The sequence below is a fragment of the Thalia democratica genome, chromosome 3 (genome assembly GCF_965202585.1).
Source record: "Thalia democratica chromosome 3, ktThaDemo2.hap1.1, whole genome shotgun sequence".
NCBI lineage: Eukaryota > Metazoa > Chordata > Thaliacea > Salpida > Salpidae > Thalia > Thalia democratica.
Genome location: NC_139167.1, coordinates 30,884,553 through 30,956,641, shown reverse-complemented (window position 1 = coordinate 30,956,641; position 72,089 = coordinate 30,884,553). Strand labels below are relative to the sequence as shown.

At 25.1% G+C, this 72,089-nt stretch overlaps 2 protein-coding genes and 1 pseudogene across 2 annotated transcripts; all 3 read left to right on the top strand.

Annotated features, from left to right (window-relative positions):
• The first annotated feature begins 21,066 nt into the window (after window positions 1-21,066).
• LOC145832180 (broad substrate specificity ATP-binding cassette transporter ABCG2-like) lies at window positions 21,067-38,169 on the top strand. Its single transcript, XM_082939518.1, has 10 exons — window positions 21,067-21,119; window positions 22,627-22,741; window positions 23,134-23,286; window positions 24,259-24,416; window positions 25,701-25,852; window positions 31,441-31,614; window positions 35,664-35,818; window positions 36,208-36,297; window positions 37,634-37,770; window positions 38,001-38,169. Exons 1-10 carry the CDS (start codon window positions 21,067-21,069, stop codon window positions 38,167-38,169), a joined length of 1,356 nt encoding a protein of 451 aa, XP_082795644.1.
• Window positions 38,170-57,865: 19,696 nt separating this feature from the next.
• LOC145832179 (ubiquitin-conjugating enzyme E2 2-like) lies at window positions 57,866-58,522 on the top strand. The gene has a single exon (XM_082939517.1). The coding sequence runs from the start codon at window positions 57,866-57,868 to the stop codon at window positions 58,520-58,522; it is 657 nt and encodes a 218-aa protein (XP_082795643.1).
• Window positions 58,523-64,640: 6,118 nt separating this feature from the next.
• LOC145832178 (ubiquitin-conjugating enzyme E2 E3 pseudogene) lies at window positions 64,641-69,572 on the top strand (annotated as a pseudogene).
• The last annotated feature ends 2,517 nt before the right edge of the window (window positions 69,573-72,089 follow it).

Sequence of the window (72,089 nt, the reverse complement as noted above, 5' to 3'; positions counted from 1 at the left end):
TTTTTTCAGCTTATTTTTCCTTACACAGGTTACTGATATGGAAAAAGCTATATTCATTAAAAACAACAAAAACTTAAGTTCTGAAAATGAGGAAAAATTATTTCTACTGAATGAAAGCAATTCAGTAAAAGAAGAAGATTTATAAAGTACATCTTCGTACAAGACAAGTTCTGATGATTATAAAACTGAATTTGTAGAAAAGACTATTAAAAATTTAGCCAACAGCAAAAATTGTAAGTATATTATATTTTAAAGTTGATTTAGAGCTAACAAAATAACCAACAATTATATGTATGTGATGTGTGAATAAGGCGAGAGAAAAGCTTACAATTTTTTTTTGTTTTAGCAGCAGTCACTGCGGGTTTTATTTCGATGACATTGAAAGAGTTCATAACAATGAACAAGAACTTTTCTATTTCTTACAACATCGTTTATGAAGTTAGAAATTTTAAAACAAAAAATACTTTTTCAGTTATATAGGTATGCAAAATGAAAATAAACAAATTAAACTATAATACTAAATGTGTTTAATTTTATCAAAGAATAGTTTAAAAACTATGTATTAATATAAAAAAATCTACAAGTTTATTGCATACTTTAGTTCAAATCGATTTCGGACAACAGTTCTTTTTCAGTGAGCTTTAAACTAACAGAAATAAAACACACTCATGCAACTAATTAAATAAAAGTGAAAAATTATATACAGTGACGTAGTAATTTAGAACTGTATACAAAACCAAAGTTTTATAAGCTAGCAGATATTTTACATTATAATGATACTTTTGTACGTAAAAGTAAATCCTAATGAAATGAATACAAAAACAAGCACTTTACCAATATAATCTTTAAATTAAAAGCTATCTTAGTAATTGTTAATAAGTAATTACTGCTATCGGTGGAATAAAAATAAAAAAAATTCCCAAACAATACTTAAAGTAATTAAAAAACTTATATTAATAAGAAACTGTATCTTAAAAATTTCTTATCTTAAAGAAATAGTATTACCGATGTTTAAAATAACTATTTTAAAAAAAAACCTAGGTAAAACAATATTAAAAAAAGCTAGATAAAGATTTAATTAAATTGTTTTAACAGCAAAAACCGATTTTTGAAAAGATAATTTTACTGAGAATATTTTTTTAGAATAGTTTTTAATCGTTCGTTAATTTGATAAAATGTTTACTTTAAATTAATTATATTAAGAAAAATAATTTGCTGTTAAAACGATATAATTAAGTTCCTTATTTAATTTTTGAACTATTGTTTAAAATAAATATATTTAAATATCGATAATATTATTTCTTTAAGATAAGAAGTTTGTAAGATACTGTTTCTTATTAATTTAGATTTTTGTAATTACTTAAGCATTGTTTAGGAAAATTTATTATTTTTATTTCACCGATAGAAGTAATTATTTATTAACAACAACTTATATCAAACAGTTCCTCACTAAGATAGTTTTTAATTTAAAGATTATATCAGTTAAAGATTTCTTAAACCAACGTTTGATTTTTTGTAATTATTGTTGCAGGGAAAAAACTCAGAAGTAAAAACAACTGACTGTGTCCTTGACCGATTTGATATTTATATATTAATCTTCTATTAAAATAACTAAACTTTTTATCTAAAAACTAATATTAAATATATGCTGCATAAAAACCTTGAATATTTTATTTTTACAGATAGTCAAAAAAGTAAAAAGATACCATAGTAAGTCTTTAACTTTGGGTAAAAAGCTGAATGTGAACAACATCAACTTGAAAATAAGAAAACAGTCATCAGGACAACCAAACCTTATCCTACTCAGCTTTAAAAAAATAAGAAGTTACTATATTTTATTTTTAAACTTAAGTTGACATATTTTTTAACAAAATGTTCTTTCAGATAAAAAAGTTTACTGCAACAAAATGGATACAATATATGAAAATGAAATGAAAACGACAAATAAAAACAGCAAACAAAAATATTTATCATTTAAAGTTGTTACTTAATATAAAATATATCGAAATCAAAGTATTATAAACAAAGCATAATAAATCTAAACAATTGGTGATATTAAAAACTTTTTTTTAATGTACGTTTGTTACTATCGATATGTTTTTTAACAAATGGATTAGATAAAAATCAATATTGCTTAACTTTGTTAAAGATTGGAAATTCTACCAAATCAGAAGATATTTTTAACCTTAGCTTGTTACTGTTAGAAGTTTTGTTTCGATATGTTCAATTGAAGATGGAAATTCCTGAGTCTAGGTATAACAATGAAATTGAAAAATTCTTAAAAGCAGCTAGTCTGCTAAGAAGCGAAATTCCTGTCAAACTGTTACAATTAGTGAAAGGAATAGAAATTTGGTTGACGGTTAGTTTTTATTCGCTCTGTAGATATTTTTATGAATATTTATCATGTTTTAATTTGCATAGACTTAAAAGTAAATAAAACAAATTAACATAGAAACTTGGAGATAGAAAAATGACTTTTTCAATTATACACAGATGGTCATTAAACATTTGTGTTTAAAACAAAAAATTTACCAAGTTAATAATATTATAATAGATTTGTCTAGTTTTGGATGGACTTAGTGATAAAGCTAGCGATAGTCCAAATATTACGGAGTTTGAGACCAAGTTTGAAAATTTGAAGTGGGAACTTAATACTCTTATTGAAGAAGATGAAAAAAAATTTAACAGTTATTATAAATAGTGATAGTTGTCAATAAACATAACTTGTAAATGGAAGTTTGATATGAGCACCTTTTGTGTAATTGTGGTTTTATTTTACTTAAGATACATTTTTATAACACTTTTAAATAAAACATACAAACGTTTCTTTTTTTTATAAAAATAAGATGTCTTGTTGTTTACTGTTCTGTTTTTCTGTTGAAATTATTTATAAAAACTCATGCAAACTTAATATAACATAATTCTAGTGCTATAAATTCATTTAAAAATGAAAACATAATATTGCTGTAACCGTAGGTTGCAGATAAGTGTTTTTTAATATTAAGTGTTTTCTTTTACCATTAAAATATATAAACTTATCAAAAAAAAAATTTTTCTTCAATTTAAACAGATTTATTTTAATAGAAGTTGCACGTTTAATATATGAATTTGTTTTTTTTTTCTGCCTTTTAAATAAAATTTAAAAAATAAATGAAATTTGTTTTTAAATTAAGTTAACATTTTTAAAACTCGTATAACATTTGTAATAATAATAATAGGATAAAAAGTAAAACGTTACAGCTTATTTTTATTTATTCTTCATTATTGTTTATGTCATCTTTAAGTTTTTCCATTAGGTTTAATGACAAGATTGTGTTCTAGTTTCAGTGCTCAAATTACTACTGATTAAGCTTATTGTTTAAATGCCATCAACAGCTAACCACAGAAAAACTCTCTCTTTTAAAACTGTAATGTGTAGCAAATTTTGAGAACGTTTAGTAAGTGGTAAAAGAAAAAGGTTATACTTATGAGAGAGAAAAAAAGTAAAGTGATGATAAGTTATACGTACATTTAACCTGTTAGAATTTGTAAATAAGTAATATTATTTTGAAAACTTTCAAACAACATTTTAAAAATAAGTTATTAAAAATATTATTTTTTTATAGCTTTTTTAAAATTAAATAACTACGTTATTAATTTATAGAATAATGATTAAAGTAAAACTTTAAACTCACCAGCTTACAAATAAAAATTAACACAGTTGATAAAAAAAACTTATTAAAGTAAAAGTTTTGCATAAGGTAATGAACCTAAAGTTTCTAATGCTACAAATAAAAATGTTTACCTACTTATAATATAATAATAAAAACAACACTAAGAAAGCAAGTAAATTTAAAAAAATATGTTGTAACAACAGCTAAACTTAAAGAAAAAAAGACTTTTTAGAGCTTAATTGTACTTATACACCTATATCTTATATGCATTAACTTGCATTCACTTAGTAAGTGACATAGAAAATTTAAGAATTTACATCAAAAAGTATAGTTTTATAAGTTTTGTTGAAATACTGTTACAAAAATATAAGTAAATTACAAACAATGCAAAATAAATATTAAAACTATCAATATAATTACTAACATTTATTTTAAACTAAACATTTACTTAAAACAAACTATTTTTTTTACCTTTAAAAAAGACTTAAAATAAGTTTTTCAATTAAACATTTTACTAATCTCATCAAACTTTACTAAGCATTGAGTCTATTAAAAAGTTTCCTTAAATACTTTGTAGTGATTAGAACTTTTAATGTAAAATTAGTTCAGTCATTATAATAATAAAAAGAGATTAAAATAGAAAAATAAATTATTAGAAAAAAATCAAAATTGCTTTGTGATCTTATGATACAAGTATTCAAACAAAAACAGTAGATTACTTAACTTTGCCATTTATTGTGCTCACTGTGTAATAGGATTAAAATAACATCACTGTTTAGTAGACAATATTAGTTTAAATCTAGTACAGTGTTTAAAATAAATGTACTTAATCTTTGTTTATAAATGATACTTACTTAAAAATTTTTGTTGATATGTATTTAAACATTAAAATAGAGGTTAAATAAGTACATTTTAGAACAAGCATTCTTTAAATTTGAAGAGCAGTTTTCCTTTGATATAATTTATATATCTTAGAGTAAACTTTTATAACTTATATTTACGAAACTAAAAACAAATCTAATTATTCCATAACGAAAAATATATTTTTTTATAATTAAACAAATAAAACAAACAAATAAAATGAAAACAAACTACAAGATATTAAAAAGTTAATTTTAATATGCAATAAACTACCGCTAAATAAAAAGAGAAACATATTAAACCTTCGATTAAAATACATACCTTTAATTACGTTTAAAACAAACAATTGAATCATAAATTTCACAACAATTTACACTTCACGTAGCAGACATACCGACATTTAACCTACTTATTTACTGCATTATGCAAAGTGTATGTTTGATTGAATTATGTCAACGCTTATCTATAAGTACGTGAAACTTTTTGAACAATACATTTATTATCTCATTTAAATTGTTGTAATTTTATTAGGTGTCTGAAAAGTGTATGAAATAAGTTTTAGCTGCAAAATATAAAAGTTCAATAAGTTTAGAGAAATTAAAAAATTTTATAAACTTGTTTTGTTTTTTTTTAAATTGACTTATTGTTTAGCAAAAATCTCAAATTTAAAATTTTTCATTGCAACAAAAACAGTTTTATATATTTATTTATACAAAACACTATAATTAATAAATTTTTAAATAGAAGTCTTAATGATAAATAAAAAAAAAATAAGCATTAAGTTATTCGATAGATAGTTCGAAAGGTTTTCAAATTGTAAGTAAAAAAAGCTTTAAACTATATTAATACTATGTTAAAAGCGCATACTTAAATACAGAAAAACTTTAAAAGCTGATGAAAATAATTAAATAAATTAAATAAATTTTAAATATTATGTTTAAAAGTAAAAATTTTGAAGACTAATATGTAGGATTTTTTTTACTTTCATAGTTTAAAAAACGTTTGTTGTAGGTTATATAAAGACTAGTTATGACGCAAGAGAAGCATAAAATAACAAACGTCATTAAAAAAACAGACAAATCAAAGTCAAAATCTCATAAATTAGATTATAATGGCCAATACAACGGCTAATTCAATTATTTCAATTTACAAACCAATAAACTTAGTTAAATAAAATAAAAAATAAAACAGTTTAAAAACTAGGTCAAAAGTAATTTTTCTATCTGTGTGAAAGTTTTTGTGTGTCAATATTATTTATTTTAAAACAGTTTTAGTTTTATATACACTTATTTTTCATAAAAAAATTATATAATAAACTATTATTAAAGATACAAATTTGGATATCTTAGTTTTGATTGTTTATTCTGTTTGAAAACTCCAAATCAATTCATTTTAATTTTACTTTTTATACGGTATTTATTTTTCAAGAAAATTGTGTTAATGTTTAGTGACAGTAAATAACATTAACAGAAAATAGTATAAATTTAATTTTGTCTCATTTTAAGCATTTAGAAACTTTATTTTAAAAGTGCTTAGAAAATTCAATGTTTTATAAAGTTTATTATCATTTTAGCTAAAACTAAAAACTATTACTAAACATTTAATAATAACTCTTAAATGTTTACTTATAGTTTTAGTTTTCTTTAAAAAAAATTTTGTTATGAAAGGAGACCTTTATTATTTGATATTAAGTTAAAAGTCCTTTAAACAATTTATAAACTGTACTTTTATTCTATACTGAAGACTATTAAAAAAACATATGCTCTTAGAAACTATAGTTTATAAATTTGTTATAATTTATTTTTCTTGTTTTTCAATAATTCTAAGGCTAAAAGTACAATAACTGGTACTGTTTGGTTTTGAATATTAATACGATTGAATAACTCTTTATTTTTGGAATTATATAGTTAATTTGTTTAAGGTGATATAAGTAAAATAGTACTTTTTATTTATACTAAAATTAATAAAAATAAACAAACTTTAAAGTCTGCTGTTGTGTAATTAAAGGTTAATTAAAATAGCCAAATTAAAATACAAAGTTTTTAAAATAAAAATATACTTATTTATTATACTCTTTAGCAATAAAATACAAACTTGATATAACTGTGTGGTCTATTTAAAAACCAATAAATTGTTTTTAAATGTGTTATAATCAAATTAGTATATAATACAAACTGTAATATAATTTATTAGTGGTTAACCAATCTAAACTAAAATCGAAAAACTTAAATATGAAAAATTTAGAATATTATGGAAACTTCAATTTAACATAGTTTAAGCTTTATACATAATTATCTTAATGTTTTCGTATTAAGAATAAACTTGCTTAAACAGATTCTTTAAAGTAATATTATATAAATGCTTAAAATGTTAGGTAACTACTTTTACCTTTAAATATTTTTTTTTTGTGGCAAAAAATTAAAAAACTTCAAGTGATTTTTTTATAGGTTTTATAAAAAAAGAAAGGTATTTTACACAATTTATCTTATAAATTACACTAATTATTCTTTAAATTTCGGTATATTTAGGTTTAAAACATGAAAGCGATCAATTTTAATTAATGTTCTTTTAACTTTTTGAAACGTTAAGTATAACTTGTTAATTTTTATATTATAGCTAAGTACAACTATTTGATATGTGAAGCGGATTTATGTGACGTTTATTTACTTTATAATTAAACTTCACAATAAAAAAATTTTAAATTATTTATAGTCTTAAAGTAATATTTTGTTTCAAAAGTATTACATTTTTAAAATTTTCAGATTACTAAAACAAAAATAATGAAATTAATAACAAAAGATAAACGTTAATATTTCATAAAAAACAATAATATAGAAAAGTTTTATATTTATAGTATGAGTTATTAAAATAGCATATATAAGTATACTAGGCGTTTGTTTATGTGGTTTTTTGAACATTTGATTCTAATCGACAGTATCTTAGTATTGAAAACTTTTAAATACACAATAAGAAAATTATATACCTCAAATAAGTTTTTAAACCTACAATAATCATCAAACTATATATATATAAAAAGAATAAATAGTTTACAACCATAAAACTAGGTGAAAGGTGATTTCTACACCTGTTTTTTGTGTATATTGTCTAAGCACCAGACTTAATTTTAGTAAAACTTTCGTCGTTTCAGTAAACTTATTTGAATTAGAACGCTATTCTTTTTGCTTTCGATTTAAATTTAATTATAAAAATAACTAAACTAAACAAACTATACAATTTACTACAACTTGTAGATTTAATGCTAAATAAAAATAATCAATTGATACACCATGTAAATAGAGTATCGTACTGTTTAAGAAATTTTATTATACTTACTTATACAAAAATTGTATAATTTTGTATACACTTTTGTTTCTTTATGTGTTTCTATAGTTATAGAATAACTTTAAAATTAAAAATTTGCAAGAGTATAAAAAATGCTTTATACGTAACAAGATAAACTTTAATTCCTTGTAAAAATTTATATTAGATATAAAATAAAGTGTTAATGATGAACTATTTGATTTGTTTGCTATAAAACAGAAAATGGGATTATAAGAAAGTATAACAGAATTAGAAATGATTTCAGTTGTAGAGCACAATTTGAAATATGTTTTCAAATACATAATTAAAATATCAATTTTGCAGCAATTTACACTTCACGTAGCAGACACACCGACATTTAACCTACTTATTTACTGCATTATGAAAAGTGTAAGCTTGATCGAATTATGTCAACACTTATCTGTAATTATATGAAATTGTTTGAACAATACGTTTACTATTTTGTTTAAGCTGTTGTAACTTTATCAGGGTTCTGGAAAGTGTAAAATAAATTTCGAAACAAAAGCTGAAAAATGTTAAAGCTTAATAAAATTTTGATAATTTTAAATGTTAAATAGTTGTTTTTTAAGTTTAACACAAACTGTATTTAGTAATATTTATTAACTTAAAAATTCTCATAGCATTGAAAATTATTTTTGTATATTTATTTGTACCAAACGCTTAAAAGTAAAGCTGTAATTAATAAAATTTTAGGTAGAAGTTTAACTAATAAAATTAAAATAAGCATTAAGTTATTCGGTATATAGTACAAAACAAAATTCAAATTGTAAGTATAAAAGTAAAACTTTATTGTTGTTGCTTAGATTGTTGAAACTATATCAGGTTTCCGAAAAGTGTAAAAAGAAATCACAACAATATTGGAGATAAAAAGCTAGTAATTACTTAAGTTTAATAATTTTTAAAGAAATTAAAAATATTATACACTTAAAAAACAATTAAAGTAAATAACAATTCTTAAAAACTAACTGCTCATAACAAAAGAACTTGTATAAAATTCTAAGAACATACAGTTGTAATTATAAAATTATAAAACATAGATCTTAATAATGAGTAAACAAACCCAAGCGTAGAGTTAATCGGTATGTAATAAGAAATTTTTATAGTTTTTGTTTTTTGATATTTATAAACTAAAAACATTATTAATTTATATTTGGAATGAAAGTTCTTTTGTAATAAAGCTCTATTAGTATCTTAAACGCGCTTAAATACTATACTTTGTATAAAGAAAAAAACATTTATTTCGTACTTTTATGACATTTTGTGTCAAATTATTCTAAGGAAAAATATTATAATACATAGTACTTCACAATTTAAAGTATATAATAAATATAAACATATCTATCTTTGAAATATAATAAAATTCTAGTTAAAAAGTAAACTTATACTAGTAAAAAGTTTGATAAGTTATTCTAAAATAAAAAAAAAAATGCTGAAAAAATGGTTAATTATTTTAGCTCTAATGATTTTTTAAACTAATTAAATATTTCTCAGCTCATTGTTTCTTTACATGTTTAGGTTAAAACATAATAACTTTTTATTCTTTTTTCGATAAATACAAACTGTTTCTAACTGTGAGGTCTATCAAACAACGATAAATCATTTACACAAATGTTATAATCAAACCCTTTAAATTTTTTTCGTTACAAATTGTAACATAATTTATTAGCGGTTAACCAGTCTTATCTAAAATCGGAAAACTTTATTATGATAAGTATAAAAAATATACGTATTTTTTTTCTTAACATTTATGTATTATTGATTTTAAGTAATAATTGTTTTGCCTAAATAATTTATTTGAAATAATATTGCAAATCAATAAACTACCGTTAGTAGTGTTTTATGCTGCGAAATAAAATTTTAAAACTTTAAGTAAAACTTACCTTTAAATGTTTTATAGAAAGTATGTATGTAATTAAAAAACATATTGTTGTATATATTTCGGTACTGCTAGTCATTTTAATTTGGCAAATTTTGAAAAATAATAAATGTACTGTAGGAAAATTGTATTTTTAAAAAGACTTCGGAAAAAATTCATGTACTTACTTTTTTTTTTATATATCGTCTTAACCTTAAAGTATTTGTTAACACCTACAAAATGTGATTCTGTTAAAACTCCATATATATAGTGTAAATATTTAAAAAACTTTTAAACTAATACGACTTTAGCTTTAACTTCGTTCTATAACTATCTTTATCTTTTAACATTAATAAGTATAGATTTATTCTTTATGTCTAACAAGTACTGAAACCCACAAGCTTTTAATTAAGTCTCAAATTAAGCACTAATACATAATCTTAACAAAGTATTTTAACTTGATCTGACTTAAAAATCAATTGATCTTAAAACTCACAAACTCTGGTCATTACGAAGCGTTTAAAACATACTAAAAATTTACTAAAGCTAATAAAAAACTAAACAAAATAAACCTTTATTAACAAGTTTGTAAATTTATAATAGTCAACAACTTTAAACTGGGTGAAAGATAATTTATACATCTGTTTTTTGTGTAATTTGTCTGAACACTAGACTTAATTTTTTATTTAAATTCTTTTCGTTTTTAGTGACTTTTTTCGTTGTTTTAAGTAAACTTAAAAGTTTTTAAGTGTAATATTCTTATTCAGATTAAATTTTTTAGAAAGAATAGCAACTATTCTTTACACTAAAGATGCTAGATTTTAATATAAACTAAACTTTTAAAAGATTTTTAAGGTATATTTTTTGTTATTTCGTTTTTCAGTATAATTATAACTTAGAGTAGAGATTTTTATTAATAGAAGAAAAAAAATTTATTGATGGTTTATTCGTTTTCCAATAAGTAATAAAGTGATTAAGAACCTTGTAAGTTTGCTTCAATTTAATCAAAAAAAGTCAAACTTTATAATCATTTATATTATATAAAAAATTGCGAAACACTTTAATAAAAAATTCATGTTAAAAAATTTAAAATATACTTAGATATAGAATAAGTTTTAAAACTAGGTTTTAAGTTATAGGTTTCCTTTCTCATTATTTTTTATTTAATAATTATTTGTCAAAACATTAATTTATACAATATTTTTTGAGTATTTAACCTATAATACAGAAAACTTTTTTTTTAACTAGAAACTTATTCATTGCAACTTACTCTTTTTACCAAAGACAGCTTAAAATTTACTTGTTTTATGTGATAAATTTTTTGATCTTTTTTAAAGATACTATAAGAAGCTGCGTAAAATAAAAAGAAAGAATTTACATCTATTTTAAGAAAAAGTTATTAACCGCATTAGTATCAGAAATGTAATTTAAAAAGTAATCCAAACTGTACTTAATAAAGGTTTAACTAGACTCTAATGTATTTTTATTTCTATTAAACAATAGTATATTACTGTAAAAACTTTATCTTAAATGTTAACCTTCCAGGCAATAAAAAAAAAGTATTTGATTGAAAAATTTTTACAAACAGCTCGGTCAGAATTTAATTTGTTTTCCTACAACTGCCAAACGTAAATGTTCTATTAAAGGTTTGTTAATGTTTCTTTTTACTACAATTCGGTAATGTTATTAAACTAAAAAAATATGTTGAATAATGTATTAGTCAGTATAAAAAATTTTAAGTTCACTAAGATGTTTAATTTATGTAAAATATTATTGACTCTGACTTAGTTGTAGGTTATAACATATTGTGTTGTATTACAAAATAAAACTTTCATGAAGATTATAAAACGTGCTTAAAATTTTATTTATCGGTTAACCGCGGAAGTTGAAGCTTAACTATGACTAAAGTAGAACATAGACAACTATCATAAAAAGGTAAATTCCCTAGAGAAAAGCTATTCTCGTACAGAAGGTAGATTCTCTGAAGTAAAACTCTCGCTCTCTAGTAAGGAGAATTCCACGAGCATATTATTTCTTTATAGAAAGGAGATTCCCTTAAGTAAAACTATTGCTTTGAACGGTATTTGCTGAACGCGTTTAAATAAGTTTAAAATAGTTAAAAAATAATCAAGTAATTCTATCATATATTTTATCTGACTTATGTTTTTTAAGTTTTTGATAAAATAATTCAAATATTAAAATTTATACTACTAATTCTTTCATTTCATTTGTAATTTGTTATAGCCTACAAATGCTTCCCAATCAATACTTAGATTGAATATTTAAATATTGCTACTTTATTACTTTAATGGTCTCTTCTTAAGGTTAAAATAAAGTATACTGAGAAAAGCAAGAACAAAAGTTCTTTACCAAAGACTATACACAATGATAGCGCGTAGTTAGTTAAATTGTGAAAGTTTATTTCTGAAAACAATTAGTGGTTTAGACATAAATTAAGTTTATCGAATGTAGAAATTTAAGTTTCTTCAACGTAAAATATTTTTTTTAAATATATATGTGTTAGTAACACTTATTTTAAATATAGTGAAGTTTGAACCACACAAAAATAAAAACGAACCAATTAGCAGAAAAACTATTACTAAAGCAAATAAGAAGTACTCATCAGTTTCATGATAAAACATTTAAACTGATATTTTCAGTTAAACTGATAAGTCCTCGTTTGTAAAACAGAATAAAAAGTCATCATAGCTAATATTAGGAGAAAAAAGTTCCAAAAACACCTTGATTAGAATTTAGTAAGCATATTTTTATTCAAGTGACAATATTTTAAGCATCTTTTTATATTCTTCTTTGTAGTGTTTGAGGTCTTCAATTTCACTTTTTAGTTTCATAATTTCTTTGTTTTTTCCCTTCTCTTTCTTTGTTGTACTCAAAATAAGCACAATACCAGCAAAAGCTACCATAATAGCTCCACAAGCAAACAACAAATTTAAGCTTTCTTTCTGAACGATATCTTTTTCTACGAGAGACTCTGCTGCCTGACTAGATGTGTTTGGTTGTAAACAAATAAAACCTCTCTTGACAGCTTTTTTTACCTGATCGACAACGAACAGCTTTCTAAAGTAGGGAGAAAATGAAGCAACGTTAATATCTTTCTTTTTACTACCCACCCATTTATACAAATCACCATGCATACTCTCGTTCCAAATAACATCGTTTGTAAAAAAACGGTATATCTTGTTACCACACTTGGTTACATCGAGGCCTACGTGATACTTTTTATAATCAAAGTGAAGTTTACACGAAGGGTCATCGATTCTAGCAATGCTTCTTAGTGCATCGAGGTCGGCCCAATTGGTAATTGGTGCCAATATTCGGCCCTTCTTCAGACATTCCAGCTTAGCCTGGCACGCATTCACCTTCTTCTGGTGGTACGTGAAGGTTCCTGTTGGTGTGGTCACACTTGTACCGCATGTAGCATTCTTGTTCCTCATTGCGAATTTCGTCAGGTTTAATATAAACTAAGGCTAAAAATAAGTTATTAAAAATTATTTCTATACCATGTTAGATCTAATTAACGAGAACAATCAAGTAATGTTAGGTTACTAGTAATTATTATATAATACATAACTATATTTTCAGGGTTTAGGATCTCAAAACTGTGAATATGGAATTGAATACTCCAAGTCTGGTGATTTTAGTAGTCATTTGTACTAGTTTTATTGAAAAAAACGGTTAGTTCTTCTTCTCTATATTTTAAAAATATGAACATCAGTATACACTATAAAAACAGGAAAATCTGAAACGTTTTATAACCATTAAGCTGGTATTGGGTTAACAATTTTATTTATAGTTATTCAAATAAAATTTAACTGATATTTAAACAAATAAATTAATAACTAGTCTTAACTTTTTTTTTTTAATTGGAACTATCCTGTTTCGTTGCTTTGTTAGATTTTATTATACAACTTATAAAAGTATAAATCTTCACTAACTTTTGCTACTGCTAATTTCAGTTTAATATCTATTCTCGGTAGCTTTGTGCTAATGTATATTGGAACTATATTAGCATAAGTTTTAAACCTATGTTTATAATATATTAAGAAGTCTTTTAAAATTATTATTAGTTTAATATGCTTATATCATGTTTTAAAACTTATTTAAGTGTGTATATATAGGGGGTATGTTAATAGTTTTAGTTTTGGTACTCCCTAAAAAGGTTCAAATTGTGCCCAAAGATCATAAAATTTTTTGATTGGACAGTCTTGCCTCTAAACCTTGCCAGCCAGACCGATATTAAAACTTAAGTCCAAGGTAAACTGTATAAAAGATAAAAAATGCGAATTTTTAGATTTTAGCTTTAAATTGTTTTACAGGTTGCAACTATTAAAAAAGTACCCCGTGTAAAGTTTATGAATGTTTGAAGAAAGTTTATTGGAGGCATTTTTAAATTTACAGTAATTAATTGCTTATGTTTAATTAATGATTTTATAAAAAAACTTAGAAGTCCGTCCATCGAACTTTTGTTAAACCGTCTTAGTTTTTACATAGGGTGTTTTTACAACAATTTCTACATGTTAAACAATTTTAAGTTAAAACTCTAAAACTGCATTTTTTACTTCTTATACAGCTTTCATTGGGCCTGTTCTTCTTAATAAGTCTGAGCTGTAATCTTTATAGGTAAGCAAATCTAACCAATGTTTTGTTTTTGATCTTTAAACACAATTAGGAATATTTTTAAGAGGGATGTAGTGAAAAGAATTAAAACTTACATAACTCACCTATAACGTATACAACATAATATTATTGTAAAGTCTAGAATACTTCATAAAATATTACAGAAATTTTTTCCAAAACACTTCAGCACTTTTGTCTAAACTATTTAGAAATTAAATCTTAGTTGAATAGGTAACTTAAAGAAATGCCTACTAACTAGTAATAAATGTTTAAAACTATTTAATATATTTAAAAATAACATTTTGTAATTACTGCTTTAAGGTTTTAAAACTGTTATTATTTAAGTCAGGGTTTCCCAGAATTTTTAGAAATTAATGAACTATGGACCCTTCCGACAACAGTTTTCAAAAACAACTTTCCTTAAATATTACTCTTTTTTACTAAAAGTAGGTTGTTGTTATTTTAAAGTTGATTAAAAACAGCCGGTATTTTCAATGCATTTTAAATTGTACAATTTTAATAATATATTTTTTTTCAATTTCTGTTTTATCACTTTACTTGATCATTATGGAATTATAATTGAAAACTGCAACAAACTATTAAACATAACCTAAAACAATTTTTTTTTAATCAGCAATTGTATTGGCTTAAAAGCATTAAGTTTAACTTTAAAAGATTAACTTAAAAAATATTTATTTATATCAAAAAATTTGAGATTATTTTACTTTAAAAAAATTTAATATAACAATAATGCCGTTACATAAAGCTATTTATTTTGATACCATACAATACTGTAAAAATAATTGATAATAATAAGTAATGAAAATCTATTGATGTAACGTTTAAATTGTACAAAACAAATTCAAAACTATATTATTTTTGTTTTATAAAGTTAATCATTTAAATAATCTAGTTTTTTTTTATTTTAAATAAATTAATTTTAAAACAATTAAAATTATTAGACATGTTTGACTGATTAGCCTAGTTCAAATGAATTATATAAATAAATTATATAAAATAAATAATAAATAAAATTATTCTAACCGTATTGCAAACTCATAAAAACGTCAGTTGTAGTTTTAAATTAAAGTTAAAATACAAAAACTAGACATCATCGTAAAACCGACATATCAACATTTAACCTACTTTTTTACTGCATTATGTAATGTGTAAGTTTGATCGAATGATGTCAAGCTTATATGTAAATATATGAAATATTCAAACAATAAGTTTATTATCCTGTAAAATTGTTTGTGATTATATTAGGCATCTGGAGGAGGAAAGCGTAAAAATAATCTTCAGCTTAAAAGTTTTAAAAATATTGTAAAACTACATACACTAATAAGTCAAACAGACATCGAAACTTGAAGAAAAAATATTCAGTTAAAGAGTTAATTCAATATATTAATATATAAAGTTTTGTTACCTATAGATTAGTGCTTAAGTCAATAAAAATGAAATTTCATGTAAACAAATAATACAAATAGCTAAAAATTTATACTTGTAGTCATTATTAAACAAAAATAGGTGTTAGTTAAAAAAAAAAATTATAATAAGCATTATTTTAATCAATTTGGCTACTATAGTACTTTAAATTTCAGGTTTTTCGTAAACTTGCGTTTTAGGCAAAAAACTGAAGTATTATTAAGGTTATAAAAACTTTTTATAGTATTTTTATTTCGTTTTGTAATAAAATTAAACAAACTTCTCTACTTAAACTTTGTTGAACGTCTTTTACAGATTATAATATCATTATACCCTTGAAAAATTTTAGATTTTTTATAATCATTTTATTTTTGTAGTTCTACAGTATAAATATTTATTATTGCAAAAATAATAAAGGACAAAGCAAAAACACTATTAAAATAATAAAAAAATCTAAATCAAATTTCCATAAATGTGAATTTTATAGGCAATACAACTGTTAATTTATTTTTTCAGTTTACAAATCAATAATAAAGTAGTTAAATAAGAAGTACAAAAATAAAAAAAAAGGTCAAAAGTAGATTGTTTATCTGTGTGAAAATTTTCGTGTGTAATTACTGTTTATTTTCAAACAATTTTTCTTTATTTGAATTTTTTTAATAAAGTTTTTATAAAAGTTTTTATTATCACAGACACAAATATTTTGTTTTTAAGTTTAGACTTTATTGTTCATTTTACAAAATTAGTTTAGTTTATTTTATGGTTTTACTCTTTATTAGGTATTTAACTTTTAGAAAGATGTGTTTTGTTTTTTAAATTAATATCAAGTGACGTATTTTTTTTTTGTTTTGAATATTTAGAGTTTGTTTAGAAAACAAGAAAATACAAGGTTTTAAAGTTGCTGTTTTTGTTTTTTTTAATCCTAAAATCCTTAGTTTTTTAACATTAAGCTAATTCGTCGTATGTACTTTATTGTAAACTTAACTTGAAGTAGCTTAATTGATATTTGAAATGCAAATTATTTTAGAATCTATTTTAAAAATATTTCAAACTTACATCAATACTATGCTTCATATTAAAAGAAAATATTAATTTCTTGTGTTTATAACACTTTATATTTTTGTACTAGTTAGAACAGGTAAAATTATAGTTTAAATAAAACCCTTTAGAAAAAATACTCTTTGAATTTGCACAGCAAATTTCATTTTATATACTTTTTAAACTTTCCAGTAACTTTTTATAATTTATATTTTAAAAATAAAAAAATAACAAATCTGTTTGTTCCAAAATGAAAAAGATACATAAGTTCTTTTATTTAGAACAAAAAAAAATTTGTTAATAAACTACAAAACATTGTTTAGTTAATTTTGAAATGCAAAAATGTTTTGGTTAAAATTAAAGTAAACTGCTAAAATTTCATTTGAATTGCAAACCATTAACTACATTTGAAACCAACAGTTATGTAATAAGTTTCACAACAATTTATTTTTCACGAAGCAGATATACAGACAATTTACCTACTTATTTACTGCATTATGTAAAGTGTAAGTTTGATCCGATTAAGTCAGCACTTGTCTTTAAATATTTGAAATATTCGAAAAACACAAATATTATGTCATTTGAATTGTTGTAATTTTATTAGGTTTCTGGAAAGTGTAAAACAAATTCCGAAACAAAAGCTTCAAAAACTTAAATTTTAATATAATTTAGAGAAATTTAAATGTTAAAATTTTGTAAAATATTATTTTAAATTTTTTGTATTTTAATACTTAATAAAGCTTATCAAATTAAAAATGACTGCTTACTTATACCTAGAAAATTATGTTTTGTTTATTTAATTGTACAAAATACTTAAAAATAAGGCTGTTGTTAATAAATATTAAGACAGAAGTCGAACTTATAAAAAACAAAAATAAGCATTAAGTAGAATATAAAGTAGAAAAATAATTAAATTGTTAGTATAAAAAAGTATAATTTTATTACCAATAATAGCTTAAATTTAACTTGATTTATGTGATACTTATTTGGACCTTTTACAAAGATACTATAAGAAGCTGCGTAAAAAAAATAATTTACTTCTAAGTTAAAAGCACATACTTAAATACATAAAAACTTAAATATCTAATAAAAAGATTAAATAATTTTTATTAAATTTGCTGAATTTCTAAAATTATGCTTAAATGTAAAAGTTTCAAAGACTCTACATGTTAGTAAATATTGTTGCTTTCATAGTTTAAAAAACGGTATTTGTAAATTATATAAAGACTATTTAAGCAACTGAACCATAAAATTTAAAAATGTCATTCAAAAAACAGACATATTAAAGTCAAAATTTTATAAATTGGATTATAATGGCCAATACAACTGCTTATTTAATTATATCAGTTTACAAACTAATAACAAAGTATTTAACAAAATAAGAAAAACAAAAGTTTAAAAACTGTTTGTAGTGGTATTGTAACTTAGAATAAAGATTTTCTTGTTTAGATTAAGTTATTTTTTTGTTAGATGATATTAGTATTTTTCTTAAAATATGAAGTTTTTGAAAACTATTCAGCATTTCTAACGTTATTATTTAAAAGGAAGAAGTTCCTATAAACAGTTACATTTTAACAAAAATGTTTATTTTTTTTGTTTTACGAAACTATGCTAAAAAAAGTTCAAAACATTATTAGTTTTAAACATATTTTAGAACTTAGTTTTATGTTTATGGTTTCCTTTTTTATTAATTTTTATTTATTATTTGTTGTAACACAAGAATAATTAATTTATATGAGCTTTTAACCTATTATACAAAGATACTCGTTGTATTTCACTCGGTACATATTCATTGTAACTTACTCTTTTACCAATAACAGCTTAAATTTAACTTGATTTATGTGATACTTATTTGGACCTTTTACTAAGATACTATAAGAAGCTGCGTAAAAAAAATATTTAATTTACATCTAGTTTAAACAAAAGTTAATAATCACAGTAATATTTGAAAATCGAAAAAGACAGTATCTTATTTATTGTAATTTGATATATGTGAGCTATACTCGAAAAAAAAAACTTATTAAAACTGAAACATAATTTTATTTCCTCATAAACAATAATAAATTACAAATAAAAACTTTATCTCAAATAATAACGACTCAAGCAATAAAATAACCAAATAAATAAAACCAAAATAATAATAGATTGAAGAATCTTTACAAGTACCTTTGTCATAATTTGATTTTTCTACTACAACTGCCATATACTTGTGCCGATACTCATTTGCATAATGTTATGAAAGTAGAAAGTTCTGAAACATTACACGTCACTGTTAATGCTACTATTTAAAAGTGTACACCATGAAGACCACTACTGTATATGTGTCTATAAACCATAATTTCGCAAATATGACTAACTAACCCTGACCTAGGTAAAAAATAGATAAAACATATGATTATGTGTATACTTGTAATAACTTCTTAAAAAGCATAAAGCATCACTTAACACATAAAAACTATCAGTAAATTAGTAAATTAGATGTAGTATATTTTATAAATATTATAAATTATTTATAAATAATTATAAATTGCGGTTATTAATTCGTTTGTATTTAAAACAATCAGCTATCGTGAAATTAAACTATTTAAAAAATTTCTAAAATGAAATACAAAACAAAACCTCAAACAACAGTTTAACTACAAACAATGGGTACAAAAGTTTATGACTAATTTTTTATTTCCGTTGGTTCCTAGCACTAAATAAAAAACTGCACTAGCATTAAACGCTTAACTTATAATCTTTAGTGTTGTTAAAAGAAATTTATTTGACTTATCTAACTATATTTAGTTGTAGATAGTGAGTAAAATAAAAAAGAGTTTCTTAGCAGTAGTCAGATGAAAGCTTAGTATTTTAAGAAATTGGAACAGAATGATACTTGTTGGAAAAAAATTAAATTATGTTTTCTCGAATATTAGAAATTCAGGTTAAAAAATTCAAACATTTACAGAGAACTTATAGTTGTCATTCTAAATTTGTTTAATTATTGATTTTTTAGATTGTAATACGTGTTTTGTAGAAATTTTTTTATTATTCATGCTTAAACTTTTATTTTTGTTAATTTTTGATACAAACCTTTTTTAAATTTTTAAAAATTGAAATTTGATTTAAAAAATTGATTTAAACGTTTAAATTCTTCATTTTATCAAAATAAAATCAAATACTTCAGAAAAATAAGTAAGTTTAAGATATAAAAATTTTGTGTTTTACTCTTTTAAACTAATTTTTTACATTCCTTGAAAAGTTTATAAAAACTCAAAAACAATGTTTAGTTATTATAAAATTTAAAAACGTTTTCATTTGCTAGTAAAGGAATGAAGCATCCTATTTGCAAGTTAGTTGTAGCTGTGATAACTATTTAATTTTTTTTTTGATTTCAATAATTATTCTAAAATTTTAAATAAGTTAGAAGTAAATAAACTATCATTTTGTTGTGGTAAACTTTTGAATTTTTAGTATGTTATAAAAATACTGAGAATTAAAAAAAAATTATTAGAATTGATATAAGCTTCTCTTAAAGTTGCTCAAGCAAAACATATCAAAATTTACTTAAGTCTTATGTAAAATTTAAATTTAGGTTTTTTATTGCAAAGTATGATGAAAATTAAATAAAAAGTAGTAATTTCTTAATTGTGCATTTTCAAAATTTTTTAAGCTGTAAAATATTTTCAGCTTAAGTGTACAACAAAGCTTAATTTTGAGCTTCAAAAATATCAACTACTATGTAAAAGGTAAGCGTTGTCAAATAAAATTACATAGGTTGTTTTATTATTTTGAGTTATTATAATAACTTTATATATTTCTTAGCATATGTCAAAAATTAAAGTCTAAGATTTTATTTCTTACTTTTAACTTTTAAATTTAATATATACATTATATTTAACAAACTTCTTGGATTTTTATTATAAAAAGTGTTGCCAATTAAAAGAATAATAAAAAAACTTCAATATGCATGTGCTTGGTAATCGGAATTATAAAATTTAACGCAAAACGTTTTTAAATTAATTTTACCAAAATACATACTGCATTGAACTAATTTTACGTTTTGTTTTTAAGCTTTACAAAAACTTTAGACAAACAATCGCGTGACAAGAAAGGAAAGCACGTGCTTAAAGATTTGAGGTGAAAACTTTAATTTATTGTGTTCAAATATTTACTGCTCTACAACTCTACAAACTAAACTTTAAGATTTCACACAAGATCTTTAGTAGTAAATTTTCAGCTTTTCACAAGAAATTGTTTTGATACAGGGGAATAATGAAGTCAGGATTGAACGCCATCGTAGGGCCGACCGGATCGGGAAAAACCTCGTTAGTTTGTGTTTCGCAACCATTTAGTTCATGAAAAATAATTTTGGGAGCAAAACGAATGCTACTTAAACTGCTAAATTTAAGAATTATTACGTTTACTCTTCACTTTGAAACTTTTCGTCATCAACTGCGAAAGCTTTTATGTTTGAATGGTTGTTTTTCAAGGAATCCTGATTACAAATTGAAGTTGGTAAATTTGTTAGTGATTGTAGGTTCTACGTTCAAGCTCTTTTTTATGAAACAATTAGTACAAAGATTAAAATTGTTCAAACCACAGTGATTTTTATTTTAAACATAACTACAAACTTAAGATTTCAATGATGTTAGAAGTTTAATAAGGAATAATTCATTCTAATAAGAAATTGTTTTGTTAAACGATTCAAGACTGACGTGTTTGTACTTTTAAGCAACTTATATTTTCAAATCTGTTTTTTTTTTTTTGATTTAAGTAAAAATAAAGTTTTGTTTGTACAAAGAAGTTTAGTTTTCAGTTATAAAAAATAATATAAGTTATATAATATTGTTATTTCGAACAAGCATTAGTTTTAGCTGATATTAGCTTCTAAATTAAGTAAAATAACGTAGGTGTAATTTTTATAAGTAGCTGTCAAATTTGTACAAGGATACAAAATTGTGAGAGGGGACAAAATTGCACGAGTGCACAATTTTGCACCGGTTGAACATTTTTTAAGAAATTTTTGTTAATTTTAACTTTTTTTTTCCTCTCACTGTTAACCCTAACCCTTACTCTCGGTCGGTACTTATTATTTATTTTTTATTTGTTTATCTATTTCTGTTTTCTACTACCACTGTTACCCATAATCCTTACCCTCGGTCGGTAGCTTATTTTTTTTTTATTTTAAATCACTTTTATCCCTAACCCTTACCCTCTGTCGGAATTTTTTTTTGTTAATTAGTTGTTTTATTTTTATTTTAAAATAGTTTTTATTAGTTACTTTTTATTTTTATTTTTACTATCACTGTTATCCCTAACCCTTACCCTCGATCAGTAACCTTTTTTTGTTTTCTATTTTTACTAATTTATATTTAAGTTTTTATTTTCTGTTTTGTTTTCCTGTTAAATTTAGTCTCGTGCAAAAATGTAAATTGTGCACAATTGACCCTTGGTGCAAATTTGTCTTCGTGTAATTTTGTACCCTCGTGCAACTTTGACCCGTTTCTTTTTTTTTCATAACTTTTTTTATAAAATTTTCTATTCTGAATTTAAATCATAACTACGATTTACAGTTTATTAGTTTTCCTAGCCTAGAAAATCTTAATGGTAAAATAACACTAAATTTAAAGTCAAAAATTAAAATTTATAGTTAACTTAAGTTTGGTACCAACAGTGTGTTTTAGCTGTGATAAAAAAATAATTCTAATATAATTATCATCGTCTTTGTGACAATATTATGTGACAAAAACTTCACAAAACTCAATACTCAAACGGTGTAAATACTTAACTAAGACAATTTGACTTAAATTTACTAACAATTATTATTTACAGTCTTTTAGATGTCTTAGCTGGCCGTAAAAACCTGGAAAACGTCAGCGGCGAGGTGAAAATGAATGGAAACTTTTTACCTGAAAATTTTAAGAGAATTAGCGGGTATGTGGTTCAGGTTTGCTGAGTTGTTGGTTTATTAAAAGAGACTGAGGAGTTTTTGTTTTATTAAAATGCTACAAAATTTTATTTTGCAAAAAGCAGATTGTATTTAAATTAAAATGTTACTTTAATCATAAAGGATTCATGGTAACAAATAAAAATTAGTGAATTTGTATGTGATTGATACTCTACGTTCTGGCTGGTTTATTCTAATATTTTAAAGCTAAAAACGCTTTAAAAATTATTTAAACATGTTTTTATTCATATATGTATTACGTCTGATAATATTTCATTTTATATGAATTAGAAATGTAACTAATTCAACTTATGTATATACTTTTGTACAATAAAAGCTTTGCTAATCACAATCAAAACTAATCACCATCAAGACAAAATTCCTCCAAACAGAATGACAACTTGATGGGAACGCTGACGGTGAGGGAAAACCTGATGTTCTACGCCAGCTTGCGGTTATCCGAAAAAATTCCGGTTGATCAGAAGAAGAAGCTGGTCGATCAAGTCCTCGAAGATCTGGCAATATGCCATTGCGCCGACACAAGAGTTTGTTTGTAAATTAATACTTCTAAAAAAAATTGAATATATTTTATTGAAAGGCTAAAAACTTTTTTGAATTACAACGTTTGATGCTATAGAACTTTATCTAAAAATAAAAAAACGTATTATTTCAAAATTTACGTGTTGATGGTTCTACTTATAAAGTTTTAAGTATCGATTGAAAATGTTGAGATTATCCCAAGATCACCTTTTCTCAAATACAAACTAGAAAATCCACAGTTACAAGGTAGAAATGTATATCTTCATTTATTTATCAAGTTAAAAAATTGGCGGCTACAAGCTACGAGAGACCATTTTTAGTATGGAAATATAATTTAATATAATTTTTACAGTTTTTTGATACTATTTTATTAAATTTAATCCTCAAAGATATCGCACTTTCTATTGCGCAGACACAATAGTTTGTTTTAAAACTTCTACATCATTTAAGAAAATAAACTGTAATAAAAAGCTAAACGTGTAAAAGAAGAGTGCGTTAAAAACTTAGTTAAATCTAATTTTTATTTATATTTTATAATTATTAAGTTAAATGTAGGTTGAAAATTTAAAACTAAATTTAGCTCAGTTTGTTTTACTCCAAACTTTAATGAAAACAACATTAAGTTTGAAATAGAAAATTTAAAGAAAACGAGCCATTGTAGAAATATCATAAATGTTAGTTAACTTAAAAAACTTCAATTTTTGAATAAAAATCTTACTTACTTACTTACTTCAAAATAAAACAAACGAAGTTTTATAGAACTAACACAAAAATATATTAACTTTTTAATTTTGAGCTTTGATAAAAAGCGTCTAAACCTGTCGTTTAATACAACCCAGAAACCCTACAACTATGAAATAAACATCCTTTTTTACAAATGTAAAAAAATTATTTATGTATTATACTCATAAAAATCAAATGAAAACAAATAGATATTCATGTATACAAATTTGATTTATATTCATAAAATCTCCAAGGTGGGAGACAACAACCTGCGGGGGATCAGCAGCGGGGAGATGAAGAGAGCGTGCATCGCGGTTGAGCTGATCACGAGACCTTCAATCATCTTCCTCGACGAACCGACCACCGGGCTGGACAGCGCCACCGCCTCTGACGTCATCACGCTGCTGCACGAGTCAGTTGTTACGTCATAACTGGTTACTTAGAACTAAAACACGTAATGTGAAGAGTTTATATACACTAAAATCTTTTATAACTATTTAGGATATAAAATATTCTTTGATTAAAAGTATTACTTTTAGTCTAAAACCGCACAAGTCAGTTATGACGTCATAATTAGTTTGTGAGCAATTTGTTAGAGATAGTGCTTATACTTTACACAAAAAGTTTTAAGGTTTGTTTTTATTAAATTTTGTAACATAAGTTTTACGGCAATATAAAAATAATGACTTTTAAAAAATAGATTTAACGATGACAAAGAAGGTTCTTGATTTTTTTTATTTCATTAAGTACTTATCTTATTTACATATTAATAGAAATAAAAAAATTTTTTACAAGTATATGATAACTTTCTGACTTCAATCGTAAGGAAACTAGGATTTAGTATCATGATTTATATAATGATAACTTTCATTACGCAAACGTGTTTTTCTTCTAAAAATGTTAGTTTTTATTTTTGAAGATTATTGCCATCTAAAATTTTAGTTTTAAAGAACCTTTAGTGTTTGTATCATCTTCATTGTAACTAATAACAAAATATTTTGTATGACTGTAAATGTTTGCCGTGAAAAGTAGTTTATTACTTAAAGTTACTAATTTGAAGTACAAATGTTCGAATTTCATTCATATCATGATGTAACCGTCATCAATAATAGATTGGTTGGGTTTTGATAAGGTTAATGATGAATCTGCTCTAAAATAATACTACTAATAATGGTTATTTAAAGTATTTTAAACGTTCAAATGGAACGCCGGCTTAATTTAATATACTAGTATTTACCTAAAATAATATTATCAAACTGGTTGTTAGTGCACGTGATTTTTATATACATACAAGATTAATAAGCACATTGTGAAATAAGTGAAATAAATGTAACTACGAAAAAATTTTACCAATGACTTCTAAAAAAAGAGTCCAGTTAGCACATTTACTAAATACTAAACATTTTGTTGACATGGACAGGAAATAGACTCGACGATAAAGTTTTCTATCCACATCAAAAAACAACAAAGCCCTTTTCGATTGTTCATCATACACTTCGCAGTCGTCAACACGTTGTTGTTTGCGTTCTTTCCGCGTCTCGCGTCTGCGAACCAAGATTTAAACTCATTCTCTCAAATATACTTAACGCTTCTTTTTCTCATTTTCTATAACTCTTTTGAAAGGATTTATCAAAACGAAACAGTAAATGTAACGATTGGTTTTGTTACAATAACTTTAACCTATTAATTTTTCCAGTTTATCGAAGCAAGGAAGAACGATAATATTATCAATACATCAGCCGAGATATTATATATTCAGTTTGTTCGACACGATGACGTTGCTGGCTAAAGGTAGAATGGTTTACCATGGGCCAAAGACGCAAGCCTTGACCTATTTCACTTCGCTAGGTAAGACAAAATAGTTGTTCATAAATATTAGTGCAATACATTTTATTAGGATATTGTAAATTATATCTAAAGATTTACCGGATCCACTATTTAAGATCAGGCCGGTTCCGTTTTTTTTTAATTTAGGATCCGGCCGGTTCTGTATCCGAATCCTAAATGTTTAAAGTTTTATGCAGTTTTAACAGAGAGCAACCTATATGATTGATTTATTATAATATCCTTAAATAGTAATGTTGTTTATTACATTTTTTTTCTTAAAACCAATACAATGTTATTGTCTAAATCAGGGGTCGGCAAACTGCGGCCCGCGGGCCAATTGCGGCCCGCGAAGGGTAAATCTGCGGCCCGCGAGCACGTTATTTTTTTGAATGGAATGCGGCCCGCGAAAGAAAATTTTGTGGCCCGCGAGCATGTAAAAGTGGCCCGCTGAGCAAAAATATATTTCAAGTAAAATTTTTTTCGGTATTTCGATTTAATTTGTTTAGTTTGGTTTTTAAGTCTCTGTATAACATTTAAAATTAATTAGAAGAAGTTACTACTTTAATTTTGAAATAAGAAAAAGACAGATTAGCATTCTAACAGGATATTTTTCTGAGTTTCATAATAACTTCAATTTTACAACAGCAAGTAATTATCTGAAAAAAGAGTGCTTGAATTTGATAAGTTAGTTATATTATACCTATTAATCAAATAAACTAAATGCAAATGTTTTCCGTTTTGTACAAAAGTAATGCACAGTAATTAACTAAAGTGTCATTTCTTTACAGCTTAGATATTCTTTCAAATATTTTCTATACCTAAGTTTCTTTTATATATTTTTTATTTGTAAATGTTATGTTGTAAAAACATTTAAAATAACATAGTAATAAGAAAAAAAGGTTTATTTAAGTTTTGTTTTGACACATTTTAATTTATTAGAAGTTTTTTTTGCACTTGAACTAATTCATATGCACACCAACTTAAAAAAATGCTGATATTTTAAGCCACTTTTTATAAAATACTTTAGTTAGTTTAAGTTTAGTTTATGCATAATTTTCTAAGTTTGTTTTTTCTACATGTAGTATCTAAATTTGTACAGACACAATTAAAACAATATATATGACATAAACTAATATAATTTTTGTTAGGTATACATTTTCATTTTTCAAACATTGATTTTGTCAAACTAAGTTAACTTTTATGCTTTGCATATCAATACACACATTTGCTGTTTTTTGGAGCTACCTATTTAATATAAACTAGACTTATGGATAGTTTAAAAACATTGACACACACTTAGACTATCACTATTTGAAGACTTTAAATCTCAGGCCAACTAAGTCATTTTATAAGTTTTTGGCTAGAATTGTTTTTTGTTTACTAAAATATCAGGAATGTTTTTGTTAATTCAGGCTGGCTTTTTTGCTTAAAAGAGTGGCAAATTAAACTTATGATGTAAGTTTTGCTCAACCCAAAGTGTTAGTTTCAGTTATAATATATGTTATAATATATCGAGTTCAAGCTTTGAACTTGAAAATTTATGCTTAAAAATTTTGGAAAAAAAAAACTTGAATTTGAGAATTTTTGAAAAAGCCTGGAGTTTCAACAATTTTTACATGTAAAGTAGTGAAGTTTCGATTTGACACAAAAAATTTAGCAAATAAACATTTCTTTATTAAAAAATATACTAAAGTAGCTTAACAGTGTTTTTTAATTTTGATATACTTTATAAGACACTTTTTAAAATTTAATTAAACTTTATACTAAAAATAAAAGAAGGAATTGTACTTCTAAAAACTTTTGGTGCATTGCACCTTTACTTGTAAAATTTCACCGATTGTTGTGCTAAAAAATTGTTGATTGTTGTGTAAGATTGTTGTGTAAGTGTAAAAGTTAAAAAAAACATCTCTAATAAAAATTCTCAGATGAGCAATAGTTTTTCTATCAGTGCTCTCATCTTAACATATTGATTAAAGTCATAATTTGGTTTATGTGACTTTATAACCTTAATGCATTTCCTAAATAGGACTTTTTGTTGTCATTGAAGAAATAAGCAAAAGTTTTTCATTACTGGCAACAAAAATTCTTTAAAAAAGTTTTCAATTATAAACGGTATCTCATTATTAATAATAAATTTTGCTTCTTTATAACTTGCCTTAACAACTTTTTTCTGATAATTCTGTAGTTACTGAAGATAATCATGTGCTTTGTTGGAACTGACTTTGGTGATTTGTTTTTTATCGTTTCTCGCAATAACTCCTAACTAACGTTTTTTTTTGTTGCTCGCTATTTATTTTACAACTAATATTTTTTAATTCTTATTGCAGATAAAGAACTGCTTTAATGCTTAATAAAAAAGAGATTTTTCTCTTTTCTAATGACTCAATTAAGTCTTATATTTTTGTTAAAAATGTTTAAGAAAGTTAATTGTCCATTTTAGCTGACTTATATTTTTTTGGCATGTAATTTGTTTACTGTTAATAAGTTTCGTTATTTCTTTATGTTGTAAACTTTGTTTTAACTGGGTTTCTACACAAACAGGCTATTTTAAAAGCTTGAAAACTCAGATGTGAGTGAAACTTTTATTTCAAACACTTGAAACAAATCTTAGAATTCCCAGAATAGTTTTTATGACTGTAGTATAGTTTACTTATTGTAGTTTTTTCTTGTTTTTTCAACACTTTGTGTACTTTTTAATGATGATGATATTTTTATTATACTAGGTACTTAAGCTTGATTTACAACGATTTACTAGCTTTTTAAACTTTTAATGAACTTAGGCTGGTTTGATACAACTCGGACATTTTTGCTTTTTAAAAGACAACCATGTAAAAGACTAGTTACTAATAAGATATTTTATTTAAGTATTCGAGAATTAATTATCTTAAAGAATTTGTTCTAGCTTTCTATAATACAAACAGGCATTAATTTTATTAAATTAACTAGTTACTAAATTTTTAATGAATGTAAACTATTTAACACGCAAAACCTTTTTTTTTTGAAGTTAATATTTTTAGAAATATGAAAAAAGGGGTTGATAATATAACAAATATATAAAAGTAACAAATAAATTGTCTTTCAAGTTTGGTTTTTATAGAGAGTTAAATTGTATTTAAAATTTTAAAAGTATTAAATTTAATTAAGTAAGTGCTTATGAAAGTACATAGTCTATTAAAACTTAAGTATATTAGACAATGTAAATTTTATTCTAATTTTATTTAATTTAAATAGTCATTCTATGTATAGCTAAAAGTTATTTAAAATGATAACGTGAATAAAAGTAAAACTTTTCTCTAGTGTGACTAAAACTAAAACCAAAAGATTATTCAAATGTCACTAAAACTAAAACTGCGGCCCGCGAAGACTTTGTAAACTTGAAATTTGGCCCGCGACCACAAACTGCCTGCCGACCCCTGGTCTAAATGTTTTATTCGAACACTAGGAAAAAGATTGTTGCTTCAAAAACAAAAAATCTATTTATACGAAATCTCAGTTTAAATGTTAAATACCAAGCTACTTATACGACTAACTTTGAATTTTGTACTTGTATGACGTAAAAGAAAATTAATTTAAATGTTAAAATGCTTTAAAAAATAACAAAAAATTTTTATGAAAGGCTTTACATTAGACTACTACTTACAATAACTTCTTTAGCAACTGTTTACGTATACAAAAGTATTTAGTTTAGTAAATAACATCTACTCGTATTAACGCCATCAAACTACAAATAAACCTATTCTTGTTTTTCAAGTTGCGATGAAGAAAAAAAAAAGGTTTTTTGCTGGTTTTCGAAGCAATTGATTCCGCTCTTGTTCGTACAAGTTACCAGCTTCTGAAAATAACGTTTCAGAATAAACAGAAGATGGTGGTGCCGAAAGATACCTTCTTACAACCCTAGCAAAATGTCTGTATCATTTCTTATTTGATTTCCAAGAAAACAAGACTTCAGCTTCTTTAATTTCTTCAGCAGATAAATTTTTGTCAGCTAAAAATTCCTTAATTTCTGTCTCAATTTCCTAACCAACTGAATCTTGTTGCTTGTTTTCGTGAGTATTTGCATTTCGTTCTGATTTAAATGTAAAATAGAAAAAAAAAACTTTTGGCAATATCATTTGTAGGTATTTTAGGTTTATTAGGCAATACTGGAGGAACTTGACTACTTTGACTAGTCTCACGACAACTATGACTTTTTACCTGTGATTTCAGTAGCCTTATAACCTTCTGTTTGAGATAAGTAGGGAAAAATTTAAGTCGACACCGTGGATCAACAGTTGTTGAGAGTGAAAACAAGTCTTTATCATGAAGTCGTTTATTCGTGTGTTGTTATTATTAGTATAAAACCTTCTTTCGAAATCCTCTTCTATATTTTGTGCCAAGGTTGTACAACTACTTTGATCTAGACCTGGTGGACTATTAGCTTTATGATTTAATTTTTTTTTAGTTTGCTGCATGCGGCATTACACTTGACAGCAACGCGTTGTTCTGCGTAACTATATAAAAGGTTCGAGCAGCTCATTTATAAGGCTAACAATTTTCCATTCATCGGCTTTAAGAATATTTTCGGCTTTTAATTTGTTGTTAGCAATGTAGTTCTGGACACCTGTTTTTAATTTTTCTAATTTTTTCAGCATTAGGTAAGTTGAGTTCCATCTTGTTTAAACATTTTTAAAAGTAACAAGACTATTTGCATTGACACTGTCGAACCTAAAGTGACCTGGATTTTTAAATTTCTAGCATGCTGTAGAAGAAAGGTTGAAGTGGCCAATAGTTTGACGAGCTTTAAGTATACATTTATGTTACTTTCTGAAAACAGCGAATCTTTAATTGTTAGTTTAAGCATGTGAATGAAAAAAGGTGCTGAAGAGGATTCTAATAATAACATACCGGACTTCATGTTAAATGCATTGTTGCGCGGAAAAACGTGAATGCGATTCATATTAATACCACAATTTTCAAACATCTCCTTTATGCTTTCACAAATGTAAAAGCCAGTGTGATAACATTCTATTCCCTTACAGTGCAAAGCTCGGTATATGTACTCATAGATTTCATTTAACCAATGCGCTGTTAAAGTAAGATATGATTTATTTGTCTTCAAATTTGCCAGTGTGTCACTGTTTGTATTTTTATCTTCAAACTTTCATAATTCTGAGTAAACATTGTATAAGTTAAGTACTTAGTGATCGAAATTTAGTAACCTAAAATTAATTATTTTAAGTAATTATTTTAGTCGTGCAAAATTTACCCTGCGTGCAAAAGTTACACCGTGCAAAAGTGACTCTGAGCAAAAATGTCTCATCGTGCTAAAGTGTCGCTCGTGCAAAAGAATTGCCGTGCAAAAGTTTCCCCTCGTGCAAAAGTGACGTTCGTGCAAAAGTGTCGCTCGTGATAAAGAGTCGCCGTGCAAAAGTGTCCCCTCGTGCAAAAGTGACCCTTCGTGCAAAAGAAATGTTCGTGCAAAAGTGTCCCCTCGTGCAAAATTGTCTTCGTGCAAAAGTGATGTTCGTGCAAAAGTGACCCTTTCCAAAAAAAAAAAAATAGACAATTGAAACTATTTACAACAACAGCTTGTACAATAACAGTATATATATATTATTATTATGTGATAGGGTACCGATGCGAGGAACACAACAATCCAGCCGACTTCTTTCTTGACATCGTCAACGGTGACGCTTCCAAATATGACGTCACAATCGACAAAATTGAACAGAAGAGTAAAACCGATGAGGAGCTTTGTGAAATAGCCAGCACGTTGAACGAAAAGTATTTGAGTTCGGATGCAGGCAAAAAAATTGAAAAAGAATTTGAAGCTGTTTTTAAAAGTTAGTTTGTAACAAACTTTAAAAGTTTTTTTAAAAAGTGTATAGAACAAATGCCGTTTTTTGGCTAAGCTATTTATGATAAACTACACAAACCTACTACAAAATTCTACAATAATACTATTTAATCTAACTTTTTAAAGTTTAAAACTTACAAAACATGACCTAGTTTTTTCTTTATGTAAGAACTTTAAAAGTAAATTACAATTTAAGTTATAGATTGACAATTAAAGAAACAGTTCCATAGCACTAGTTATTTTTTTGTTGACCCAAATTTTTTGATTTAGACATTTTGACAACAAATTATAGAGTTAAAGTTGTTCAAGAACTCTCGCCAATAATTTTTTAAAGAGAACTAGCATTATTTCTTATAGTTTTAATTGGTCGAACTTTTATTTTACTATAAACTACTTTTCGTAAATTTCTTTTATGCTTTCAAAATTAACGAAATTTTTTAAGCCCAATTGGTCGAACTTTTATTTTACTATAAACTACTTTTCGTAAATTTCTTTTATGCTTTCAAAATTAACGAAATTTTTTAAGCCCAATTACCTTATTAATAATTTAAATGTTTTTTAACTTAAGTTGAAAGTAAAATTTTCTTCTAAAATTAGTTTAAACAGTAGCAATGCATTTTAAAAAAGAAAAAAATTAAAAATATTTTGTAATATTGTCAATAAACATAAAACAAAAAAGAATTAGAAACTATAAGAAGACTGAATTAGGCAACTTTTTTGTTATTTAGATATAAAGTCAAATTATTCTTTATATCAATAGGCTTTATATATTGTTGTTGAAACCTTAAAAAAAAACTAAATTTTTCCAAAAACTAACATTTTACAACAAAACTTCTTTTTAACTAACTTGTTTAATATTTAAATTTTAAATATTTGTTACAGTTTTGTACTTAACTTGTTTTGTTTCAGTTTTACATTTAACTTGTTTTGTTTCAGTTTTACATTTAACTTGTTTTGTTTCAGTTTTATATTTAACTTGTTTTGTATGCTCATGTCATGCAAAATTAATGTTTATAAAGTCGAACACTGAATAGTTGCAGGGCAGATAGATGAGAACTTATTGCACTCAGATGATGACGTCAATCCGTTTCGTCATCAACTGAAGGTTCTTTTTAAAAGGGATTTTCTCAGTCTGGTCAGGAATCGAACTCGTCTGTTTATTAACGTACGTTTATCTAAAAATGAAAAGTATTTCAGCTAATAATGTCATCTAAAACTTATATTTAAAGTTCTGTTGATTGTTTTATTAGTTTATAACTGAAGAAATAGTATTTTTTGTATCTTGTCTAGATAGATGATCGTTGAATATCATTTAAAAACTCTTAAACAACTAATTTTTTTTGTGTTTTAAACTTTTTTTTTTCTGTTTATGCATGAAGTTTTTTAACAAGTGGATTCTAACTAATTATGAATATTTAAAATATTCATTTTTATAGTTTTAAAGATCTTAAATTTTATCATGTTAGTGATGGTAGTTATTTATTATGAATACGCTAAATAAAACTAAAGAAATAAATTATACAAAAAAGAATTTTTTACTATTTTTAGTTTTGAAACTTTTGATGGTCATTATGGTTATTCGTTTATACTTTATAATAGAAAACCATTAAAAACAACCTAACAACATTTTACTTTACAAGTATGATAGTATAATATTATAAAAAATACATAATACTTTTGTATGAGAGATATCTTGAAAATATATCTTAAATAGCTACTTTATGTTGTTAATTTTGTTCAAAATACTAACCATAATCAAAACTGTAAATAAACTTTATTTGCATTATGTCAATTTTGGTAAAATCATTAAAGTTAATAAAGTTTGTTTAAAAAAACAGGTTTTTAAAAACCAATTTTTAATATTTTAGTTACGCTTTTAATAAAACAAATTTTTCAAATTTGTGTGTATCTTTACCAATGTAAAACAACTAAAAGCAATTTTTACATCTAAAACACCATTTATTTATTGTCATGACAAGTTATTCTGAGTAAAAATGATACTGTATTTTGTTTTTTTAACTTTTTTATTCTACTTATATATTTTGTTTTAGTAAAATTACAAATTCATTAGAGTAAAAATGTAAAGTCTTGAACAAACTATAACCATAATACAAACTTCAGATAGGATTGAATATTTTAAGTGGGTTCTTTTACGGTATTTTATTCTTCCAACTAGGACACAAAATAGTCCCAGATTTGCAAAATAGGTGAGTCAATTTTCTATTTATATCTGTGTTTATACTTAAGAATGATAGAAATTTCATTATTTTATATTTTTAAGGGATATTGTTCGTCTAGCTTTTTATTAAAATTTTAGAATTTTTTAATGTTTTTAAGTTTTCAAATAAATTATGAATTTTAGAAACAAATGTATATGCTTTTTTAAGTGGTAAAAATTACTACAATTATTTTAATTTGAACAGGATCGGAGTTTTGTTTAATTTTGTTCTCTATTTATTTTTTGGCTCGCCTAGCGTCATGGAAGTCTTTCATAAAGAAAAAAGACTTTTTGTGTGAGTTTTCAGCTACTACAATAAAAAGTCAAATATTTTATTAAGTCAATTTTCTAAAACTGATTGTTTAAGGTTTTATCTTTACAAAGTAAAGCATAAGACAAATATAAAAAAAAAAGAACTAGTTCGAGCTTTAAAATAAATTTCTATGAAAATTTCTATAAGATAAGATTTAAAAATTGAAAAACTAAAAAAATAGCTTAACATTATGTTAAGCTTTTTCACTATAAAGTACATTTAAAATTTTGTTTTTAATGTAATTTGTATTTAAATTACTAGTTTTTCACATTACCACAATGTTTAAGACATTTTTATTATTAGAATGAATGCAAAAAAATAATAAACTAATTTCGAGCTAACACTTTTATGGTTAACATTTCAAGTTTTAAATGAAACCGATAAAACATTTTAGGCAGTTTTTAAAAAAAAAACTAATACTTTTTCATTCTATGTAGTATTTTAATGACTTCAATTTACTTAAGACACGAACATGCTTTGGGCTACTACAGGGTAAGTGCCTATTTTATATCTAAACTTCTGGTCAATTTAATTCCCTTCCATTCTCTCGGACCGCTATTATGCTCAGGTGTGACGTACTGGATGGTAGGTAGGTTGTTACGTCATAACTAAGTTAATTTTTAGTAGTTGAATAAAGTTCTTGTCAATGATTAAAAAAAGCTGATTAAAAAAAAAATTCTTGTTTAATACATAATTTGTCTTTATCAGTAGACCTGTATCACACTACTTTTTTTTTCTAAACTATTTTCGTTATTAGCATATACATTTATATAGTGTTTTTTTATTTAAAACTTTAAAGCAGTTTTTTATTTTCTTCTTTACGTATTTTGTTTTTGCATTAATTACGAAGATAATAGTCTTTTTTTTTACAAACATTGACTCTGATGGGTTTTTCCACTAGAGGCGGTATCGCCTTCTTTTGGCGATTTTGGTAAGTTGGGAGACAATCACCAGTTAAGCGAATATTATAAAGTTTTCTTATAATTTTACTATTAAGCTTGCTACTTTATAAATTTCAGCTTGTTTGTCAATACTTTACCTGAGGTAAAGTTTGAAACAAAAAAGTTAATTTTTTTCTAGTAAAAAACGGTTAAGCGTTAAAAACAGAGTTTCCTAAAGTATGTGGTACTGCGGTATCTGATAAATTTTCTCTATCAGGGGGTAATAACTAGTAAGGCAAAAGTATAAACGTGTAATCAACTAGTTAAGAGGCGGTATCGAATAACGAGTGCGACTATTTTTAAAAATTTTTCAAACAAAATCGTTTTTTAGAATAAGTTTGAAAAACTTGCTTTAACAAGTACAGGGTAAGTATAAACTTTGTAAATTGTAATATTCTAACATTTTTTACCACTACATTCAAGAATTACACACTAGAATTAAAAGCAAAGACTAATGTGCGTGTGTTAATATAGCTTACAATTGTTATTTACTCCTTCAAAATTCTACGTCTTGCACGTTTCAGGGTTCAAAATTGGAATCTCGGAATTCGTGAAGTTCCTGTCCATCCTGATGTCGGTGGCGTGTTGCGCGCTCGGCGTGACAGTTTTCATCACCACCTACTTGTCGTCGTTCCTGGCTGTGAGCAACGTCGTCAGGCTGTGGTACGCGTTCAATGTGGTCAGTTTACCATTACACTATGAGACACGTTCATAGTCCATCCGATTAAAATCCACCCAGTCAAATTCAAGATCCGCTTACCGATCGAGGGTAAGGGCTAGGGGTAATAGTAATAATAAAAATGAAAAATAAATAATCTAAAAGAATTGAAAAAATATATAAAATAAATTATTTAATAAAAAAATATAAAAAAATCGGGTGGATTTTGAACGCGGTTATATTTTGATCGGGTGCATTTTGATAGTATATCTACACTGTATGTACGCTCAGTTAAAGTATAGTAAAACGACTACGTTTTCAGATGCAATGTTTCAGAAATATTTATCTTATATATAAAGTTTCTCTTAAATTACAAACAAAGTTATAAAACATAACACATTTTTAAACAGATGTTCGCGGGGTTTCTTGTGAATCTGGACAGCGTGCCAGCTTGGTTGTCATGGTTACAACACATCAGTATCGCCAAATACGCCTTCAAAGTAAGTCACAGGGTTTTTTAAAGTCAGTAGTGTTTTTAACATTCTCCAATTTTACTTTTTAGCAGAATATTTTTAATCGTTTAAAGACATTAATACTGTTAAGTTGTTCCAAATTTTAAAACTTTTCTAAAAGTTTAGCTTTAACTTTCAAAGTTTTTTTTTTAATTAGAAGTGCAGTACTATTTGAAACAGGGTTTGCAGAACTCATTTTTATAGTCGTGTCCTTCGCCCAAATTAAAAAAGTAATCACCCCATTTATCCAGGAAACAGAAGACACTATTTATTTACTAAAATAAATAGATTAAACTTTAATGTACACGACTTTAATTGTAAAAATTAAACTGCTCTAACGCAGAAAATAGCATATTATAACCAGCTTTCTGTTTTACAAACGTTGCAATGAAATTGCACCTTTTTTTGGTTGAATTAAGAAAAGCTAAAAAACAAAATAAAAGTTTTAAAGATAGATTAGTACTTTAGAGCAATAGTCTTCAATCTTTTTAACTTCTGTGCACTTTAGACTATAAAAAAATCAATTTTTTTGTGGACATTTAAATAATTTCTTTGCACACTACTGTGCACAAGTGCACTCTGTAAAGACTGGGTAACCTTAAAGTTTACAGTTTCACAATTTACATTTAAATTTATAGGTAGCTATCAAATTTGCACTATCGATCGAAATTGCACGAGGGCACAAATATGCACAAAGACACTTTTGCACGAAGGGACAACATTGCATGAAGACAGTTTTGCATGAAGACATTTTTTGCACGAGCAGGCAATTTTGCACGGAGACATTTTTGCACGGTCTGATTTATTCATTTTACTTGTAATATTTTTATTAATTTTTATTTTTTTTTGATTGATTTTTTTTTATACTATCACTGTTACCCCTGACCCTTACCCTCGGTCGGTAACTTTTTTTTTATAGAAAATTTTTTTCATTCTTTTAATAATTTTATATTGCTAGAATGGTTACCCTTAACTCTTACCCTCGGTTGGTAACTTAATTTTTTTTAAAAATGAATTTTTATTAACTTTTTTTTTTTTATTAGTTGTTTCTTTATTTTATTTTTACTATCACTGTTACCCCTAACCCTTACCCTCGGTCAGTAGTTCTTTTTTTTTAATTGTCTTTTAGTATTTTTTACTCTCGTGCAAAAATGACCCTTAGTGAAATTTTGTCTTCGTTAAATTTTATTTCTTCCTGCAGTTTAGTCCCCTCGTGCAAATATGTCTTCATGCAAAAGTATCTTCGGCAATTTAGTAACCTCGTGAAATTTTGACCCGTTTTCAAATTTACAGTATACTTAATTCCATATTCTGAAATTTTCAGGCGCTCGCAATCAACGAATTCACCAAAAGTTCTTTCAGCGAGTGCGTGGATCCCAACCAGTTACCATCGAAAAGAAGTCCAGTTGTCACGCACAATCTACACTGTACTGAAATATTCCAGCAAAACGGAATGACCTGGTGTGTTTTGATAAAAAAGACAAAGTTAACTAATATAGTAAAGTTGTAACATTTTTTTTACCTATTAATATTTTTTATAATTTATTATTCGATCTTTACGGTAATTTTATTTTATATTAGTAAAATTGTAAGAAATATATTTTTTTTTATAACTTTTTTGAAATATTAATTAACAGATCACTGCTAATCATTATTTTTTATTTTCTTTCCATCATCCAATCAAATTTCAGCGTTCGCACGACGGGCGAGTGTTTCCTCCAATCGCAGCTCGACATCGGCGACGGGATCTCGGTGGACGGAAATTTGGTGTATTATTACGTCACAATAGTGTTTTCCGTCAGCGTTGTGTTTGTGTTTATGACGTACATGAGACTTGCTCGCACCAAAGTTTACAGATGATGGAAAATTTAGAAAAACTAATGAAACTATTTATTGTAAATTAGTGTATTAATAAAATTAAAGATAGCTATCTATTTGGTTTTTTTTTTACTTTATCTAAAAGATTAAAAAATTAGATAAAAAACAAAAACAATTATAAAAGAAATTAAAATGACTGGTATCACTCAAAATAACAATCCTTTATTATATTTTAAGTGCCTGCTTTATAGTCACAGAACGTATAAACTGTTAAAACTAGAAACTACTCTAATTACTCAAGCAAAAAAATAGTTAGTGCTACATACAGTGTTGTTTTATAATTGTATTTATAATGTTTATCGTTGCAAACAGTAAAGTTTAAGACTGTCATTTGTTTTTTAATATCAAAAACAAATTAATAAAAATTTTCCTAAAACGAAAGGTAAAAAATTACCGTAATATTTATTTCTATTTGAGTAATTTAAATAACTTTATATATGTTTTTAATTTATGAATGATTTTTTTACATGTTTTGTATCTCCAAAATCTAAACTTTAATATATTTAAATACTTGAATTAGTTTTTAATTCAATATTCACTAATTACTATAATTAAGCATGAAAAAACTTTCAGATTGCTTTCATATTACGGTTATAGAAAAAAGTTTTTTTTAAGTTTTTTAAAGGTTAAATAAAATAATACTAACTTCATTTAAAAAAAAATATTTTGGAATCCTGGAATGACTAGGAATTGGATAATTTTGGCAAAAACATCCTGTAAAAAAATCATTATAATTTTTTAGATAAAAAAGTGAAATGATGAAAGCGTTGTATATTAATTTTGTTAGTTGTTTTATTGGAGAGCTTTGTTTTTAGCTGTAGTATCAATTTCGATTATTATTTAATTTTAACTTATAAAATAAAACATAAACATTATAAAACAGAACAATTTATAATTCAATAAAAATTTAAACCAAACCTTGTTTAAGCTAATAAAAATTCATTGAATACCACATAAAACGTTTGATAACTAAATTTCAACTCAAAATCAAAATAAAGCATTATTAGTGTTGTTTAAGCATATTATAAATAACTCAAACTATAATAATTGAAAGAAATTTAAAACATAGCTAAAATTAAACTTGCAAACCATCAGCTTTATTTATTAAATGATAAATATACACCTAAAACTTATAAAAAATGATAATACTACATTAAACTAAAACGAAACTACGAACCACATTATATTCTTAGACAAATTATTAAAGAGAATTTTGATACTTAATGCTAAAATTTAATATTAAATTATTAATCTATAAAAAACCTCCAAAGCTTTTATTAGCCAAATTTAGGAAAATTTATTTGTTCTATGAAACTTACAAAGTGATTCAAGTTAAAAATAAACAACTTAATTCAACAATTAAACAACCTGTCAATCAAGCTTAATTTGAACAACTAGTCTATAAGTATCTTTCATCGATAGTTCCACAATTATTTAATATTTCTTTAACTTTAATTAACATATAAATAAAGCTATATTTAACTATAAATATTTAACAAATAATAAAATCAAAAATGATTTTAAATTTTTAAAAGTTTATCAAAAAAATTATAACGACAAAAAACGAATAGTTATGTTTTATAAAAACTAATACAATTATAAATGTAAAAGCGGTCAGCAGCTTAAACTATGAAAAACATGTCAGATATAAAAAACAAACACCCAAGTTATAAATAAAATTCTGTAAGTTTTAACTGTCGTCTAGATTCGAAGATCGTTATCAGAAATCCCACTCAATTAGGTAGCGCAAGTGGTTGCTTAACAACATGCACTTAAATACCAACTTGTTGTGGACTAGCATTTTTTTTCTTGCTTAGGAACTTGCATCTGACTAGTAGTTTGTTGCAGATCGATCTCTAGCTCCTAAACTGTGGTTGCCTAGAAGTTTGTGGCTGTCCAGTAGCTTGTTGTTGCCTAGGAACTTGTGGTTGTGAAGCAGCTTGTTGTTGACAAGAAATTTGTGGTTGTTCAGATTTTTTCATTAGCACAGTAGTATTTTGGAGTTTTCGTCTTTTTTTAGATTTCTCTCGTCTGGCTTTTGCTCTTCGGTTCCAAAATCAATTCTAAATTTTAATAGTTAAAAATTGAAGCTATTTCTTTTAAATAAGCGATTTGAGAAAATCTAGACCGATTCTAACATTTACTAACATCTATTCGATAATTTAAGTGCTAAATTTCTTTTAGAAAAGCTGTATACAGCCGTGGCGGCTTTAAAAGTCATTAAGTCACAACTAAACAGTTTTCAATATCTAACCGCTACACGTCTCAAAGGCACACGAATTTCGTTTGCAATACGCTTTCTATTTTATAAATTCGGTTTCTTATTAATCAAGAACACACCATTCAAAAAACCCTTCTAAAATTCATCCAAACACTGATCCGGGGTTAATGTTTTTGTGCCGGGCTGGTACCTTAAGGAGGCTCTGATATCATTTGGCGACCCTGTAGTAAACAATACTAGTTTATTACTCCTCCTAACTATATTTGTTTTAGCATGGTAAAAGCACACCTTTCTCAGTAAATAAATAGATTTGAAATTATTTGTAGTTAATAAGTGTAACAAAAAAATAAAAACACAAGGCAGCTATAAAGCTTAAGTATTAGTAATGCCAAAATAAGAGTTTTTTGTAAGTTTATTACTACTTAATAAAAATAAACTGCTATAAAAAGTTTTAATTTCAAGTATTTAAAATTCTTCCTTCTTATGAAAATAGTTATTCCAACACCTTACTTTTTGTTATGGTTTTTGATACAGCTAATTAAACAAACCAGTAAATGGATAATTAGAATACTGGGAACTGAAATGGTTTGGATTTAGACTGGGACGTTGTTGTCCAACATAGTCAGCTGAAGTTATATCAGCTAATGGGTAACCATATAGTTGATTTCTGTTACTAGGAGAAATTTGTTGTTGCCAGCGTGCTGCAACTGAAGGATTCTGGTCAAAGTTAGGAGAGGTTGTTTATTATAAAATTTGGGTCTTAAAAGTACAAATAAATTGTGCATTAATAATTTGATATTTATTTCAACGTAATGTTGTGTTAGAATTGCTTATTAAGAATACTATTATATTTTAAAAATAGAAAATTTGCTAAAATAATAAAAAAATTAATTAATAAAACGTTAAGATATAATATAAACTTTCACAGGTCCAACCTTAGCAGTAGGAAAGTTTCCTCTGTGTCGGGGATCACCCTGAAAACCAGGACTTCTAATTTTGTGGTCTGGGATGAGGAAAAGAGAGTGGGGAGCTTCCCTGAAATAAAATTCTTTGATTTTGGGGATTTCTCTGTTGTGAAAACTTTGGATTTGAGGAGGTGTAGTGTTTGTCCATTTTTTAGTTTTTCACTATTTTTTAGACGTAATTTACAACACCTGTAAACGTAACTATTTTAAAGTACAAATTAATACTTTTAACACAAATTTAAGGTAAAAGATAACAATTAAAGGTACCACCTTTTTGATAAGGAGATGAACTAACATTTGCATAACTTTTAATATTTATGACTTTAATATTTTTTAAACAATTTTTTGCTCTAAATAGAAAAAAAACCATAAGTTAATAAAACTTTATTTTAAAAGAACTATATTGAGATTTTAACTTTACTATTAATAAATGCATAAGTAAAACTCAGTTTAAACATCTAACAAACAGTTTGTAAATTTTTAACTATAGCTATTACTGTGGTTACCTAAATCATGAAAAAAAAATCTAATTACTTAATTTACAAACCGATTAGTATTTGCTTAACTGCTGTTTGTTTACAACTTCTACAAAGCTTTAAAACATAAATTTTACTATATTCATTTCAGATTTTTAATTAATAAACTTTTAATCATTTGTGTAATAATTTGAATGTTGTAGATTAACGCCTCGGTCAGAATCCGGCAAACAGCTGGCTTTGATGTGTATATATTATTTAATTAAAACACACTTAATATAAAATAAATTAATAAAATACTTATGTTTAGAATTAATTTTAAGAGTAGAATAGTTTTTAAACTTTATCTACTAGATTTTTACTAGAACATTTAATTAATAATTTGCGGTGATATTCTAGTCATAAATAAATAAAAAAAGATTTTTAGATAAAATAAGTTTTTGTTTTTATATAAACTTTGAAAGCATGGACGTTTTAGATTCAATGTTGAACTGCTCGAGTTTTGAAACTGTAAAGTAATTATATATTAAAATGCTTAAACCAAATATAAATAGATAAAGGTGATATAAAATGTTTACTAGTTTTACAGAACTTAAATTTTTGATTCTATTTTATTTAAAAACAAAAATTTTATAAACAGTATAAAAAGGAATTCTAAACAAGTTTTAAAGCACATTATTACTATATTAATGAAAAGATAGATTTAAAAAATATTTCCAATTTTTTTTTTTTTAATTCAAGTAGTTATGTTTTTATTAGTTTTACTAAGTTTCAACTTTTTAGAAAAATCTTTAGGGTTTAAAAATTTAAAACCTATTTCATTTAAGTTTAAATGTACTAATCATATACCATGTCGATTTTTTGAAGATTAATTTTGAACTAAAATATCAATTCAATAAAAAACAAAATGTATTTTAGGTCTAATCAGGAAACTTTTAATTTTTTTAAAGTTTATTAACAAAGACTCAATTTTGTTTGATTTAATTAGGCTAATTCTTGAATTCATTTTAATTTAAACTTTTCTAAATAAATAAATATATTATTTAAATTATTTAAGTTTTGTTCAATTTTATAACTTTTTTTTCTCTTAATAATTTAACCCTAAAATCACAAAAAAAAACATTAGCCCGTAAGAGATTTTAAAAGCATACGACTCGTTAACCAAAAGGTTTTTTTCTGTACACAAGGTTCTTAGACCAAAGTTTTTTAAGCGTTTTTTTGACGTTTAATAAGTTATACTATATCGAAATCAAATTAATTTATTAAAAATAAAAGGACTTTGAAACATAGCTGTAACTAATTTGCAAATAGGTAAAAAGGTTAGTATGTGTTTAGTAAGGTTAGTAAAACTTAATATTTCAAAATTAAATACAAATTAATAGTACTCCACTATTTTTTTTAAGAAAACTATTAAACATGTTAATTTTTGTAAAAAAAATTTATGTTTTTATTTATTTTGTTATTCTATTTCTAAGAAAGTTTTATTTTTGTAGTCACAGTTACTAAGTTATTATACATAACTTTACTAGTGTTGATTAAAGTTTAATTTAAATATTTACTTCTAACAAATGCAACTTATTATTGACACAAATATCACAATTAGTTTCTTTTTTTACTCGGATTTTTGTATACAACAAATATTTTAAACCGAATCCAAATTCGAAAGGCATAATTCTTACTGTTTATTATTATTAGTATTATTGCAAGCTTATTGTCCGTATAACTGACCTAGACATCTAAGTTCTAAACATAAGCCGCTTTAATAAGTTTATCAGTTAAAATGAATTTGGGAAAAAATTATAACTATTCAAGCCTTAGCAATATCTACACTTTTTTTTGTTTATCTAAGTGTCTAGACACTAAGTTTTTTAAAGAATGACGTATAAAATACCTGAAAACATGTTTAATAATTTCAGCAACTTTGTTTTCATGTTTTTTAACTTTCATTAACAAAAAAACGTATAAATATATTTTATATATACCAATACAACAGTAAATGAAAAAGAGACCAGCAGCTTATACTTTCAACAAAATTTAGATAAATAAAACAAACATAAATATTTTAAATTAGTATCTATACGTAAGCTCTCAGTTACTGTCCAAGTTCAGAGATTTTATTTACAAGAAATCCTCCTCACTTAGAACAAGAGCGGGTAAAGAAGTTGGTTGCATAGCAACTTGTTGTTGCATATCAACTTGTTGTAGTATACGAGCTTGTTCTCTCTTAGGAATTTGTGTCTTTCTCAACTTTAGTTGCCTAGAAATTGATTGTTGTCCAGTAGCTTGTTGTTGCCTAGAAACTTGTGATTGTCCAGTATTTTGTGATTTTCCTGTAGCTTGTAGTTGCCTTAAAATTCCTTGTTGACGAGAAAATTGAGGTTTGCAAATGATTGTATTTGCAAAGTAGTATTTTGAAGCTGTCGCTGTTTTTAAGTTTTTTCTTTCTTTAGTTTTATTCTTCGGTGTATAAACCATTGCTAAAGGTTTTATAAAAAAAATAAATGCAAATACTGTTGAATAAAATAATATCTAATTATATAAAAATTATAGAAATATTGACATAAAGTAGCTTTTTAAAAATACATAATTATTTTTTTCGTTGTTGTATATTTTAAAAACTAAAAATTGAAGCAGTATAGCAGTTAAATTAATCTAGTATAAAAATCTAGATCTAAAGTAACTTTTTATAACATCTTTTTGATAGATATGGTGCTTAATATCTTTTATATAAGCTGTGCACTAGTATACAGTTTTAGAAATTTTACCGTCACACGTTTCCTATACACACCAATTCATCCTGCAATATCCAATCTATCATCTGAATTCGGATTCTGATTTTTCAAGAACTCACTTTCCAAAATGAACTTCTGGTAATCCCTCAAAAACCGATAAGTTCGCATTTGCCTAGTAGTATTTTGAAGCTGTCGTTGTTTTGTAATTTTTTCTTGCCTGGCTTTTGCTCTTCGGTAATAAAACCAATCCTAAAGTTTAAACAGTCAAAGATTACTTTTAATTCAAACTAATACAAAAATCTAGACCTATAGTAATTTTTTACCATACATTTAATTGATAATTATTATGCTTAATTTCTTTTATAGTTGTGTGCACAGTCGTCGAGGTTTTAAAAGTTTTAAAGTCACTACTATACAGTTTTTTTTTTTTAATTTTGAAGTATTTAACCGTCACACGTTCCTCAAGAACACGAATTTGTTTTGAAATGTACTTTCTGTCATCTTCAATCGGATTCTGATTCATCAAAAACTCTTGTTCCAGATTTTCCGTCTGCAACTCATCAAAACGCTGATACGGCGCGAACCTTTCGGTGACAGACTGGTACCTTAAGGACGCTCTGATAGTATTCAGCTACCTTTTAGTCAAAAATACTAGTTTATTACTCACTAACATAACTTAACTGTTTAAAGGTTGTTAAATTCAAGTCTTGTTTAGAAAAATTAATTAAACTTGTATTAGTAAAAATAATTATGATAAAAATAAGTGCATTGTGGCAGTTATAAATCTAAACTATAAGTAATGTCAAAAATAAGGGTGTTTTGTAAGTTCTACGTAAGGTACATAAAAATGTAAAACATGTTATTTACAATTTTGTCAATTTTGAGAGTAGTTATCTTAACTCTTAATATTTTTCTTAGTACTATTAATTCTACAAACCGCTTGCACACGTGTTGAGTGGAATATAAGGCTTGGGAAGAAAGGAATGATTTGGAATTATGTTTACATGTTGATGTCCAACATAGTCTGGTGAAGGTAAATTCCCCGTTTAATGACCATGTAAGTGACTGCTGTTGCTAGGAAACTGTTGCAAGGGAGCTTGAACTAAAGGGTGCTGGAAAGTTAGGAGATGTTGTTTGGGGCATTCGATTGAACCCTCTGTTTTTATTCTGTCAAAAGTTTTTGTTTAAAGGTACAAATTAGTGCTACTCAAGTAATTTAATAATCATTTCAACTTATTGATGCATTTGAATTGCTTGCATATAGGAAATATTAATGAATTTTAAAAATTATTAATTTCCTCAATAAGAAAAGTAAATAAATCAAAAGTTTACCTGTGGCGTAACAAATACTCTCACATGTCCAACTCTTGCAGTAGGAAAATTACTTTGGTGTTGTCGATTACCCTGAATTATATTGAGATCACCCTGAAAATCAAAATTTCTTCGACTTTGTTGCCTAGGGAGAGGAAAAGGTGCTGGGGGGTTTTCCTTAAATAACATTTGATTTTGGGGATATCCATGAAGTATCATTTTTCGACAGGAATTTTCCTGAAGTGGAACTCTTGTATTAAAGGGTATTTCCTTTTGTGAAAACATTGGGTTTGTAGAGATGTAGTGACAAGTGCATCCGTATTGAGGGCAGGAATTACAATCCGTGTGGTCCATTCTTTTAATTTTTCCTACTTTTTTGGAAGTTATTTACAACACCTGTATAAAAGTTACTGTTTAGAAGTACAAGTTAATTTTTCTGATACCAACATAAAATGATTATTTTTACTTTAAAAAAAAAATAAAGATCTTAAACTTTTGATGATGAAATTGATAAAACTTTCATTAGTTGAAATTAATTAATTTAAAAAACAGTGTTTCACTCTAAATATAAAGAAGATCGTCAGTTAAAATAAAACCTTATTAAGATAAAAATCTATATAGATATTAACTCTATCATTAAAAATGCATATAAATAACTAAGTTTGAACATATTAAACAGTCAAAAAATTTAACTACTGCTATTACTGTGTTTACCTAAAATAAACAAAAAATTACTTTTATTATTAAACTAAACATTCTATTTAAATTACTTCTAAACAGCCTAGTACATGCTAAAAACTACTGATTGCTTACGACTTCTCCCTAGCTTAAAAATTAAATTTTATTATAATCAAGGTTTATTTGAATAAAATTTTCTTTTAAATTAGTATCAAAAATTAAAACATTTCTCTGTTTACAAATTTTTATTTAAAAACGTTTATACTAAATATTTTACCTAATAGTTTTATTACCGTTGAAACTTTGGATACAAAAATGTTTACAAACTATACTAGTTCGTTTACGAAATAATAAATATAATTTAGTACAAAAAAAAATATATTTTTTACAATGAAACTAACGGTTATTTGAGTTATACTAATATAATTAAATTTAACCTGTATTAAAATTTGTTTTAAAATATAAAGTAGTTATTTCCATTTAGCTTTGTTTGACTTGTATATGAGTCAAATGTTATTTCATATAAGTTTGAATAGCTTCATTACAATCCTAGGACCCTTTGAAATTTACAACAATTTGATCAGACAGTTTTTTAAAACTAATATTTTTGCTTAAAGACTGTTATCCACTGTAATGTTATACAAACATTGTTCTTAAATTTTCAATTTACCAGTTTTAAATCGTTCGTGTAAAAATTTAAAGATCTTACTTAGCTATTTATTAACTGCTGGTTCAGAATCCGACAAAACAGCTGGTTTTGATATGTATATACTATTTAATAAAAAATATATCTTAAAAAAAGGTGAAGTTAAATAAAAACTAAGTATTTTACATAAAAGTATGCAACTACTAACATCTCTATTACAGCTTATGTTGCTAAACTTGCGGTAAAAAAAAGAATTTTTTATTTACTACTACATATATTTCAAACAAATTTGGATAGCAAAAACATTTTTACATGTAGTACAGTCAGCGATCAGCTTATCTAAAAAAACATTTTCGTGAAATTTAACACACGAAGAAGCCCAAAGCTAGATAATTTGTAAAACTTGTTCAAACATTATTAAACTAATAAAACACTTATTTCTAGAAGGGATTTTAACAGTAAAACGATAAATTATATCTACTAAATTTTTATTAGTATTTTTAATACATAGTTTGCACCGATGCATTAGTTTTAAGTAAAAATGCGTTTAATAAAAAAGTTTAATGATTATTCTTCATCTTTTATTATGTTTATTTATTAATCTCGAAAGCATTCATGTTGAAACTTTTAATAAAAAAATATATTAGAGTTTACGTAGTATATTAGTTCGTTCACGTAATAATAATTATACTTTAGTACAAAAACATTTTTTTACAATGGTATGGTACTAACCAGGGGCGTCGCGTGGGGTGTTGCACTTTCGCAATTGCACCAAATCAAAGTTTTGTAAGAAAAAATTAAGTATCTATAAGGCTTTATTATTTTTTTAGAAGAAAATATCTTACAAAACTCTAATTTAGAAAACGACCATTTTGCTCACTACACTGCCACAAACTCTTAGCTGATAGAAATTTTGCTGATAGAAATGTTTATTGCAAATACTTAAAACATATACAGATAGTTCAAGTGGTGTAACGAAAGTTAGATGATTGAAATCATCAAAAAAACTGTTGTTTTAACCTGTATAAAAATAAGATTGTTTAGTTTCAAGTGTTTGATTATGTATTTTAAAATAAATGTAACTTAAGATTTTAGATTTAGAAAAGTCAGGAAATTTTAGTAAAAAGTCAGGAAAAGTCAGGAAATTTTTCTTAGCTTGATCTGTGGCAACCATGCACATTAGGACTACTACATCCACTATACTTACTCTGGACACTCTGATTATCTAAAAGAAAACTTAAGATATTCTTTTAAAGACTTTTTTTCTTTCAATAAATATCATTTAAATATGATTTTTTAAGCTTCCAAACTTGATTTATAGTAATTTTTTCAAATTTTTAACTTTCAGTAATTTGAAATTATTTCTTGTTGTCATAACTTGGAAATTGATACAAGATAATTGCAAAAAAAGCTGGTTGTTAAGAAGTTAAAATTTTATTTAATTCGCTAACATTTAAAAAAAATTAAAATTGAGTTAACTAATAAAGTCTAGTTACTGCCTACAAAAACTAAAAAAAACAAAAGTCAGAAAAAAATGGGGGTTTTCGAAAAAAAGTCAAGAAATTTGACAAAATTAAAAACAAAGTCAGATTTTGCCTGATTTATTTTACAAAATCATAATTGTTTTTGGTAAAAAAGAAAATTTTCTTTTCATAGCATGGCAACCTTAATGAACAAAAAGTTAAGTTTATAATTCATTATTAAGTGCAACTTTCTCAATAATAATTTTTGAGTACTAGTAATGGGGTTGCCACAAAAATAAATCCTAAAATAGCCTTGAATTTGGGAAATTTTGAAAAAAAAAACAAGAAATAACTAGAACTTTGAACAAAAATCACTAAAAAAACTAGAAGTTTGAAGAATTTTGCATGTTAAATAGTTTCATCATATACATAAATTGTTTTTTATCATCAAATTTTTTTTAATTAAAAAACGCGTTTAAAGAAGCTTTAGCATATCTTTTTGATGTTGTTATTTTTTTTAATGACAGATTTTAAATCTTAATAAATTTTAAATAAATATAAACCAAAAAGGAGTTCTTTAAAAAACCTTAAGAAATTAAGAAAACCTGAAAGAAATTTCTCAAAATCCAGTGGCAACCCTGTAATAAGTGTTTTAAAATACTATAAAGCTAGAACTAATTATGTACTTTAATGTTATACATAAAATTTAATTAGATTTGAGCGGAGGGCATTGAAAAATAATACGTGCAGCTATTTCAGCTAGGATTAAAAGCTTTGGGTGTAAAACTGACACAAGTCAAAACAGATTTTCACAAACCAAGTATAATTTCTAAAAAAAACTATAATAAACCTAAATTTTATTTATTTGTACTTATTTTTTCAGATGAGTTTAATGGCACGTACTTTTATGTTTTTTTGCTATATACAGTTATTATTAATTTGTACTAAAACATTTACTTGCTATCTAATAAGTCTTTCTAAAATATTTTTTTTAAATACCAAATCTAAAGTTTAAAATATGGAAAGCATATGAGTTGAACATTTACTAGCTTGATTTTATAAATTACAAAAAAAATGCAGATTCCATGAAAGATTTAGGTTTATAAAGTATTTCAATTGTGGAGATGAGTATTTTTTTGGATAATTTCAGGGTTGCCACACACTAAGGAAATTCAGGGAAATTTAAAGTTATAGAAAATTTCAGGGAAACTCAAAAAGACTCAGGGAAACTCAGAAAGACTCAGGAAATTTCGATTCTTATTTTTTAACTCAGGGAAGTTTTGGTTTTTTCTAAAGATTTCAGGGAAATTTTAAATTTTTGTCTAAATCTCTGGAATTTTTTTTTCTAGATCTAGAATGAGATTTATTTAATCCAGTTTCAACACTTTGTTCAAAAAAGTTAATTTTTTGTATTTTCAAGTGCTTATTTAGACATTTTGCCTTGTGGCTAGTTATTCAATATTCTTAGAATAAGCATTATAATTTTTTAATAAATAATAAAATTCTTAAGGATTTGAAAAAACTCAGGAAAACTCAAGGAAGTTTAAGGTTATTCAGGGTAGTTTCTGATCACTCAGGAAAGATTTTATGACTGAAAAAGTGGCAACCCTGTATTCACAAACTTTAAATTTTTCACAAAAAAGTAGGTTATTTTGCAGTATTTTATTAAATCTAAGGTAGTGTAAAAGTTTTTTCTGAAATTTTGGCTAGTTTATGCAACGTTGTGTTTCATTATTTCTTATTTAATTGTTGTGTTTAGTTGTCAAGCTTTTTGTTGCTATTACTAAAAAAAAACAAAAAAATTAAAATAAGTACTCTTAACAGGGGTAGCTATTTAATTTGCACGAGCATACACAATTGCACAATAATGCTTTTGCATGAAAACTAATTTGCACAAGGCACAAAATTTCACGAAGATAAAAATGCACAAATGGTCACTTTTTTACAAAGACACTTAATCACGAGCAGACAATTTTTCAGGGGTTTAATTTTTTTTTTTGTTTTGGTATTTCTGTATTAATTTTAATTTTTTTTTACTTTCACTGTTACCCCTAACCCTTACCCTCGGTCGGTAAAATATTATTATTATTATTATTATTAAGATTTTTTTTTTTTGCTATCACTATAACCCTTACCCTCGGTCCGTAGGTTTTTTTTTATAAATAGTTTTATTTTATTTTTTTAAACAATAACTTTATTAGTTGTTTTTTTTATTTTTACTTTCACTGTTACCCCAACCCTTACCCTCGGTCAGTGACTTTTATTTTTGAGTTATTTATATTTATTTTTCACTCTCGTACAAAAATGTATCTCATGCAAAATTGACTCTTGGTGCAATTTGTTCCTTCGTGCAATTTAGTCCCCTCATGCAATTTAGTAGCCTCGTGCAACTTAGACTTGTTCCGCTTCACAAAAATGCCACTTTACCTGGAAACCTAATAAAACCTGGAATTCGACTATTTAGGCAAACAAAACCTGTAAAAATTGGAATTTGAGAATTTCGTAAAAACGTGGAAAACCCTAGAATTTGAACAAAAATCTGGAAAATTTCATTTAAGTTTTTGTCAATTTTTTTTTTATAGATAAAATTAAAACATTTATAGTTTTTATCATCTGTAAATTTGTAGTTTTAGTTTTTAATGAATGGAAGTTATTAGCAAAGAAATAAAAACATTATTTTGTACTTGTAACATAAAGGTTACAATTTTTTTACAGAAAAGTATGAAGTAAGGGGTAGAGAGTACAGCACATTTTAGGTCATATTGTATTATTCATTTAAGTCCATATGATTTGGATGTTTTTTTTGCTTCATTAAGAAGAATCTGTAAAAAAAAGTTTGCCGCCCAAAAAACTAATTTCACCCCGCAAAAATCACATATTTTTTGATTTTTCGACTTAAATAGTAAAAAAATCACTTAACATGTCCTACACTTATAGTTTATGTCTTAAATCAGGGGTCGGCAGGCAAATGGTGCTCGCGGGCCAAATTTCAAAATTCCCAAATCTTCGCGGGCCGCAGTTTTAGTTTTAGTGGTACTTGAATAATCTTTTGATTTTAGTTTTAGTCACATTAAAGAAAGTTTTACTTTTGTTCACTTTATTAATTTGATGATATTTAGCTACACATAGAATGCCTTTTTTAATTTAAGTAATTTCTTGGAGTAAAATTTACATTGACAAATATACTTTAGTCTTAATTAACTGTGTACTTTTTTTTAATATAATTAATTCTCGAATACTCTAATATAGTACCTTATTAGTAATTAATAAGCTTTTAACAGGGTTTCCACTTTAGAAAAGTGAAAAAACTTGCAATTAATCAAGCTCAGACACCTAACTAAAATATCTTCAGTATAAAAAGTACACAATGTATAAGTAGACCAGAAAAAATTACAATTAGTTAACTACACTGCAGTAATAAAAACTGTTCTGAGAATTCGATGATTTATTTAAAGTGTTTGAAATAAAAGTTTACCTGAGTTTTTTTTTAAATGTCTCAAACAAGTTTAACCTAGTTTAAATTTTTAAATTTTAAAACTAAACTGTATGTTTGGCAACCCTTTTTAAAATAAAGTCAAAAATAAATAAATAACAAAGTTTGTTAACAGTAAATTAAATATATAGCAAAATTAGTATCATAAGTCAGCTTATATCGACAATTACGTTTCTTAAACATTTTTAACAATGTTTAAAAATTTATTAAGCCATTAAAAAGTAGAAAAATTTAACTTTTATTGAACATTATAACAATTCTTTATCTGCAATAAAGATGTTTTATATAAAGAGTAAATGTCAAATATAAGACGAGGTATAAAAACTAAAAAACGTTAGTTAGGAGTTATTGCGAGAAACAAAAAATAGCTCTAGTCAGTTTCAATAAAGCAAATGGTTATATTCAGTTTTTACAGACTGATCAGAAAAAAACTGTTAAGGCAAGTTATAAAGTATCAAAAATAATTACTAAAAAGAAGATACCGTTTAGAATTAAAACCTTTTTAAAGAATTTATGTTGGCGGTAGTAATTTTGTTTTGTTTGTTTCTACAATGACAACAAGAAGTCGTGTTTAGTAAATCTCTAAAGGTTATAAAGCAACATAAACCAAATTAGAACTTTAATCAATCTGTTAAGATGAGAGAACTGGTACAACAAATATTGCTCATCTGAGAATTTTTATTAGAGGTGTTTTTACTAACTTTGATATTTTAGAAAAGTTTCTAAGTTTAGTTGCAATGCACAACAATAGGTAAAGGTGTTTTAAAAGCAAAGATGCAATGCACTTACATAAAGTTTTTGAAAGTATAGTTTTCTGCTTCTTTTTTTGGTACAACATTAAATTACATTTAATAAAAAAACTGTCTTTAGTAATATAGCAGTACTAAATAAATACTGTTAAACTACTTTTAATGTGTTTAAAAAAGTACCTTTATAAAAAAATGTTTGTGTCAAATCGAAATTTCATACTTTACACGTAAAAGATGTTTAAATTTCCAGTATTTTTCACAAATTATCAAATTCAAGGTTTTTCTAGAATTTTTAAACATAATTTTCAAATTTAAAGCTTTTCCGGGATTCAAGTTTTTTAGCAACACTAATTTTTCACACCTATATGTATACCATTTTAAAAATAATATTTAAAATTTTATTAGCTGCAAGACTTGGAGTTTAATATATATTACAATTCAAACCAACACTGTAAATTTGACAAAACATACATCATAAATTTAATTTGCCACTCATAAAGCAAAAAAAGTCTGCCTAACAACCAAAAACTAGTCTAATATTTTAATATACGAACATTTATTCGAACCAAAAACTAAAAAAATGACTAAACTGACTTGAGATTTGAAATCTACAGATAGTCATAGTTTAAGTGTGTGGCAATTTTTAATTGTTTATTTGCCTGAACTTGAACTATTTTGATTAACAATATACAAACCATATAAATTTACCATCCCTAAATTTAGTTTGTATTAAATAGGTAGTTCAAAAAAACAGTAACTGTGTATATTAGTTATATTAAAAGTTAACTTAGTTTGTCAAAAAAACATTGTTTGAAAAATTGAAATGTATACCTATCAAAAACTATTTTAATTTATATCATGTATTGTTTTAAATGTGTCTTTACACACCTAGATACTACATGTATAAACAATAATTTTAGAAAACTATAAATTAACTAAATTTGATATAATTTAAGTATTAAATAAAATGTGGTTTAAAATGGGAACCGCTAATTTCCAACTGGCAATCATTTCCCACTCAATCAAATCCGAGAACCGCATACCAACCAAGGGTTAGGGGTAACAGTAATGGTAAAAAATAAATTAATATTAAATAAAAAAACTAAAATATTAAAAAATAAAGGAATAAATAATAAAATTTAAAAACACTTTTGAGTGGTAATTAAGGCGAGTGGGAATAATCGCGGTCGGGAATTGTCATTATGCCGATTAAAATATGAGCATCTTTGTACCTTTGTGATAGGGATTAGTTTAAAATGCTAAAATAACTTATAAAAATATTAAAGTGTGTAAAAATCTATAAAAAATAAACAATTTATCTTACTAATGTGTTATTTTAACTGTTTTAGTGCACCTTAAAATATAACTTTTAGTAATAAAACGTCTACAGAAGATTATTAGTTTTAAAAAACATGTAAAAAATACCTAAACTTGCTGTTTTAAAAAGAAAGTTACGATTAAACTGAGAAAAAAACCTGGTGGAATGTTAATCTGTCTTTTTTACATTTTTAAGCTGATACTGTAAAGTTTTTTGATTCTTTTTAAATGTTAAACAGGGACTTAAAACGAATTTAATAAAATTAAACAAAAAACCAAAATTAATTTAACTTAATTTTTTTTTTGCTCAGCGGGCCACATTTACATGCTCGCGGGCCACAAAATTTTCTTCCGCGGGCCGCATTCCATTCAAAAAATAAACGTGCTCGCGGGCCGCACATTTACCCTTCGAGGGCCGCATTTGGCCCGCGGGCCGCAGTTTGCCGACCCCTGTCTTAAATGAAAGCTTATACTTATTGACATATATTTGAAGACATATTAACTGCTTTTGATGTATGACGCCATAATCACCCTAAATGTGCAAAATTTGTCTGTAAAATGTAGGGGTTACAGCACATTTTTTGGTCATATTGTAAAATTCAATTAAGTAAATATGATTCGAATGTGTTTTTGATATACTAAAAAGAATTAAAAAAGTTATAATTTTTCAATAAAAAAAAGTTGCTTTTGAAAAAACTGATTTAAACCCAAAAAATCACTTTTCTTTTGTTTTTCGACTTAAACAGTAGTAAAACTACTTATACATGTCCTAGACTTATAATTTATATCTTAAATGAAAGTTTGTAATTATAGGCATAAATTAAAGACATTTCAACTGCTTTTGTTGTATTATGTTGTCTTTATTACACTAAATACAATTGTCTCAAGTGTCGTACATTTTTTTTAATATAAAAAGCAAATTCTTCTGCTGTTTTACTTTTAGTTTTTTGATTTAGAAAATAAAATGTGTCGAGTCAGCTAGACAGAAAGATATTACTGATATAGTGTCATTTCAACTGCATGTAGTGTCATTTCATTACTGATCTAGTGTCATAGATATATATAAAACATTTTAAATTACTTTTTGTTATTAGAAATTATGAGTATTGAGAGAACCTGTCTATAAGTAAAAAATCTAGAATTATATGTTATAGAAAGTGCATGTAAATTTATTGAAATAAGTGTATTTTTTATTCTTAAACTTAAAAAATTTTTCTTTAATTAAACAATAAATGTTTTCGAATTACTAATATTTAAAGTTTTTAAAAAATTGTACATTTAAATAAATTAATACTTAAATTTTAAAATCTATTTAAATGTTTTAATTCTATAATTTCAAAGCTTTTTATCAAATATTTTTTAGTTTTAAACTTATAGCAGTTAATTGTTGTTCTTTCTACTTATATAAAATGCTCTCAATAATTATAACTTCTAATAACAGAAAGTGATTTGAAATATATTTTATATATACATCAACATGAAAATGAAATGACATTGCATCAGTAATATCTTTCTGCCTAGCTGACTCGACACACTTTATATTCTAAATCAAAAAAACCTATAAGGAAAAAAGCAGAAGAATTTGCTTTTATATTAGAAAAAAAAATTTTACAGACGAAATTTGCATATTTAGTGTATTAACTACATCATAATACAACAAAAGCAGTTAAAATAATTTTAATTTATGCCTTACTTAAACTCTATGTATATTTTAATAAAGTAGCAGTTTAACTTGCCGTTTTATTTCTTTAAAACTGATCAAAATAAAATCATTAAACTGAACTAAGTATTAAGGTAATGAGAAATTAAATATCAGAAGTAAATAAAACTGATGTAAATATTTATCATGATCAGAGATATAGTATGTGTGTATGAGTATGTTGAGAAGAAGTTTATTTATTTTATTATTAACTATATTTATTCTTTCAAAAATTTATTTTGCAAACTAAGTTAAAATAGTTTAAAAAAAAAATTTTTTAAGAATAAATATATTACTTCTCCTCCAGCAGTTGAGATCTCTCTATTTGTTTTCTAAAAACCAAAACATACAATATTATTATTAACTATGTTTACTTTTTACAACTAGTTTCTGATTTTAATTTAAATAGTTTAATATCTTTTTATTCAAAACATTCTCAAGTAACTTTTTATTCATAACATTCTCAAGTATCTTTCTCTAGGATATATTGTTTTTGAAAAATTAAGTATTTGATTTTTTTAAAGGTAATTGTTGTTATTAATTTTTATAGTATCTTTAACCAAACGCTTAGGTTCTGTTGATTACGTTTTTATAAACTTTATGAAGATACCAAAACATTGAAAATTAAAAAAACTTTTGTTTAGTCATCGATTAAGAAAATAAGTAGTTATTTTTATACATTACTTTTGTTTATAAAGGAATAAAATATTTAATTAGACTGTCATCTTTTTGAAGGACTTTACTTAACACAGTTTGTGAGACAATAGTATATGTTATACTATACAACTTATTATTGTTTTATAAAATTTAATTAATTTTCACATGTTAAAAGTTTTTTTTAGTGAATTACATAGTTAAGTAAATAAAAAAAAATAAGCTAACTTTTAGCTATTTGTATTAAACCAATATTACGGCTTTTAAACAACCATCTTAATAGAATTCAATACAGGTTCTAAAATAATAAAATAAATTTTAATACTAACAGTAACTCCTAAGTAATTTATATATTTTGACTATCGGTTTTTTAAACAAATAATAACTTACTAATAAAAAATATCAAAAGTGATCAGCTTTTAAAATTCTGGAACAACATCTGAATAACCTGGAAGAAATTAGGAAAAAACGAGTGGCGACCCTGTCTTCATCAAACTAAAAATTTTCCAAGAGTAAGAACAAACAAATTTTTCAAAAGAACAACTTTAATAATTGATGTAGATGATTTAGTCTACAATTTCAAGTGTTATGTAGAAAATTCATCTATTAATTCGTAAATGCAGTTCATTTTCTATAAAAGCTCTTACTCTTGTAGCTTGGGATGCAAATGTTTTTAAAACATGAAAAAAACTAGAATTCTTTAGAATTTTTACATAATAAGTAATAAGATTTTTTTACCTTAAACTTAAATTCAAACTAAAGATAGACCCTAAAACGTGTTATCTGGAAAAAAATTTGATAACCTAAAGAAAATATGCCAATAACATTTGACAAACACTACGCCATACAAACCCTAAATTTAATGCAGCTAGAAATTAATTGTATGTATTGACTGTTTTTTAACTTAAACATTTATTTGTTTGGTGTTAGTTCCAAAATATTCACATACGAATAAGATAGTAGGTTTTTCGGTTGCCACTGACGGAAGAGAATCAGTAAGAAGTCTCAGTCTATCGAAAGCTTCTGGTTTGATAATCCAAGTGCTATGATCAAACCATATTTCAACCCAAGCTTGTCGTAAGGCATACAACAATCCAGGCCTGATAGTTTTTTTTTTTTTGTATATTTTAGTTATTTAATTTATACAATAATATGAGTTTAATATTTTTTTATAATACTAAATACACAAACTCTACCAACATATTTTTCAAATAGTTTATCATGACAACTACCATTTTATACATCACGCAGCTTATGTTAAAATATTGATTAAAATGTCGCCTGGTCAAAAAAAGCGAATTGAAGACGAACTCAACCTGTTAGGGATGGTAGGAGCAAATTCTAATACTAAAACTAAGAGCAATTCTGTCAATAACCAACATAGTGTATCGTCTTTGGATGCTTACAAAAAATTTATTAAAAACCAAAGCGTAATGAATGCTTCTCTGAAAGACCATCAGCAGCAAATTACTTATGCGAAACGAAGACTTCAGAATGAGCTGAGAGAACTTAACTTATACTCACCAGATTATATAAGCGCTCACTTAAAAGAAGACAACTTGTTTGAATGGGAAGCTTCGATTCAAGGACCTCCGGGAACTCCTTTTGAAGGCGGAACCTTCATTATAGACTTGAGCTTCCCGGATAAATATCCGTTTCAACCACCAAACGTTACTTTTAATACAAAAATATACCATTGCAATGTAAGCAGCGATGGTTATATAAGCTTAGATGTTCTAGGTTCTAAATGGGCTGCGTCTTTTACTATACGAACAACATTGTTGTCAATTCAGTCATTTTTCACCGACTGCAACCCTGATAACTGTCTTGTGCCAGAAATAGCAGCTCAGTACGTCAATAATCGCGAAGAACACGACAGAGTTTGCAGGGAATGGACAAAGAAGTACGCAATAGAAGAAGCTGACTTTTAGTAACTTCATTGAACGAAGTACTATGACTTATTTGAACACGTGTATTTTATAACATGTAATGTAGTATATAATATTTTATGTTTTTAAGTTGAGTAGTATTTAGATGGAATAAATTTAAATAAAACAAAATATCGTCTTATTTTATTTACATATAGTTGTAAACAAGTTTATCTTAAATAAAGCACTTTTAATAATCGATATAAGTTTCTTTTTTGAATCAAAACTGTAGTTTTATGCTTTGGTAGCCTTTAAGGTTGCCTGAAATTAAATGTTAAAGTACTCCAAGTAATTGATATAGGTTTCTTTTTTTTTACCTGAAATTTAAGCTTAAGTTACTTTGTGCGATATTTATCTACCCACAATGGAGGTTATGGCTGAAATTTAAAAAAAAATAGTTTTTCTTTGATTTGTTTTTATGTTAAAACTATTCTTCAAGTATACAAAGTATGCTTTTATTTATATTTATTAAAAAATTAAAACATATGACAATTAAAACATGTTGTCTTTTTACCATAATGCTTTTAATTTTTATAAAGAAGTTTTATAAAAAAAATTATTAGTTCTAGTAAAACAACGTTTATTATATAGAGGCATTTCATTAATATTTTTAGGTTAGTTAGGAGTGTTGAAAAGTTTTTTATTTTATTTAGTTTACTGTTACTATTAAAGTTTTGAAATTAAATTCAATTACAAAGTTGTTAACCTTACAAGAATAAGTTTTACTAAATTTTAAAAATATATAACAGAACACATTTCATTTTAAATTTATTTAAGTACTTTCAAATAGGACTCGTCAGAAATAGTTTCCTATTGAATTTGAATGAATACAAATTGAAATAAAATTATACTGCAGTTTAAAGTTTTAAGATATAAAATGACGCATTTCACCAGACTTTGTTCTCCTTGCTTTCTTGAAGGCGAGTTGAAAACACTTCAAAACACTTTCCTTTCGCTTGGTTATCCAGGTAACTTAGTTTCGAAAGTTATAACAAGAGCTAGAAGTTCAACAGCTTTAAAAATGATTGGCCCTCAGAGGTGTCCAGTATACTTAAAACTTCCTTACCTTGGAAATATTTCTGAGAGGTTTTCTAAGAAAATTTCTGAGGAAATAAGCCAAGTTTTCAGCTCTGTTCATTTAAGAACAGTTTTGTATACTGATCGACCTCTGAGTGGAATTTACAAAGATGTTTCTCCCACCCATGAAAAAAGTAACATCATCTATAAATTTAGTTGTCACTGTGGTAGTGACTACGTGGGAAAAACATCTCAAAGGTTTCATGTAAGAATCGATCAACATGTTCCGAAAGTTTTGAAAAAGTGGTTTGATGGCCGTTCTGAGAAACCAACTAAAAAATACTTCTCGGCGATTGGGCAACATTTGTTGGACAATCCTGAGTGTGTTAAAAATTATAAAAAGGACAATTTTTCAGTCTTAGTGAGAGCGGAGAACTCTTTCCAATTGCATATTCTGGAAGCTTTATGTATTCAATCTTTAAAGCCCAGTTTATGCAAGCAGAAAAAGTTTGTTTACCAGACTAGACTTTTTAAATCCTTATATTAGTAATTTTAAGGTAATTAGTTTCTTGTTTAACTTTATTTTTAAGCATAGTTTTAATTTAAAAAAAAAAATTCGCTTTTTTATTTAGATTGTTTTAGTTCTACCGAGTTTTATTAGTATACCAAATTTGTTTAACATTAGCACTTATTTAATTTTAACTTTTGATTATTACGTCATTTTATATCTTAAAACTTTAAACTGCAGTATAATTTTATTTCAATTTGTATTCATTCAAATTCAATAGGAAACAATTTCTGACGAGTCCTATTTGAAAGTACTTAAATAAATTTAAAATGAAATGTTTTCTGTTATATATTTTTAGTAAGTTATGCACCGGAAAAAAGCTCTACTAAATTTTAAGTAGTATGTGTTTAGTTGGAACGACTACTAAACAGTAAAAAAGAAATTGCAAAAAACACTAATGGTAGAAGAGTAAAAGATTAAAACACTCAAATGTTCTTAAGAACTTGTAATATGTAAGTTTACTTAAATAAAAGCTGAATTTGCTATTAGCGTGTTAACAAATTGTTGTAAAACAGATAAAAATTCCAACGTTTAGAGAATATTTAAAAATCAACAGTAAAATTAAACAGCACTCTTTCTTTATCAAACAGTAACATTTTTCTGTGTGTTAAGACGTTATCGCAGTTAAACAGGCAAACGGGTCAAAATTGCACGAAGACAAATTTCACGAGTTACAATTTAGCACGGAGTCTCATTCTTGCACGACAGTAAGAAAAAATATATCTAAGTTATTCTCTAATAAGAAAAAAGTGTATATAAATATAAAAGTACTAACAGATAAATTAATAGAAAAAGAAAGTTACTGTCCGAGCGTTAGGGGGTAACATTAATTGAAAGTATAAAAATAAAAAATAACTGAAAAAAATTAATATAAAAAATAGAAAATAAATATTATCAGAAAACAAAAATCTACCAATCGAATTTAAGGGTAGCACGAAAAAAAATAAAAAAGTATATTGAAAAAAATGCTTAAGTGAAAATACAAAAAAAAAATCAAACTCGTGCAAAAATGTTTCCGTGGAAAATTGTCTGCTCGTACAAAAGTTTCTTTGTGCAAAAATGTTTTCGATCAATTTAGTCCCCTCGTGCAAATTTGACACCTACCCGTTCAACAGAGCTTTGTAAAAAATTAACACAGTAAGGAAACAGTAGAAGCTATGGTAAATGTATATATGATGTGTTCAGTAAAAAGAAGTATAAGTACTATAGACTTTTGTAGTTAAATGACTAAAAATACATATAATAAACAATGTCAAATCTAAATGTATAAAATAACAATAAATTATGAAATATTTTTAATTATTAAATCTATATTATAATTTATTAAAGTAAAATACAATACATAGCAACTAATCAAAACATAAAGCACTCACATAAGGTTGATAAACTACTAATTCATAAGACTAAATCATCTCTAAACATTCGAAAAGATATCTAATAACTACGTCACGATATTATTTTATAATACATTAACATTAATTAAAATTTGTTTACCTTGCATTGCAAGATAGATAGTTTATTCTTTGTGTTCGGAAAAAAACATTAAGAATTCATTAAATAACATAAAATAGATCTTATGTAAATGGAAATAAGCAAAACAGCAAACGTTAATAACTGATTTAGTAAGTTAATTGATATATTTAAATTAAAGCCACGAAATGTTATTTGCTATTATAAGCCATACATATTATTTGATATCATTTAACGTAATATGCATTTTTAAATGTTAAAATATGACTTCAGTAAGATAAGACTTATATATTTTTTTTTGATTTAAACCTTTTACTCGGAAACCTAATAGAATCTAAAGTAGTAAACTAAAAAAGCTTAAGTAAAACCTTACAATTCAGTAATAAATACAATGATCAAAAAAGTGTAATAAGTTATTGAAAAGGCTAAAAAGTTTATTAATTCTAGATTGTAAATAACAAAAATCAATTTTTTATCAAAAATTATCTAAGTAAACACATACTAAAAGCATTTGAAAAACTAACTCATACTTGGTAGCTAACTAACCCTTGGTAGCTAGCCTATACTTGACAGCTAGCTCCAAGTTTGGTACCTAAAACATAATATGTCTGTATTCAACAACATGTTTGAAAATAATTTATATTATAACAATTTTTTTTCTATCATTTATTTAAACTTTTATAGAATTTTCGCATAAATATATCGGTAACGAAACAACTAAATGACAAATTGAATAATTTTTTTATATAATTTTTAATTTAATGCTTGATGCAGTATCATTATAGTTTATTATTTCAAATTTAATTTAGAAAGATAAGAAGTTTTTAAGAGGTTGTTTGAAAAAAAAATTTTATTACGAATCAATAATATAGCTAAACTGATTAAAGTTTATTTATTTCATTTAGGTTATGTAAATTTTTAATAATAGTTTTAATATGAAAATGTGAGCATATGTTTTAATACACTTCTTTAGCTAATAAAATTGCGTTCTTATTGGTTATACTACAAGTTTACTACATGTTAATTTATGCTTTCAATAAAATGTTAGTTCGTTGCTTAACTGTTTAATTTCATCATAATTAGAAGCAACTATAATCTAGTTAATAATAAACTAGAACAATATTGAAATTTACGAAAAATTTTTTTGCTTTTCAAATATTAAGATTTCTTGTAGATTTAAACTAAGAAATTCTATTTTGTTTCAATTTTAGGAGACAGTAGGGCTAGACAAATATATTTTTTATTTAGATCAAACTTTAAAAGGTAAGAATAACTTTTAAGACATTAAAAAATTTGGAAATCAAAGAAATTTGTTTTTGTTTTTTCCCAGAAAGTAGTTTTGGCTTGACTAGTTACATCGCTAATTAAGCACATCACCTTTGAAATGTAGAAAATAATTAAAACTGAACTACCAATAGATGGAATTATATTTTATACAATAAAAAATTCTAATATCTAATTAAATTTGCTTAATTTCTTTATCGAGTTTTTTCTGATGAAACCTATAACTGTTTACTTACTCAAAATTTATTTATAACATTAGTTGCTAACAAAAGTAGTTTATAGGGGTTAGCTGAATTTTTTTTAATTTTTTACTCATTAAAAATGTTTTTTGAAGAATTTTGTCCTGAGTTTTTGTAATTAAAAAAAATAATTTGTAAAATAGATTTGTAGTAAATGGATCTTAAAAATCCATATATTATAGCTAAAATAGATTCTTTAAATAACTAAAATATAACTCACATAAATGTTATTATTTTTGTTTTTCTTAATTCGTATAGTTTAAAGAAATTACGGCTTTAAGAATTTTGTACTAATTTTAGTAAACAAGTGATTAGAAATATCAAATAATCATTCTTAAAAAAGATCCTTTTTTATTACATGTTAATCTTAAAGATGCTGCTCATTAAATTTTAATTTAGTTAAAAATAATTGTGAAAACAATGTATAAAATATATAAAAAGTAAGTAATATGTTTAAAGACAAACTTAACTATTTAAAGAACACATAATACTTTGTGTAAAATCTATAAAGTACACATATGCATATGTATTACATTGGTTTAAGATTTGTACTTAATATGGGTAAAAATGACATAAGCAAAACTAAGCCAATTACAAAATTGCTTACCTTCAAAGGGTTTTAATAAAGTTTAAAATCAATTTACTGTCTTAATGTTCATCGAAAATTTTAAAAAGAGAAAAAACCAGACAGTAGAAGTGTATGTGACTAAAGTTATGGTCAAAAAAGTAATCTAAACTGTTGTCAACAAGTTTATACACGATAGAAACTGTTCAGTTTAGGTGTTTCTTGTGAGAATTTTAACCGAAAGTTTGTTTTTATTTTGTTAAAAGACGCATGCTAGTTCATATGTAATAAAGAAATTTCAATACTTCTTTATTTTTTTCTATCACTGTTACCCCTAACCCTCGGTCGATAGCTTTTTGTCTTTTAATTAGTATACTTTTATTTATATATTTCTATTGTTTTTCTAATAACAGTTTTTATTAGTTATTTTTTTATTTTAATTATCACTTATACCCCTAACCATTACTCTCAGTATAACTCTTTTTTTCTTTTTCTTGGTTTATTAATTTACTTTTAAGTTTTTTTTTTTGCTTTTTAATTATCGTGCAAATTTTACCTTTGGTGCAAAATTGTCTTTGTGTATTTTTGTTACCTCGTGCAATTCTGTCAACTCGTGCAGATTTGTTTATGTGCAAAAGTATCTTCATGCAATATTGTGCTCTCCTGCAATTTTTTGTTTAGCAAGTTTGACAAAACATAGCAAGTGATAGCAAATTATGGTAAAGGATAGCAAATACGGCGAAATATAGAAACTATGTTAAAACATGGCAAACATGGCAAAATACGTCGAATTTTAAATATATGGCATATTTAAATAAAAATGTTAAAAGTCTTTTTATAACATCTACGTTTAAAATTTATGTCCCTGATAATAAAGTTTAAATTCACTAATCAATGTTATACATTTGAAATTTTTGCCCTCAATAATAAAGTTTAAATTTATTAGTCATATTAGGGGCTTTGTTGATCAGCTTCAAAATGGCTCTACAGTCAACTATTTCAGAAGGTACATTAACTAAACAAAGTTTTGGGTGTTTTTATTACTATATTACATACTAGAAGTCTTTCAATGCCAGATAAAATTAGTTTAAAATTGTCGTTTATCACCAATAAAAAGATACATTAGTTAAACTATTCTAGAAAATGTTTAACTTTTATTTAATTTCTGTTATGTACTTGTTAAGTATAAATAATGTTTAATGTCCTTATACATTTATTAGTTTAAATGCTTCTTGAAGTAATTGCATAGTAACTTCAAGGTTATCAAAAAACCAGGAATACTTGAAAAACCTGGAATTTGACAATTTAGGCTCAAAAACCTTGAAATGCCTGGAATTTGAAAAAATTTCAACAAAACCTTGAAATTTCAATACAAATCACTAAAAAATCTGGAGTTTTTGGCAGACTTTACATTTCAAGTGGTAAAATTTTAATTTGACACTAGTTTCTATTATTTAGATATAGAAAGGTTTTGTTATTATCATAAGTTTTTTAGTAAAAAATACATTTAAAGAAGGTTTACAGTATCTTTTTAAGGTTGTACAGAGTTGCCACTTTACCTAGAAAAACTTGGAATTTGACAATTTGAGAAAAAAACTTGAATATCCCTGGAATTCTAGAAACTAAAAAAAAAAAACGGAAAAACCCGGAAATTAAAGAACCAGTGGCAATTCTGGTTGTTATACTACTTTTCACAACTTTTAATCTTAAAAAAGCTTTAAATTAAAAATGACTCAAATACCTATACTTTAAAAAACGTAAAATTTCTTTAAAAAAACGATGTTTGTTAACAAATCTAACATAAGTAAATTTTGAAATATTAGCTTCGATTTTGTATTTGAAATAAAACAATTTACATTCATTTTTACCTTTTTGTTGATAAGATACTACTTAGTTTGTATGCTAAATAAATCTGAGTTACAAAAAAAAACTGGAAACCTGAAAATTTCGGAGCTAGATAATTTGGTTTGAATTTATCTAGAAAAACCTAAAATTTGAGAAATTTTGAATATTAACCTGGTAAAACTTGGAATTTGGGACAAAAATCACATAAAACTTCAATTTTTAAACAATTTATGTATAAATATGAAATTTAGATTGATTTGTAAAATTCTACTAAACCCAATTCGGAATGACGAAATTTTTTTTTTTTTTAAAGTTTTTAAAATAAAGACACATTTAAGTAGCACTGCAGTATCTTTAAAATATTTATAAACAATTTCAGACAAATTTTCACCTTAAATTAGAACTTAAACTGAAAAAAACTGTTTTTTTCTATTCAAAAACCTGGAAAAGGATCAGCAAACCCTGAAGAAAAATCAAAAAAATTTTGAATTCTTGATAAGTATTAAAAAAATACTACTGATTTGTACAAAAGTATAAGAAAATGCCTTTGTTTTTTAATTGTGATTAAACATTTTTTAATGGTAAAAAAGCACATAAAAATCACAAACTATCTTTTAAAATTTAATTTAAACTGTTTTTAACTTTTGTCAACGTGATTAATTAAATTTATTATTATTACAAGTTACCCTTTGAGTGGTTTTCCTTTGATTTTAAGTTTTCTTATCTGATACAAGACAAACTTTTAATTACATCAGGGTTGCTTGACTTACACTTGAGATACTTAGGGTAACTCAGGCATTTTCAAAACAATTTATTAGCTCAGGCTGTTATAAAACTAAAAAGAATTGTGATAATTTACAAATGCTCGCCTATTATGAATTTTTTTTTCAGAATTATTAGTGTCTATATTTTTATTAGTTCCTCAATTACAATTAAGATGTTGTTTAATATCCAAGCTTGATCAACAATATCTTTTTTCACTTTGTGGCTCAAATTATATTTTAATATTTTTCCATAAACTCAAGCTAGTTTTATGAAGCTCATGTTAGTTTTTAATAATCAGGCTTGCTTTATTGCCACAAGAGTTGCCATCCTGTTAAATACACATTTTCAATATAAAATATTTATTTCATTCAAAAAAGTGTAATAATACTAAACATTTTAAACATTTTTTTTTTTATTTAATATGTTACGTAATTTGAATAATACTAGTTTTTCTAAAAAGAACTCATCAATTTTAAAGTCTTAATAAAATTTCACAGAATTTATTAAAATAAACAACCTTTAAGACACTACTTATAATTTTTAAGTTTTTTCTTTGTTTTACAGTCTATGATTAATATAAATAATTACAATAAAATTATTGTAGATGAGAAAATATTAATTTTCAATACCAATTTTTTTATAACTTTTAACCAATTACTTTAAGAATAGAGAGACTTAAAAAGCTTTAACTCATAGCTGGGATGCCACACATTAGGGTACTCAGGATAACACAGAATATTTTAAAATTTTAAGACATATCAAGATAAGTCAGGATAGCTCAGAATATTTTTTAAATTTAAAACTTAAGATAGTTCAGGGCAGTTCTGATTTTCACAAAATCATTAGGGAATTTTTAGGCTAGTTAATCAAAGAACAGGTTCTTTTTAGATCTTTAATTAGACTTGGTGTATTCAATTTCAATATTTTGCTGCTTTATATAACCAATTTTCATTAAGAATATGACCTTTATTCAATTGGAAATAATTATACATTAATTTTAAGCCGTGTCTAGTTCTTCACTTTTGTTAAAATAAACATTGAATCTTTTTTATAAATCTGAAATCAATCTCTTTCATGATTTAAGCAGGTTAGCATTTTATGTGGTAAAATTAAATTTAGTCATATAAGATGGCTAATAAAATTTAAACTATTTTCCTATCTTATATAAAGGTAACTAACATGATTACACAAAACTATCCTAAATTTTGCTTTTAAATTATTAAAATTTTGAAGGTTAAATTTTTGAAAACAGTATTTCTCATAAAGCTAGTGAACATCTAAATCAGCTCGCTAGAAACAAAAACTATTTTTTAAGGACTTAACAAAACATTAGGATGACTCAAAACAGTATTTAGTAACTTACAACAGTTTTCATGACTTAAAAAATGGCAACCCTAATACAGTAAAAGTTTGTTTACTTTTTTTAATGTGTTTAGTTTAAGTTTAAAAAAGCAACTTTTGAATATGTTGTTTGTTAAATTCAACTATTTAGTAACCAGGAAATACTTTTCACGTCATAATAAAAAAAAAATAGCTAAATATTTTGTTTTATGTTTAATTAAGCTTTTGAGATACTTTGTTTTAAAATCAAACTGTTTATATAAGTTAAAACTAAAAACATATTTAATTTTATAGAAATACACCTTGAGTAGTTTTCAACATGACCATATTTAAAATGTTGATTAAGGAGCTGTCAGAACTACAGAATTAAAAATTCTAAACACTAATTGAAATTTTGTCCTTTTAACATAAATACCATGCTTGAGTGATGTACTCACACCAATCTGGCAATTGTGGTGAACAACATATACTCCGTTATTGATCTAATTGTTATTAGAATTATTCATATCAAATTTTCAGTTCTGCTTAAGCTTTTTAGTTAATCTTTTATTGTTTTTTAAGCTTAAAGCGTAGTGATTAAACAATTGTAAGGAATAAAATTTAATTAACATTTTTTTTACATATGACATGTTTGTATGTATGTGCAGTCACTGCCTAGTATAACTCAGAAAACATTTAAAACAAAAACAATCACATAGAGATTGAACATTTAATTTAGTTTTATAAATTTCTGTACTAGAAGTTTCAATACTTACTGGACTTGTAGTTTATAGTGTTGTAGTTCTCTATATAGCTTCAAACTTTCTTTATGTTTTATCTTACTAAAGTATTTAATTATTTATTGTGATTTTTGAAAAGGTAACTTTGCTAATGTTTTTTCCATTAAACATTTTAAATTATACAAAATTTTTATATTATAAACATTTATGTTATATGGGATTTATAGATATTTTTAAAACTTACAGAAACACTTGTTTATTAAGTACTGTAAAATTTTATTTCATAATGTATAAAATCGGATTCCGAATGAAATATTTTTTTAACTTAAAACGAATTGTGACACATGACGATAGGTCGGCTGCAGTTGTGAGGTAGTATTTTTTCATTCGTAACAATATGCAAACTGGGTAAAGTGATAATGAAGCAATAAGTTAATAACATCTATACCCTAACCCAGCTTACCCATATATATAAAAAGGCTGAAAAAATATTAAAAATTATATTTTGAATAAATAAAAGAATAATATAAACCTATCAAAAGCGACCTTAGAACTGCAGGCCGATGCCATGAGAACTTCTACTCACTCAGCTTAATCTAAATAATTAAATAGGAAAATTTATCAGACTTATTATGATAATTTAATTTTCTGTTGTTAAATAATAAATTAAACATAGTACAGACTAAATTAAATTGAAATATATCGTCGTTAGATGATAACAAAATGTCATTGAACTGCAAAAACGTAAAAAAATGATTCTCTAAAAGACGGTGATCAGCAAACTATCGTTGCGAAACGAAGACTTCAAAAAGAGCTGAAATACCTTAATTCAAACTCACCACATTACATCACTGCTTATCTAAAAGAAGACAACTTGTTTGAATGGGAAGCTGTGATTCAAGGAACTCCAGGGACTCCTTACGAAGGCGGAACTTTTGTTTTAGACTTGAGTATCCCAGCTGATTATCCGTTTAAACCACCAAAGGTTACATTTAAAACCAAAATATACCACTGCAATGTTAACAGCGAAGGTTATATAAGTTTAGATGTTCTTGGTTCTAATTGGGCTGCGGCTATGTCTATACGAACAACATTGTTGTCCATACAGTTATTTCTCACCGACTGCAACCCAAATGACTGTCTCGTGCCAGAAATAGCAGCTCAGTACGTCAGCAATCCTGAAGGATACGACAGAGTTTGCAGGGAATGGACAAAGAAGTACGCAACTGATGAAAAATAATTTTAGTGACTTCATTCAATGAAGTACTGTAACTTATCTGAACATTTACATCTTACAATATGTAATGTAGTATTTTATATAGAATGTTTATAAGTTAAGTAGTATTTTGATAGAATAAATTTCAGAAAAAAAGAACACATGTTTCTGTTTATATACGGGTAGTTGTAGGTTGCCTTAATTGAAGTTCCTTTAGTTATATAAAAAAAATAGTTGAAATTTTATGCTTCAGTAGCTTTGATAAATACATTTATTCCTACAATTTTAAGAATTTTTTGTTTTACTTAGACTTGTTTTTGTTTCAAAACTATCCTTGAAGTATATAAAATATGCATAAATTTAAGTGTAATAAAAAAAGTTAAATGTTTGATAACGACAATTAAATCATGATATTATTTTATCATAATGCTTTTAATTTTGTTAGGAGTGTTATAAGCAACTTTCTTTAATTTTAGTAAAACAAAGTTTATAATACAGACTTACTTAAATAACTTTATTAGGATTTTTTTAAGTATTAATTAACTTTAGTATACTTTTGACAATCAAGGCTTTGAAAAAAATTTGATTTTTAAATTATTAACCTTATATAAAAAGTGTGATATAAATGTAAAGACTATGAGTTTAATTAACAAGATAATAAAAATGAAAATACAAAGTTTTGAAAAAAATCTAAATAAAATAAAAAAATTTTTGTTTATATACTGGTTTGTTAAAAAGATTTCAAGAAACAAATTGTTCCGATTATTTGATACTCAATTGAAAATTATTGCCTAAATTAAGACTTATGCTTGAGTTGTTTTGTACAAAATACTGGAACCTTATATGGCGACTATGGTTTCGCTAAGATTTATTTTTATATCAAAACTATCTTTAAAGTTTATATGTTATGCATAAATATAAACAAAATAGAAAATTTTTAATGTTTGATTACAATAATTAAAACGTGAAGTCTTTTTATCATATCGCTTTTAATTTTATTAGCAGTATTTTAAACAGTTTATATTTATCATAGTAAATTCATTTCATTATACTTTTACGGTTAGTTAAAAAGTTATAAAAACCTTTTTTTTACATTTTAGACTCTGACAACTAAGTCTTTGTAAAGAATTGGATAACAAAATTATTAACGTTACTACAGGAAATATAATTAAAGTGTAAGTAGCATGATTATAGGTCATACGACAACTAAAAAGTAAAATAGTTACTAAAAAGGTTATATAGTTTCTCAATGGTAGATTGTAGACAACAAAAAGTTAAATTTGTTTAAAAAAAATTATCAAAGTAAACATTTAATAACACCTTTAAGCCTATACATTTTCTTACATATAAAAAACTAAAGTTTTAGTACAAAATTATTAAAAAAGGATTTTTTTTTGTGTGTAATTAGAGTTTAAAAAAATTAAAGCGGTTTTACTGCAATACAATTAACTGCAATATTTAAGTACATGCTTTTAAACAAAAGCCTCAAACAAATTACACATTATATTTAAATAAAAACTGATGTTTTTTTGAAAAAAAAAACAGTTCTAAACATCACTAGCACTTCTGACTAAACTGGTTCTTTTCTAGAACTATTTAATGTTTTGGTTTAAACGTTTTGACAGTTATTATAAAGCCGAAGTAAATAGGAAAATTACTATACACAAAATGATTTTATTTTATAGAAATATTTGTATTCTATAAGTTTTTTTTTTCTAAAATGGTTCATTCAAAACCTTTAATTTTTTTTTCAAAATTTTTTGGTTCCTTTTTCTTTGACACTTCGATAAATTTATTCAATAAACTCTTCTATATAAATAAAGAATGAATAAAAAGTTAACAATAAAAATTTTAAAGCTTTTAAATGTTTAAAGTTATCAGGTCAAAAATAGATGTTAAATTTAATTTGTTAAATATTTTAAAACTTTGCTATTGTTTAACCAGATCTAGTCTTTTTTTTATTTTTACCTATAATTTTGTTGTAAGTTTTTAATTTTTATGATGTTAAAATCGCTAGTACAATTTTTACAAATAATTTCAAACTACAACGACATTTTGCGGCTGAACAGTTATTGTATGAAAATTAAATCAGCAAGTAGTAACTCATTTACTTAGATTTACATTCTAAATTAAAACAAAATTAAGTAGATTCAGTATTGGGAGTATAAGATCTTTTTTTAGTGGAATTTATAAATTTTTTTCTGAAAAAATTTTCAGATTTTTTTTTATAATGCTTTCATATTTTATTAATTGTTAAAAGTATACAAGTAATGAAAACTTTTTCTCAGCACACTAAAATTTATACAAATGTGTTAATGCATTCAATAGAAAGTAAATTACCATCGATGTACAAAACGGTTACTTTAATATTCGGTCCTGTTTTAGCTGACCAAAACAGCCTCTAATATAATACAATAATATCATAATATCATAACAAAAACTTTAAATGTAGAGATGTTATATATACTATTAGTTTTAACTATAAAAAACAAATTATTAATATCTGGTAAACATAGCAAGTTATGGCAAAAAGTAGCAAAA

Coding starts and splice junctions, on each gene's coding strand:
- LOC145832179 (XM_082939517.1), top strand. CDS start 57,866: ATGTCGCCTGGTCAAAAAAAGCGAATTGAAGACGAACTCAACCTGTTA.
- LOC145832180 (XM_082939518.1), top strand. CDS start 21,067: ATGAAGTCAGGATTGAACGCCATCGTAGGGCCGACCGGATCGGGAAAA. Junction 25,853..31,440: donor GACCTATTTCACTTCGCTAG/GTAAGACAAAAT, acceptor ATTATGTGATAG/GGTACCGATGCGAGGAACAC. Junction 35,819..36,207: donor TGTGGTACGCGTTCAATGTG/GTCAGTTTACCA, acceptor ATTTTTAAACAG/ATGTTCGCGGGGTTTCTTGT.